The sequence below is a fragment of the Panthera leo genome, chromosome A2 (genome assembly GCF_018350215.1).
Source record: "Panthera leo isolate Ple1 chromosome A2, P.leo_Ple1_pat1.1, whole genome shotgun sequence".
Classification (NCBI taxonomy): Eukaryota; Metazoa; Chordata; class Mammalia; order Carnivora; family Felidae; genus Panthera; species Panthera leo.
The window spans coordinates 53965574-54035166 of record NC_056680.1 but is presented as its reverse complement, the minus strand read 5'-3'; the positions used below and the strand labels follow the sequence as shown (position 1 = coordinate 54035166).

The window sequence follows — 69593 nt, the reverse complement described above, 5'->3', positions numbered from 1 at the left end:
GAAGAGAAGGTCAAGGCTGTCCTGAGCTGCATGGAGTGGGCACTGACCCAGGAAGTGATGGAAGAACATTTGTTCATTTCCTCTTATCCATCCATCCATCCATCCATCCATCCTTGTGAGCCTGCTTTGAGTCCAACATTCTGCTTAGTGATGTTGGGGAAACAAGGATGCCCCCAGTAAAATCCAGCTCCTGCGATCCCCCTGGTTGGTGGGAAGAACAGAGCAACAGACATTGTCATCTGATGTGGGAGCTCTGACAGTGAAAGCACAGGGCACCATGAGGGTCCAAGGGAGGAGGTCTAACCTAGCCTAGGAGGTCTGGGGAGGCTGCCTGAAAGAAGTCAGAGACAAGTCTTGGGGACATCCTGGAGACTTATACAGAGGGACAGGGCAAGGAAGGAAGTTCAGGGTCATGGTGGGGCTTAGTCTGCACACCAGGGACTTGGGGATTGCCAGAACTTTGGAACTCAGATTCTGACTAAGGGTGAGAGATGCTACGGGGGGAAGTATAGGCAAAGGATGGCGGCTCATGCTGAGACGCACAGCTGTGGTCAGCGGAGGCTGCTCTTGAGTAAGATGGGGAATGGCATCACCCAAAAGTCCCTAAAGAACCAATTCCAAGTTCCTCAACACAGGGGATTCTGGCCAGGCTGAGTAATTATTCCCAGGCTGGGCTGCCCAACGTTAAGGGTTAGACCACCCAAGGCCAGAGGCAGGACCATCGATCCAAGGCCAGGAGCCAGCCACCCATGGTCAGAAGCTAGACCATCCAAGGTCAGAAGCCAGCCACCCAAGGTCAGGCTGAACTCTACGAATCAGAGATTGGGTTATTGAAGGTTGATCATAAAAATCATGGGGTTTCATGAGGAAACCCTCCTCTACCCCGGGGAGCAGCAGCACCAGGATCTGAGAGGTCGTGATGACCTCCAAGTGCCTGAATTCCCATCGGGCACCCCAGATCATGGGCCCACACAGCCGCTCACATCAGAAACTACATGTAGACAAAGGTAGAAGCAGACCCTTGCTGTACATTCATCCCCCACATGAACCTGAATCCCCATCTGTGTACATTCGACCCCAATGTGCACCCCAGGGACACAAAAGCACATTTGCACCCCTGCTTATGTGCATATCCCCCGTCTGGGCACATGGCCCCATCTCCCCACCTGCCGGACACGCACACACAAACTGGGAATCCCCACACAGGGGCTGCTACCGGCCGGTGCAGGCTGTGGAGGAAGCTCATTACCAGGGCAGTCCCGTGGGGCCCCTGATGCCTCTCTCCTGGTGGCGGGGAGCTGGGCCAGTGGGCTCAGGCCCCAGCCTCTCTGGAAGCTGCCTGCGAGAAGACCCTTCCCCTTTAGGACCAGTAGCCTGAGGTGGTGTGCACCCAGCTCTGGGAGTGTGGGCACAGGGAAGAGTCTGTGTGCAGGCTGCAGGACAGAGTCTGCACCCAGTGACCATGGAGGCTCCTATGGTCAAGGGGGGGTCCTCGAACTTACCACCCCTCCCCCTGCCCAGTGAGCTGTGCATCACCCACCCACCAGCTCCTCCACAGTGTTCTCCAACTCTGAAAGAGGCACCCCAAGGTGCAAAAGCCCAAGACTCAGGAACTCCCCAGGACTGGAGCCTCCCTCTCCTCACCCCTCCCCACACCAGGTACCCCAGGCCTCCAAGCACACCTCCTACACAGCCCTCAGGCCATCTTTTCCTTTTCTGCCTCAGCCAGTCCCTGTATAGGCCCCTGGCATTGCCCAGCTGGATGTCCGCAGAAGCCCCCTCCCTGACTTCCCTCTGGCCATTCTGATCCTACCCTTCTCCCTCTGAAAGCCATTCTTAAAGCCATCTATGGCTTCCCAAGCTTGCAGTGTGGATAGAGGGCTCTCCCGGCCTCGCCAGCCCCCCAGCCTCAGGTGGAGCATCCCTGCCCCGCCCCCCACACTTTCTCTGCTCCACCCACAGGAGCCTGTGGGCCTCTGCTCTGTTCCTCCAGGGCTCAGGCTGCCACTCACCTGTAGGCCTTACTGAGAAAGCTCTCCCTTCACCTTTCTCACTCCTCAGCATCCTTCAGATCTCAGCTCTCAAGGGCCACTGCCCCAGGGAAGCCCTCCCTGACCCCAAGGTGTGCTCATCAGCCTATGAGAAACTCTCCTAGAACCACCTGGTATCGCTTCTTCTTAAGACAGGTGGCTCTTTGTGGTGACATAATTATTTGAGTTATTTGATTAAAGATGGTCTTCCCCATGAGGCTGAGCTGAGGATGGGGACCATGCCTTTGAATCCCCATAATACGCCTGATTCCTGGTACATAGTAGGTGCTTAGTCAATGACTGTTGAAGGGAGGGAGGGAGGGAGAAAGGGAGAAGGGCTCCATTCCAGTGTTCGATCCCACCTGTGTGGAGGTTTTTGCCTGTGTGTGGAGGTGGAATGGAGGTGTAGGCCTTCGGAACTGTACCAGGAAGCCGGTGTGAGGACTCACTTTGGGGGCCAGTGGGTCTCCCGGGCTTAGTGGGCAAAGCAGGATGGCCTGGTCTCATGAAGGTGGATGGTCAGTGTGGCCACGTGGATAAACAGGGGTCAGGAGGCAGCTTTGGCAGAGTCTGTCCGGCAATGCCCAGGGAGGGGGCCTCCAACAACAAAAAAAAAGGGCTGTCTGCTTGGCAGATAGCCTCGGGTGGTGATACAGCCAGCCAGCCATCCCAACATAGCAACCATGTGTCTTGCCCTGGAAGATCCAGGGAATCACTCAGTCCACTGGGGAAGACTATGTCTTCATACTATGTGGTAACTGATTTGATAGGAGGAGCTTCTAATGCCACTTCAAGGCTCAAGGAAGTCTACTCAGAAGGGTCTTAGAGTAGGCTTTGAGGGATGCCTAGGGGTTCCTGAGGGAAGACTTTCTAGAAGAGGTGACATTTGGGCTGGGTCTTGAGGGATGAGTAAATGTTCACTAAGAAAACAAAAAAGGAAACACATCTCTGGACACTGGTTTCTCTTTAGGGAGTTGTACAGGCCAAAGGGCCAGTAAGACCTGGGCCCTTGCTCATCCATGCCAGTCTTTCCCAGTCACCCTGTGTTATTAAGAACAAGGACTCTGGAATCCAGGCTTCATATACCAGCTGGTGACCTCAGGCAAGTCACTGCATGTCCTTGTGCCTCAGTTTCCCTACCAACAAATGAGTATGATGATGGCAGCCTCTTTGTAGGGTTGTTGCAGGTTTCAATAAGTTAATAGATGCAAGGTGCTTAGAATTGGGCCCAGCTCATAGACTGGCTATGGAAATAGCATTTATTGTTATTTTGTTATCTGCCATGCACTTGCTCAGGGAGAAGAGGGGTGGTGGGCACTGGGGAGGTGAGGTATCTGGAGGAGCAGCGACTCCAGTGAGCCAGTAAGGAAAACCTATCTCCCACCTCAAGCAGAGGCTGAACATCACTGACCAACTCTGTTGAGGGGGCGGATATATCATCCTATTTTACAGAAGGTAAAACTGAGTCCTAGAGGAGGGTATAGTCTGGAGGGAGCAAAAGGGTCTTGAGATGAGGCCCTGGCTGTGGGTGGGAGGAGGCAGGACAGGGAGAAGTGGGTGTCTGACAAAAACCCAAGCCAGCTCTGAGCTCCATCCAGCACTAGGACAGGGCAAGGGCAGGACTTCCCAAAAGTTAGAGCTGGGGGGATTGTGGGAATAACATCTCCTTACCATCAGTGTCTTTAATAGCAAATGTCATTGATTATTTACCATAGGCCAGGTGCTGGCTACACATTCTCCAGGGATTATCTCATTTGATTGCCATAGCTGGGAAAGGTAAGGGATTCTTCTGCCCATTTCACAGGTGTGAAAACTGAGACCCAGAGAGGTGAAGGGACTTATCCTGGCTCACATAGATAGGAAGCAGAGTTGGGATCTGGACCCAGGTCCAAGAACCACAGGGTGACAACCCTACGGCCTTGACTGGGGTTCCCCTGCACTCTCACTGGGCCCACTCCTGGAGAAAAGGGAACAACCAGACCTGGGTAAAAGTTCCAGTTCTACCTTGAACAACTTGATGGCCTGGAGTAAGTCACTTTCCCTCTCTGAGCCCAGGCTTCACAGTCCCTGCAGTATGAAGACATGAGATGAAGTTCATGTTGGATATTCAATAGTTGTGTGAGTACTCCATAAACCTGGCTCAGCTGCCACTTCCCCTGGGAAGCCTGCCTTGCTTGCTCCCCTGGGCCTGGTTGTCTAAAAGTCCTCTGTGTATCCTTAGCCCTGCGCCTAAGGGCATAGTTACTGCCCCAGGGCATACAGTAGGTGCTTACTCAACATCTGCTGGAATGAGCACGGTCAGATGGACCTGAGTTCAAATCCAGAGCCACTGCCTTGCTTCTCTAAGCCTCAGTGTACTTATCCATCATATAGGATCAACAGCCCAGGCCTGTGGGGATTTTGCAAGGATTGGCTGGGAAATGTCTAGTGCACAGTAGGTGCTCAGCCCATGTGACTCCCCATCATCCTCAGCTCTGGGCTTTCCCTGCCTCCCTGTGGCTCCTGTCATCAGGGACACATTCACCGAGCACCTGCTGTCTGCTGGGGGATCACCTGCCCCCCAGCCAGCCCCGCCCCGGGGTGGCTGTCCCCTGGAAATGGCAGCCTGGGAATGTGGGTGGGGCCCCCTGGGGCAGCCAGCCCTTCCCTTGCTGCTGCTGGACAGAGGCCTCAGTGTGGAGCTGCTGGGTCCTTTCACGGGCCCAGACCCATGACTGGACGTCTGAGAATGCCGCCCATTATCCAGCTCACAGAGCACAAAGGGGCTACGTGGGGGCTCGGCAGGCCAGGCGCCCGGGATGGGTGCATGGGGGCTCCGGGTCCCCACCCCAGCCTGCTGCGTCCGCTCCACAGAGGGCAAGCATGTGCCCGGAGCTGGGAGAGGGCATCTCTCACACACAGGAATGAGAACCATTTCCTCCAGCCCCACGGGGAGAGAGACAAAGACAGAGAGCAATGACCAGGGGGCTCGTCCTCACAGGCAAGGGCAGGCCACCCCTCCTGAGCCCTGAAACCTGACATAGAAAGCCACTACCACCCTCCCTGACCCACTCCTAGGGTGGCATCCAATAGAGGCAGAGGAGAGAACACTCCAGAACTCCAAAGCGGGGGTAAAACCCCCTAGTTTTCCATGGCGTCTGCAGTGGGGAAGTGTCAACAAAGCCACACCAGCAGCACCAATTGTCTGTAATTTAAACACATTAGTGTGACGGGTACTATATGTCCTGTCAGCAAGGCCACTCTAGGGTCACACTGGCCCCTCCCGGGCCACTCCAGATGGACATGGTAGTAATGACAGAAGATCCAGTGTGGAGGGGCAAGGCTGGCTAGAGAGGGGGCAGGAGTCACTCTGGGCCACCTATTTGCTGTGTGACATCAGGCAGGCCTCTAGACCTCTCTGAGCCTTGGCTTCCATGTTAATGAGTGCAGGTGGTGGTGGGAGACCAGGGGGAGGGTTAATTAAACAGTGATCTTGTGCATCTGAGCCCTTACTGGCACCAGCATGACACACATCAGTGGCAGCTGCTATGAGGATATCACCATCTCTATTATCTATCTGTAGAGATAATATCTATCTCTATTATCATAGCTGGGGGGGGTCTCCTGAGTGGGGCACAGATAATCAGTTTGAGGAGTCTGAGGGAGAGGATCCCGTGTTTCAGAGCTAGAAAGTCAGTGGATACCATACTTCTTGATATGCTGGGCACTTTGACATGCCTATGTTTTCCATCCTCACAGCAGTCATGTGAGGTGGATTGTATTCGCCTTTTCCTGATAAGCAAACTGAGGCTCAAAGACAGATGGCGCCACCATGGTCGGTCATACAGGCGGTCAGAGACTGAACTGAGCCTGGACCTCAGGTCTCCCAGCTCCAAGGCGGTGGGTAGAGGGACACAGTGGCCAAGAACAGGGTTTAAGGCCAAGAAGCTGTGTAGCTACGGGTAAGTGGTGGCACCTTCCTGGCCCTCAGTGTCCCCATCTGTAAAATGGGGATGATAAAACCTACCTCTTGCTTTTGGGAGGAAATGAGATGGGTAAAGCCCCCTAGAAGCTGCAGTGATGGCTCCTGGCACTATCTGGGCCCATGCTGGGGGTGCTGTGGGCTCCCGGAGGATTCTGCTTCCAGCACCTTCCTGTCACCAAAGCAGTGCTCAGAGCCGTCAGCGAGTCAGGAGTATTTCCTGCAGGAAAGCGTTCTCTTAGGCCAGGCCCAAGGGACAGAAGGGCAGGAGGCGCCCCTCCCAGCATAGCCCTGGCCCCACTGTTGTTTTTTCCAATTGAAGGAGAAAAACATTTCCTCCTCCTCATGGCTCTGCTGAGGATGGACAGGGCAGGATGGGGAAGCCCCCACCCAGGCGGTGCTGAAAGCCCAGGCCTGCGGTCCTTGGGCCAGCCTGGTCAGCGACCACTAGGAGTCCAGGCAAAGACCCTACCTGGGCCGCCGTGTCCTCATCTAAAAAGGTACTGGATTTTATCGATGTTGCCCATATTTCAGTGTGTTGTACCATATGGATTACAGCCTACTCCATATTTGTCTTTAACACACATTTTAAAAACTGCAATAAATGCATGTATCAAGCAAGCTTTACATCATTATTATACTTGGAAAAAACGAGTATCACTTGCCAAACCCAGAAAATAAGGGGCCGTAGGTAAATTCTAGAAGGCTGATGTCAATGGCAATGAGCTTAAGACCTTTTCTCTATTAAAAAAGGACAATGACAAATGTTAGAGAGGCATTAAAGGCACATTAGCCCCAAACAGAGACCTTCTCCTTGATATGATCAGAAGTCTTGAACAAAAACCAAAAAGAGCCCAAATCATAGCGTGATTCAGGATTAGCTGGTGGTCAGTCTAGAATTGATCAATCCAGGTTAGTTAACTTGAAGTTAGTTAATGCTGGGTGCCACCTAAACCACCCTCCTGGGTACCATGCATCTCCCCTTGGTTTCCTCTAAAATCCCTTCTGGGAGGAGACCCACTGCATCTTAGCAAGGACAGGGAAGATGGGGGTTCTTTTCCTTGTTCCTGCCTTCCTTCCCCCAGTGCTTATCAGCACCTCTTCTGCCCAGCCAGGGATACAGGGTGGCTGCCGGGTGACCCATGCTGACCTGAAGGAACTTCCAGCTAATGGGCCTGGAGGGGAGAATGTACACAATCTGGAGACAGATCTGGGTTTAAATCCTCACCTTGCTAATACCCTTAGTTTCTCCATCTCTGAAATGGGTTTGATGACCCCTGCCTTGGCAGCCGGATGTGAGGATGGCATGAGATCATGCAGGGCAGTGCTGGGTACAACGCTTAGCCCTCGGTGGGCTGTGGCTTCACAAGCTGCCATGGAGCCCAAGACAGGAAGAGGGGCCCCGTGGACCATTGCTCAATGCGAGGGGAGAAGCTGGCATCTGCCCAGTGCCTGCCATGTACCTCACACCAGGCTTTCTGGTAGTTATGTTGTTTACATCTTATAACCTCCCAGGGGCCTGTGTGCTATTATGATTGTTTTTGTTTTACAGACAAGGAAACTAAGGCTCAGAGAGGCCAAGTGCCTTGTCTTAGTCAACACAGCACTTTCACTTCAGCTTGAGAGGACACTTGGACCCAGCCTGTGCCCAACCTGGCCCTGCATGCCCCCAGCCTGGGGTAGCTCCTGAGCTCCCAGTGCTCAGTTTGGCAGGTAGCTTGTGTCCAACGTGCCAGGAATCATGTGCACTAGGCTGAGCTGTGACAACACAGAGCATTTTCCTCAAGGCTCAGTGGGGGGAGCTGCAGGATGTGGCAAGATGAGCCCGGAGACAGGAAGGAAGCTAGGAGGGGCGAGCGAGGGAGAGAGGGGTGGGAGATAGGGAGGGAGACCGACAGAGAGAGACAGAGACAGAGAGATACACACACAAAGACAGAGTGGAAAGAGAGGGGGGTGGGAAGAGACTAGGGGAGAGAGAGACAAAGAGAGTAACTGGGAGGAGCGAGAAGACTGACAAAAACGGAGATGGGGTAGGGAAGTCTAGAGAAAGATAAGAGCAGGAGGGAGGCAGACAGATGGACTGATGGGGAGGGCTCCAAGAAGGGGTGGGGGAGGTACACTGGGCACCCAGTCCACTCCCACAGGTGGCATAACATGAGCCCTCCCCATCCAGAGATGGAGGTTGGGATATCCTATCAAGCTGTCCCTTGAGTGGCCTTGAGCCCAGCGGGGACAGGGCACCAGAAACAGAGCCTCTGATTTCCTACAGCTGAACACTCCTGGCTAGTAAAGCAGTGGCTAGCGGGGACGACAGAGGGGGTTGGAGAAAGGCGGACGTGATGGGCAGAGGCTGGAGGCAGGAAGATGAAGATGCTGGGATGAGGAACAAGGGGGACAGCTGTAGGTCTGGGCTTTCCTGCCTACCCTCTGGGGCACAGAGGGCTCTCTGTCCTTCCTTCCTGGCCAGGTGGAAACAAATGAGCTGAGGCCAGAACACCCTCAGAGCAAGGGACTCCTGGTGCCATGTGGCCCCCTGATGGGAGCTCCCTGGTTCTGACAGGCCAGAGCTGGTGTGGGGCTGGGAGAGATTTGGGCGAGGCTCAGAGCCAACAGACTTCATCTTTCAAGCATTGTAGTTCTGTTCCCGGTGAGCTAGGCATCTTGGGCCAGTCCCTTCCCTTCTGGGGCCTCAGATTCCAAATCTGTAAGGTGGGATAATAATAGCACCAGCCTCAGAAGGCGTCTGTCAGGACTAAATGGGTCAATACATGTAAAGAACTTGGCATAGTGCCTGGCAGGGGACAAGCTCTGCTTGGGCACCGTGGGTGCTTCGCAAATGGGCTCTGTGACCTTGGGATCATTGCTGCCTGCCCCTGAACTCAGTGCCTACCTGTTCTAGGTGAAAGAAGAAAGACCCAAAGAAAGGAGAAGCAGGCCCAAGTGCCAGCTCACTCCGCTGATCTTGCACTAAACCTGGCAGGATTTTTGGTGATTCGAGTCCTGAGGGAAGGTGATGTGCCTGGACAGATGCGGTGGGTGGAGGGGCAGCAGCCCACAGGGATGGGTCTCCACAGAGGTGACAGTGGGCCTCCTGAGGCCACTCCCCTCTCCCCCCAGGGCCAACGCCTTACTCTGGGTGTCACTCTTCCAGCCCAGCCCAGCCTGCCCCATGGCCTGGCACATGCCTGAAATAGTTCCTTTCTCCATGTTTTGCTGATTTGTATGTCTGACCCTTGAGCTTTTGTCTCTCTGTCCCTGCCGCTTGTAAGACCTCCTTTATGGGGCTGAGGTTTAGGGGGCAGACCGTGGAGTCTGAGGAGGTGGTGCCCTGTGCCCACTGGCCCAGGGTTCTAAGGCCTGGACAAGTGTCCCGTGAAAGAGAGTATTAGGGGAGAGACTCTGAGCGTGAGATGCTGAAAGCGAGGGAAGGCTGTGCATCAGGAAGGCAGAGCGGGAAAGAATGGGGGCAGACAGAGATGGAGGAGAGGGGCCTCCGAGGGATGGGAGACATTGGGAGCCGTGGAGAGAGAGGGAGAGCCAGGGACAGAAAAACAGAAGGGAGAGGGGGAAATGGGTAGTGATAACAGAACCGATAGGGCAAAAAGGGAGTCAGAGGGAAGCAGAGCCAGAGACCGAGGAAAAGAGGGAGACAACACACACGGGGTTGGGGGCCATGAGGGGAGAGACACAGACAGGGAGACACTAAGAGGGACAGAGACCAGGGAGAAAGAGGAAGAAAAAAGGAAACAAGCCGAGCCACACAGGCCAAGCGGCCAAGAGGGAGGAACGAGCGAGAGGAACGAGCGACGGAGGCGGAGGCGGCGCCGGGAAAGGGAGCCTAGGGGCCGCGGGCGCCGCGCGGGAGAGTCTTGGAGGGCGCGGGGCGGCCGGACCCACCGACAGCCTAGCTGAGGCCCGGAGGTGGGAGGGCGGGGCGGGGCGGGGTCCGCGGGCAGCCCCGGGAAGGGGCCCGGGGCGCTTGGAGAGGTGGGCCCGGGGCGGGAGGGGGCCCGGGAGGCGGGGCGCGGCCGGGCGGGGCGCGGCGGGGGCGGGGCGCGAGGGCGTGTCCGCAGCGGAGCCGCCCCCGCCCCGCCCCCGGGTTGCGCGGCGCGGCTGAGCCGGGCCGGGGCGCCGGGGGCCGGGGGCCGCTGGCGCGGGCAGGAAGCGCCTCGCGGCCCGGGCCCGCCCCCCGCCTCCTGCCGCCTCCGGGCTCCCGGCTCCCGGCCGCGCCGCGCCCCATGCACTCGCCGCGCCGCGCAGCCCGCGCACGCCCGGATGGCTCGTCGCGCCGCGGGCGGCGCACCCCTTAGCGCTCGGGCCGCCGCGGCCAGCCCCCTGCCGCCGCGCCCGCCATTCCGGGCCCCATCCCCGTGCCCGCTGCTGCCGCTGCTGCTGCTCCTGGGGGCGGCGCGGGCCGGCGCCCTGGAGATCCAACGCCGGTTCCCCTCGCCCACGCCCACCAACAACTTCGCCCTGGACGGCGCGGCGGGGACCGTGTACTTGGCGGCCGTCAACCGCCTCTACCAGCTGTCGGGCGCCAACCTGAGCCTGGAGGCCGAGGCGGCCGTGGGCCCGGTGGCCGACAGCCCTCTGTGTCACGCCCCGCAGCTGCCCCAGGCCTCGTGTGAGCACCCGCGGCGCCTCACCGACAATTACAACAAGATCCTGCAGCTGGACCCCGGCCAGGGCCTGGTGGTCGTGTGCGGGTCCATCTACCAGGGCTTCTGCCAGCTGCGGCGCCGGGGCAACATCTCGGCTGTGGCCGTGCGCTTCCCCCCCGCCGCACCGCCCGCGGAGCCCGTCACCGTGTTCCCCAGCATGCTCAACGTGGCGGCCAACCACCCGAACGCGTCCACCGTGGGGCTGGTGCTGCCGCCGGCCGCCGGCACAGGGGGCAGCCGCCTGCTCGTGGGCGCCACGTACACCGGCTACGGCAGCGCCTTCTTCCCGCGCAACCGCAGCCTGGAGGACCACCGCTTCGAGAACACGCCCGAAATCGCCATCCGCTCCCTGGATGCGCGCGGTGACCTGGCCAAGCTCTTCACCTTCGACCTCAACCCCTCCGACGACAACATTCTCAAGATCAAGCAGGGAGCCAAGGAGCAACACAAGCTGGGCTTCGTGCGCGCCTTCCTGCACCCGCCCGACCCGCCACCGGGCGCCCCGTCCTACGCGTACCTGGCGCTCAACAGCGAGGCGCGCGCGGGCGATAAGGAGAGCCAGGCGCGGAGCCTGCTGGCGCGCATCTGCCTGCCCCGCGGCGCCGGCGGCGACGCCAAGAAGCTCACCGAGTCCTACATCCAGCTGGGCTTGCAGTGCGCGGGCGGCGCGGGCCGCGGCGACCTCTACAGCCGCCTGGTGTCCGTCTTTCCCGCGCGCGAGCTGCTCTTTGCGGTCTTCGAGCGGCCGCAGGGGTCCCCCGCGTCCCGCTCGACTCCGGCCGCGCTGTGCGCCTTCCGCTTCGCCGACGTGCAAGCCGCGATCCGCGCCGCGCGCACCGCCTGCTTCGTGGAGCCCGCACCGGACGTGGTGGCCGTGCTCGACAGCGTGGTGCAGGGCACCGGGCCGGCCTGCGAGCGCAAGCGCAACATCCAGGTACGCCAAGGGAGCCGGACATCAGCTGGGGTGGGGGTGGGGGTGGGGGGGCAGGAGGGAGAGCGTGCGGGTAACTGGGCGCGTTGTCGCTGAGAGGGACACAGGTGTGAACGTGTGGGACCCAGATGTCCGTGTGGAGACCCAGGTATGTACTCTGGGCCACGGTGCATTTGTCGGGACCCAGGTGTACTCACGAGGATATAGGTGTCAGCCAGGGTGGGGGCACTGGTGCGAATATGGTACAGGTGTGTGCCTGCGGGCACTCGAGAGAGTACTGGGTTACAGGTGAGCATAACTAGGTGTGTAGGAGGGGTCGAGGTTGCAGGTGTTCACTGGAGAGAGCATGTGTTAGCCCAGGTGTGCAGTGGTGGTCCTAGGCATGTCCAGAGTGCAGAGCAAGTGAGTGCATGTCTGACCAGAGGTGTGTTCTGGGCTGGCTGTGTGAGCCTATCAGGGCTGCCCTTGGGAGTTGGCAGATGTGTGCTTGGGTGTGGCAGGTGTGCACACCGGTGTGCACCAGGGCCCTGCAGATATGGGTGGGGGTGTGCAGCAAAGAGGAGTGACGGGGTGTATGCACCAGACTCGTGTGTCCCTGAGCTGGTTATGCAGGAGTGTAGGGCAGGTGGATGTGTCCTGCAGGTCACTGGTGCAGCAGAGTGGGCCTGGGTGTGCACTGGGATGTATGTGGCAGGGAACACAGGTGTTTGGGAACTAGTAGGTACTGTGGGGAGGCCACTGGTTGGCAAATAGGTGTGTTCCTGATGCCAATTTTTATCCACTCATTCAACACATATATACTGAGCATGTAGCATGCACCAGACATGGGCACGACAAGCAAGACAACACTTGTGGAATGCCTACTGAGTGCATCAAATGGCATAACTGTCTTGGTTCTTATAACTACCCTCTTAGGTAGTCTCTATTCTCATCCGCATTTTACAGATGAAGAAAATGAGGAACAGAGAGGTTAAATAGCTTGCTCAAGATCACACAGCTGGGAACTAGCAGAGGCAGGGTTTCAATCTAGGCTGTCTACCCTCATCATCTGTGTCCTTAACACCACCCATTCTTTGCTGCCTTATGGACATGTTGCTCGGAGTGTGTGTGTGTGTGTGTGTGTGTGTGTGTGTGTGTACGCGCGTGCAAGTGTGTTGGAGGGGTCTCAGGTGGCTGGGGTGGGGAGGTGCCAGGGCCAAGAGAGTAGAGGGAGGTGAACAGGACTGTGTGCAGTACTGAGGTGTGCAGGGGGCGAGAGAGTGCCAGGGGCTCAGGAGGGAGTAAGGAAGGGCCAGGTGTGGCAGCAAAGCTGGGGGGTGGGAACAAGGCCCGGGAGGCTGGGGCTGGGTTGAACAGAGATGAAGGGGCCAGGTGGGGGATCGCTGTGTGTGTTGACCTTGGGGGAGGTTTATGACACAGTGGGGGAGAAGGGAGCTCTGTGCAGTTCCCCTGGAGAAAGCCCACCAGCAAGGGGTCACTTGTTCAGGGGGCCCTGAGAGGTGGAACCCTGTGCCTTCTCCTTACTCTGTACCCTCACGTGAATCTGGGGAGTCCGTTTCAACCCCAAGCTTTGCCACTCCCCTAGGAAGCCTCAGTTTCTCCCTCAGCAAGATGCTGAACTCAGCCTTTTCCTGGTGAGCCCTCCTTGGGGCCAGGCCCCCCGTGGTCCTGTCCTGTCTCTCCTCCATGGTCTTCAGGCTGTGGGAAGAATCTCATGAGATTAATTATTCCCCCGTGGGTGTGCCCAACACTGGGGCTTTGAGAAAACGCAGATTCCTTCTCCTGCATTCGTGCTCCCATGGCTGTCCACCACCAGCTGGCTGACTGCCCTGAAAATAAAAGGTCACGGTGGGTGAGCAGGGCAGATCGCCACCCACGGGGGCTGGCCAGGTCAGGGTTGACTGCCCAGCACTGTGACTGGGACATCTACCATTCCCCTCCTCAGAGCCACATCCTCCAAAGGGGTGCGTTTGAGGGTACAAGCTTTGTTTGGGGGTCTCAGGGCCAGAGGAGGTGAGTGGGGAGTCAGTCCCTGCTCTACAGAGGGAAGACCCTACTGTGGTAGCCAGGGCTGAGGTCGGGCCAGCCCCTGGGCCTTCCTTAGCCTTTCCAGGGCCTGTGTGTCCATCCAGGCCCTTGGTGTGGGTTGATGCATGGGATTCCTCAGGCCGCCGCCACCGCAGTATCCCCCTCCCCCTCTGCAGGAATCGTCCTGGTTCCCACGGTCCCCAGCCTGGCCTGGTGCAGTGACTCACTCTGCTGAAGTGGGCTAGGGCTTCCTTCTCCTTAGAGGGGCAGGGCCTCTCCAGGGACGTAGCCCCAGGGACAAAGCGGCCTTCGGCCTTCTCCCCATGCCAAGGTGGGGTGGATTCCTGGTCCTCCTCGGCCACACTCCCTGTGTCCCCACCACACCTCTCTCCCTTTTCCCATGCCCTGTTGTGGGCTCAGATCAGTGCCACTGGGCAGTATCTCCCAGATGTGTCCAAGGCCCGAGGGTCTGGGCCTCTGGTGTAGCCATGGGTGGGGAGTGTGGAGGGGGATCCGTTATTCTTGCTCCAGCCTGTTGCCAGCTCCCCAGTTATAGGCTAAGAACTTGGACTTTGTTTCCTGGATTCAAATCATACTCTGTCACTTCCCAGCTGTGTGACCTGGGCAAGTGACTTAACCTCTTTGAGCCTCAGTTCCCTATGCTGTAAAGTGGGGACAATAAAAACAAAATCTCTAAGGACCGCTTAAAGAACTAAATGAATGAATGAACATAAGTGCTTGGTACCTGGCATGTAGTAAGCACCTGATAGCTCTCTGCTGTTCTTGTCGGTATTATCCCAGGGGCCTTATTAACACAGGTCTGGGCTTGGTCCTGGACAGCAGTGACCTCTTTTGGCTTGTTCTGTAGCAGTAAAGACCCCACAATTTCCCACCTCTAGCCCCAGATGGAGGCCTCGATAGACACTTCCTAAGTCCCTACTGTGTGCCCCAGCCAGTGCTATGTGCTGGAGACCAGTGGTGCCTCAGTTTCTGCTCTCGTGGCCCATGCAGGTGAGCAGAGGACAAATATGTGGCCATGCACTTAGATCCCAGGGGGCCAGGGGTGGGGGTAATAGGAAAAGCTGGACAGTGGGAGCCCTGACAGAGGACATCACAGCCTCTGGGAGAGGTGCTATCAATGCAGAGGTGGGGGGATGAGCAGGGGTCGGCTACATGAAGCTGGCAGAAGATGAAAGGGTCCAGGCAGAGGGAACAGCCTGTGCCTAAGCATGGAAGTAGGAAACAGCAAGGAAAGCTGGAGGAATGGAAGGTGGTCCCTGTGGTGGGGGGAGTGGGGAGGATGTGAGAGAAGGCTGGGAGAAGTGGGCGGGGCTTGCAGGTGTAGAGAGGCCACACTGTGGAGTTGGGACTGTATCCTGGGGAGGTGGGAGTTATGAAGGGTCTTAGCCAGAGGAGTACTGTGATCTGAGCACGTCATGCAGCACCTGGGTGGCTCAGTGGTTAAGTGGCTGACTTCAGGTTATGATCTCACCTGTTTGTGAGTTCAAGCCCTGTGTCAGGCTCTTTGCTGCCAGCTTGGAACCTGCTTCAGATTTTGTCTCCGTCTCTCTGCCCGTTCCCGACTCACACTCTGTCTCTCTCAAAAATAAATAAACATTTAAAAAATTTTTGAATGAGCATCTCACTTTCCCCCTCTGTAGAATGGGAGCGATAATAAAGCATTTACCTCATAGGACTGTTGTGGGGAATTAAATGAGCTAATACCTGTAAAATTCTTAGTAGAGTGCCCGGCACACGTTTGCAGTTACATTTGACCCTTGAACAACTCAGGGGTTAGGGGTGCCGACCCCCTGCACAGTCGAAAACCTGCACATAACTTTTGACTCCCCAGAACTTAACTACTAATAGCCTCCTGTTGACTGGGAATCTCACCAATAATATAAACAGTGACTAACATATATTTTATATGCCATGTGTATTATATACCATATTCTCACAATAAAGTACGCTAGAGAAAATAAAACATTAAGAAAATCAGAAGGAAGAGAAAATACATTTACAGTACCGTGCTATAAAAATTCCACATGTAAGTGGACCTGTGCAGTTCAAACCCACATTGTTTAAAGGTCAACTGTACTATGGGGCGCCTGGGTGACCCAGTTGGTTAAGTGTCCGACTTCGGCTCAGGTCAGGATCTCACAGTTTGTGAGTTCGAGCCCCGTGTCAGGCTCTGTGCTGACAGCTCGGAGCCTGGAGCCTGCTTCAGATTCTGTGTCTCCCTCTCCCTCTCTTCTGCTCATGCTCTGTCTCTCTCTCAAAAATAAATAAACATAGAAAAAATAAAGGTTAACTGTACTATGATTGTTTTTAATGTAATTATTTTAGCGAGTCCCTAGGTGGCTGGTGAGGGGAAAGATGAGAGGCAGGGAGACTGGTTGGAGGGCTGGTGCTGTCTTCCAGGCTAGAGATTTGCTCGCTGACTTGCAAATATTTCTCGAGCACCTGCTGTGTGCCAGGCCTTGTGGTGGGCACTGGGTGCAGTGGTGAAGGCCTGTGTCAGGCCCTGCTCTCAGGGGCTGTGCACGGCCTGGTCTGAGGGCACAGAGGGAAGCGGTGGGTTCAAGACAGATTTGGGTGCCAGGGTGCAGCCCCAGCGGCGGACAGGGTAGAGAAGGAGGCTGCCCGGTCCGGCCCAGCATCGGGATAGAAGTGGGTGCTGTTGGAATAAGGCATGCAATCGGGTGCCTGTGGGGGAGAGAATTAATTTGCTTCTGGAGTGTCGGGCAAGATCTAGGGCCCTGGAATCCCTTTCCTCCCAGACCCATCTGGCCTGACTTCTCCAGCACCAGCTGGTCTCAGTGGGGCAGGCATGGGGGACTGGACCCTGCACTTCTGCCTGTTCCCCAGGGACATCTCACCTCCAAGTGAGGTGGTTCGGGTGGGCCTCTGGAAGCCCAGCCTTTCACCCTTGTTTTGGGGGGTCTTTTGACCCCACGAGTCCAGAGCCTTGGCCAGAGTGATCCCAGACATTGTAGCTTCTCACCTGGTGAGCTTTATCCTTTGCTCTCCACATTTAAGACCATGAAATCTTAGCCTCTGCTGCCCCCTTCCATCCAGGAGTGTGCCAGAGAACCAGAGAAGGGAGGAGCTGCCAAGGTGTGAGGTCAGAAGCAGGGAACCTTGTCAAATCCCCCCGCCCCGCCCCAGGCTTCAGAGGGCCCCAGCTTTGTCCCTGGTTCCGGCATTATCTGGGGCTGTTGCATGCATGATTTTGAGTGAGAAAATTGTCCTCCATTGCGTGTGGCTTGGATCCCTTTCCTCAGTTCATGTTTGAGGTGAGAGTGAGTTGGGGAGTTGCTGTGTGCTGTTGATGGGGAAAGTGAGGCACAGGGTTACCCAGCAAGGCAAGGGCAGGCTGAGTCTAACTCTCTTCCCTGAATCTTTCCTCTCAACCTTTGAGTGACCGTGGTATTTGTTTTTTTTAAGCCAAAAGGAAAACCAACAGGGAAATGCCAATGCTGCATTTTCAAGGTGTCTTTTTATAGTAAAGGTGGAAAAAAAACCCTCAGGCTGTTTTAAACTGGCATGCTGTGGGTGGGTGCTCATCGTCAAGAAGGCGTTTTCTGAACCAATTTAGGGGCTGAAATGCTGGGTGGAGGTGGAGAGAGACAGAGCTTCCAAGATGGGCTTTACATTTGGAGTCGGGCTGGGGGCTGGGAGCGTTCCCTGTGGCCAATGGTACAAGCAGACACTTGGTGGTTCCTAGGGGGTTCCAGCAAGGTTGGTCAGGATGATCTTCTAGCCTAGAGAGACAGACAGGCCTTGGGCCAGGTGATGGTTAATATCCCAGTGCACCCTGGTAAGGTCACCAGTCCTGATTCCCAGGTATAAGATATCGAGTCCCATTGTTCTGCCCATAAACTGTGTGACCCAGGGAGAGTCATTTACTCTCTCTGGGCCTCGTGCTTCCTCATTGTAAATGGAACAGTGTCTCCCTCTGAGGATATGGGCAGGTTAAAATCTCACATGCACTGCCCAGGAAATGGTAGGAGGAGGTATTAGTAACAGGAGGGAAAAGCTATGTCTAAGAAAAGTGTGCTTGGCATGCAAAATGGCCAGCAGAGTAGGGAGTGCTCAGAGGAAGGGGTCAGCCTCTTGGAGGAGATGGGATCACACCAGGTCCTAAAGGTGACCTAGGTGGTCGAGACAGAGGGGTGAGGCGCGGGTGTGTCTAGGGCCGCCCCAGCCGAGTGAGCTCAGAGATAGGAAGACATGGAGAGAGTGGGCACGGTGTCACTGCTGGTGGCCGGGCAGACGCTGAACATCTGACGGACTTAAGGGGTGTGTGGAGGGAAGGTGCCCCGGTCAGCTCTCTGGGGCTGAAAAATAATCATCGCTGGGCTCCCAGTTCTGAGTGGGGTCACTGTGTTGGCCCTTCGTGAGCACCAGTGTGTTTGAACTCAGAGCCCCACCCCCACCCCCCACCCCTCCCGCCATGAGGCAGGAAGTGCTGTTACAGATGGGGAAACTGAGGGCCAGGGCCACACAGCTGGTTAGCGGGAGTGGGGATCTGCAGATTGGCTGTCTGGCCCCAGAGTCCATGCTGGGCGATGGCTGGTGAGCTCTCAGCTGGGAGTTTTTCGGTTACCCTTGCCCCGTGGAGACTTGGGCGTGGCCCTTTGTAGAAACCCCGTTGTGTGGTCGCACCTCCACATGGGCCCCGGGTGGAAGCTGGGAGCTATTGCTGTGGTGACTCAGTTCCAGAGTGGGGTGAGGCTGGCCGGGGCATCTGTCGAGGCAGGGGCTGATCAGGCCTTTTGAGGAAGTGGGGAAGGCGGGGAAGCACTAGTTGCATTCATCGCTAAAAATGTGATCCTCTGGGCTCTGGAACGAGTGAGCCTCCTGCCCCTTTGAGTGTGCAAGTGAGGGATGTGGTCAGTTTGAATGACGACTTGGCAAATGTCTTTCAGCACTAAGCCCCGCCCTGGACCATGCCAGCCGGGTACTGGGGCTGGGAAGGCTGCCTCCCTCCAGGGCAGCACTTCACCATCCAGGGTTTGCTAGGAGAGTGGATGAAGGATCTGTGTTGGCCTTAACCACAGTTAGGACCTGCCACACCCAGGCAGGCCCGAAGTGGCACATGAGTGCTGGACCCTGGCGCCGACACCCCGAATTCAAATCCTGGCTCCGTACCTTCCTAGCTGTGGCCTCTGGCAAGCCGCTTACCTCCTCTGGTCCTCTTTTTCCTCACCTGTAGAATGGGTTCAGCATAGGGAAGAACGGGGCAGCCTGGCGTTCAGCGGAGACTGTGTCAGTCGTCATCAGCTCCCTGCAAAAACGCTCTCCAAGAGTCAGATTTGCTGGCCCGTGGCTGCTGGTTTTCACAAAGGTTAGGAAAACTGGCCAGGTTCTGTGTTCTGTTTGTTGGAGGGAGGACAGACATGATGTGTATGGAAGAGGAGCATGAAAGCCTGAGGCCCTGGCGGTGAGGGGTCCCATCCCCTTTCCGGACTTCAGTTTCCCCATCTGAGTTGGTCTGGGGGGTGGCAAGGAGGCGCTCACCGACAGAACTGCTTCTGCCAGCATCATTATTATCGCGGTTAATGCTACTGTTTCTTGGGAACTTACTTTGTGTCAGACGTACTACAAAAGCTCTTTGTATATAGTCTATCTTTTTTAAATCTCCCCAGAAATGGGATGAGATGAGTGTTATACCTCATCTACAGAAAGGGGAAACAGAGGCCCAGAGAGGTTAGGTGACATGCCAGAGGTCACACAGTGGGTAAAAGGTGGGGTGGGTATCTGGCTGCAAGCCTGTGCTCGTCACCTTTACTCCCTGGTTCCTCCCAAAACATTGACTAAAGGGATGTGATCCAAAGGGGCCCTCAAGGCCACAGTGGGAAGAGGTGAATGGGTCTGTTTTTTTTTAATGTGTATGTGTGTGTGTGTGTATGTGTGTGAGAAAGAGACAGAATGTGAGCAGGGAAGGGGCAGAGGGAGAGACAGAGAGAGAGAATCTGAAGCAGGCTCCAGGCTCTGAACTGTTAGCACAGAGTCCCACATGGGGCTTGAACCCACAGACCCATGAGATCATGACCTGAGCCTAAGTCGGATCTTAACTGACTGAGCCACCCAGGTGCCCCTGAATGGGTCTGTTTTAAAGGTGAAGAAACAGACACCCAGGGAAGCTGTAGCCTGGCTGGGGCTGCTGTGAGGAGTCCTGAGAGCTTCCCAGTGAGCCCCAGTGCCCAGCATGGTCCCAGGTGAGGGGCTTCTATTCCCCAGGACTGCAGCTGCCTCCGCCTTCACCCACCAGAGCCCAGCACCTCCTGAGCGGCGTCTTCTGTCTGTCCTTGCTCCTGGTGGAGGGTTGTCTAGAGTGTGGCAGTATAGGAGGGGACTCAGCTTTGTTACATGACAGCCCCCCAAAAGGGATGAATCAGACTCTGCCCCTACCCTCCAGGAGCTCCCAGACAGTCAGAGAGGAGATCATGACAGAAGATATGCTGCAACCAAGGTTGCACACTGACCAGCCTCTTCTGAGGGAGTCAAGGAAGGCTTCCTGGAGGAGGGGGATGGTGGAGCAGGAATATGGCACATGGGCCTGGGGAAGGCAGGCAGAGGCAGAGGCCCAGAGATGTGGTAGAATATGGCTCGGGTAGCAGGCAGAGATGAAGTTTAGAGTGTGTGGGGTCTGGGGTGCAGGCCAAGGATTTGGATGCTGTCCTGTGGGCTGTGGGGAGCCATCAAGGCTTTGGGAGAAGAGTGAGACATAGTTGATCTGGTTCTAGAAGGGACTCCATAGCTGCTGGCCCCTTATCAGCCCTGCTAGGTGCTGGCAGGAGCAGGAGGCTCTCTCCCAGAGCCCCCACTGTGGCTGGACCAGGTGACTCCCATGGGCCTCTCCAGCTCTGACAACGGTGTGGGGATTGCCATGGAAACCAGCCGGTGCCGCGTGGGGACAGGCCTAGAAAGTCTCCTGGCACCAGCCACGTGCATTTGGATCCTGGCTACCCCCGGAGTGTGGCTGTTCTCTTTTTTTCAAAGTCCGTGTTTGGGCCAGGGCCGAACCCAACAGGCTGCCTGGATGGGCCCCTGCACGGCCCACTTTCCCGCTGACGCTCGATGCCACTGAGATCCGAGATCTGCTGGGCCAGCGGGGCTGGCCCCTCCCAGTCCACCATCCTTTACCCTGAAACACGATAAATCACACGCTAGAGGAGGGAGGAAGCTCGAAGCTCCATTATGAGGCCCAGCGAGGCCCCAGCGGGGCGTTAATCATGTAGTGCTTTCTGCTCTGATCGGTAAATAATGGGGGGGCAGTGGGCAGAGGCCTTGAATTGGAGGCCAGGCCCGGGAAAGGAGCTGCATGGCCTTCTGGAGGTCACCTCTGCTCCCATGCCCCACCCGGGGCCCGTCCAACATCTGTGTCTCCAGAGGTAGCCATCTCCTTAATTGGCCTCGGTTTCCCTAGCTTGCCATCAAGGGCCTCTACAGCTCCAGGCAGCCAGGCTCCCAGCAGCCGTTGACAATGCCCAGCAGAGTGTTGGGTGGAGAGGCCGGGGTTAAGGGTGAGGACTCTGTAGCCAGCCTGCCTAGGTTTGAGGCTCACATCTGGCCCTTCTGGCTGTGTGACCCTGGACAAGTCACTGCTCTGTGCCTCAGTGTCCTTTGCTATAAAGTAGCACTGACTTATTAGGGTTAAGTGAGGCTGCACAGGCAGGGGCACAAAGTAAACCATAGCTGCTTATTATGGTCGTGTTGTTTATACTACTGTATCTTGATTATCTTAAAGCTGTCCCTTCCTGACTTGGGGGTGGTCGCTGAACTGGGATGTGGGCAGCTGGAGACAGGGACCAGTGTGTCCCCTCTATGTCCCCAGAACATGGGACCCAGACCAGAGATGTTTGCTGAGGGCCTCAAGCCAGCCCTGTCCCCTCAGCCATGTCCACAATCAGTCCCCTCCTCTGGGATGGAGGCCAACACCCAGGGGACAGGGAGCAGGGTGTGAGTTCCACTCTCCAGGGCCCCTTAGCCCCAGAAGGAAGGAGGCCAAATGTGCCCAAGAGAGGCAGCTGCGGCTCTCAGCTTCTCCTGGCCGGCATCCCCTCCAGGGGAAGAGGCTGGGACAGAAACTGTTCCAGGGAAAGGAGGGGCTGGAGCCGCAGCACTCTGCCCGCCTTCCTCCCCCCTTCCCCCCCCCAGTAGAGCTGGCGAGAGGGAGTGACTTCCCTGCCCAGGGAAGAGGAGAAGAGTCGCTGGCTGCCCATCCCACACTGTGTTCCTCTGGGACCCCCCGGGGGTGGGGGCGGTGCGAGGGGAAGGGGGCAGGGCTGGAAATGGGGCCAGGCTGGGCCAGAATGAGAAACAGCTTCAAGAAGGGGGAGCCGGGTGTCTGGGGGGCCACGTCCAGCTAACAAAACAATGGCTGCTTGAGTCAGCGGCTGTGGTAGTAGTTCCCAGGCAGGCCTGAGCGGAGCAGGCCTCGGCCGAGCTCCCAGCACCCATCCTCGCTGTGGGTGAGGGTAGATGCTTGACTTTGGGAAGTGGTGGAACTGTCTGTCCTGCCAGGCTCCCGTGTGACCTGCACCGCTAATTGGGAACGTTTACTGAGTATCCGCGGTTGTCAGTTTCAAGGGCTGCTGTGAGCTGAGCTCTTTCCAGCAGCTCTCTATGGAGGGTGCTGTTATTGTCGCCACTTTACAGATGCGGAGACTGAGGCTCAGACGGGATGTGGCATCCCAGAGCGAGTAATGAGCCACAAGACTTAGTACGTCAGGAGCCTCAGTTTCTCTGTCTGTAAAATGGGAACACAACAAGAGTGTGCCTGTGAGGTAGCTCTGCTTGGGGCCTACCCACAGCAGATCTTCAATCCAGCCAGGCCCCTGATCTCAGCCTGGGGGCTGTCCCTCCAGGCTGTGTCCAGCTTGGTGGCAGAGTCTAGGGTGCCAGTTGTGGCTAGACAGACATATCGTGCTAAGGATGGCCTGGCTGGCAGGTTGACACGACCCTTCCAGATGGTCTCAGCTTGCCTTGATGAATTCAGTGCCCTGGGGCCGGGTGACCCACCTCCTCCAGAGAAGGGTCAGGGGTACAGAGGTGCTCCTCTCTGAAACTCTGGAAGGGTCTACCCTAGCTGCTGTGTCCATTGCTACTTCTTAGGTTTTTCCTGCCTGATTCAGGCAGCCTGGCGTCAGGTAGGGAATTATCACACTGTTGTCCTGAGGAAGCCTCTGCCCCTCTCTATGCCTCGGTTTCACCTCTGGCTCGGAGCCAGGCCTCTTGACTGTTTTCTGTGGCTCAGTTGGACATTCTGTCCCCGCCCACCCTCCAGGAAATAAGCATCTTGATCACCCACTGGGAGGTGCTGGTATTTCCTTCCCAGGCAGGAGGCGTCTTCCTCCTTGGTGTGGGGTCATTGCCGGATGCCCGTTAGAGCCAGGTCCATCCTGTTTCCTCCCTGGGCTGACACACAGTAGGCCCATGGCTCTTTCAATGACTCAGTTTATCGTCAGTGGAGGCGTCGGCTTAGTGGAATCTGGAGCCATAGCCAATAGCTGTGGTTTCCAAGAAACTGCAGGGGCTTAAGTTAGAAGGGGAAGTTTGGGTTTGAGGTCACAAGCGTGGCTTCAAATCCCAACCTGGGTACCATGGGTGAACCTTGACAATGCTTCCCCCTTTATCCTCAGGGCTTCTGAAGAAGGGTGGGGGTAGGGGCTATTCAACAGGGCTTTGTGTGAAACAACAATCCTGCAGAGTTTAGTGGCTTTTGTGGCCCCCTGCAGGCTGCCTGTCAGACCCCCATCACCACCCTACCTGATCCTTGCTTGCTCCGTCTCCTCTAGTCCCTGTCTCTGCAGCAGTCTCCTGACGGAGAATTCATCCTCTTTGGCTATCCGAGCTGAAGGAAGAGTTGGCAGGGAACAGCACTGAGAGGAGCCCCAGGGTGGGAGGGGGGCAGGCCAGGTGGAGCAGGGTCTTGAGAGCCCAGGAGCAAAGTTTGGGTTTATACTGAGGGCACTAGGGATCCATGGAAGGCTGTTGAGCTTCAGAGGTGACACAAATTGGTTTGTGATTGGTTTTTTCTTTTTAAAATTTTTTAATGTTTATTTATTTTTGAGAGAGAGAGAGAGAGAGAATGAGAGCGGGAGAGGGACACACACACACACACACACACACAGAATCTGAAGCAGGCTCCAGGCTCCGAGCTGTCAGCACAGAGCCCAGCGTGGGACTCAAACCCATGAACCTTGAGATCATGACCTGAGCTGAAATTGGACACTTAACCAACTGAACCACCCAGGTGCCCCTGCTTGTTTGTTTTTTTAAATAACCTTTTTATTTTGGAATAACTTTAGATGTATAGGAAAGGTACAAAGACAGATAATTCCTGTGTACCCTCCTTCCCGTTTTCCCCATTGCTGAGGTTCTATATTCCCATGGTACATTTGTCAAAACTAAGAAACCAACTTAGTACTTTACTCTCAACTAAACTCCAGACTTTACTCCACGAATATTCTTTTTTTCTTTTCCAGGGTCCCACATTGCATTTAGTGCTTTGCAGTTTTACAAGCTCCCTTTGGCCACCGTGGAGGGTGAATAGAAGGGGGTTTGGTCCAGCCCCAGCCCAGGTATATTTTTTAATACCTGAAAGCCATTGTGCCCTTCCAGGTCCTCACAGTTAAACTTCACTTTCCTGGGATCTCGATTCAATAACCATCAAAAACTTGAGGTGGAAAAGTGCCCTCAATTCCCAAGCACAAAGCCCCAACAGCCGGTGTAGTCTATCGCCAGGACGGAACCACTGGGCCTTGCAGCCTGCCACGCCGGCCCCCCATTGCCGCCTCATCCTCCTCGGAGCCACCTGCGGTGGGGCTGAGGTTTGGTGGGGTCCGTGGGCAGGATGCAGAGGCCTGAGAAACTGGGCTCTTGAAGCTCGTGCTCCCACTGGCTTCCTGGGAAGAGAAAGTCAACACAATTACAGTTGGTAGTGAAATCAATATGTCAGAGTTTTAATGGGAGAGTGGGCAGAGCAGAGCTTTGGCCCCAGGAGGCAGCTAGCTGAAGAGGGAGGGTGTGTCCTGCTCTCAGGAAAAAGCTGAGACCAGCAGTCAGCTATTGCTCATCCCATTTCAGAGAGGGAGAAACTGAGGCTTTTAGAGGAACTAAAAGTACCAGCCAGGTGCCGCCTGGGTCTGAACACCCGATTCCCGTGTTGCCACACACACACTAGGCATACGGTTGGCCCATATGTCAGTCTCGTTCTCCAGCACCCAGCATGGCAGTGTTGCTCTCAATCTCTGGAAAAGCAGCAGCTGAATACAGTCAATCACACTTTAGTCAAAATTAGTCTCCTTTCTTTAGGAAACACTCACCCTGGAGTGTAGTCTCCACCCTGGAGAAGCTCATGTTTATGCTATCATGATAAATGAAAGTGGTGACCAGAACAGTGCTATCACAGAAGAGGGGATATATGTGTGTGTGTGTGTGTGTGTGTGTGTGTGTGTGTGTGTGTGTGTGTGTGTTTTGAGGCACATCTTGAAAGCTGGTGAAAAACTTGCTGCCTGGGCATGTCTGACAAAGGGAATAACATGAGCCAAGACAAGGGGGACTGATGGGCCAGGGGAAGTATGAGGGCTCAGAGGTGTGGGAAGGGCATTGGCTGCTGAGGGAATAACATTATGAAGGATCAGGAGCCCTGGTGGGAAGGTGTGGCCACATTTGAGGAATTGCAGAGGTTGGTGTGGTCAGAGCAGAGGGTGGGACAGACGAAAAGAGCAAGACTTGAAGCTTAAGCGGTTGGAACCAGATCCAAAGGCCTTGAATGCCAGGCTTGCTCCTAAGGACAGCCAGGAGCTGGAGAAGGGTTTTATTCCGGAGAGGAATTAACCAGTTTTGTGCCTGGAATGGTGGCTCCACTGGATTGGAGGGGACTGCTGTGATCGGCCGGCCCTCCCCTGCTCTCAGGGGCATTTGTGTTTTGAAAGACCTACGCAAAGTGAGACTTGAAAGAAGGCGGGTGCTAGGGGAGGAATTTCAGACAGTGTCTGTCATAGGGTCCGGGCGGTATTTTGAGCCTGTGGAGCTAACTGCCCCTGGAGACCGAGTTCGGCTGAGGCCACACTTGGGCTGGCTGTCCTGTCCCCAAAGCCACTGTCTCCTCTTTCCCAAGCCTGCAGCCCACTCCCCCAGCAGGGGAGGCATTTCCCGCCTGCTTGGTGGACATGTCTCCCAGCTTCCACTTTTGAGCCAGTTTGCAGCCTTGTGATCTCTCCTGCCGGTCGGGGAGTCAGCTTCCCCCTCAGAGCACAGATCATTCAGAGCAGCTGACAGGGGTTACTTCTCCTTTAAAAATTTTTTTTTAGATTTTATTTTTAGGATAAGAAAAAAAAAAAGTTGGAGGAAAGGCTTTTTAGAAAATTCCTTCGGTACAGAATTAATGGCTTGTGAACGTCAGGGCGGGCAGGCGAGAGCTGGATTCCCAGCGTGCTCCTGCCTCATCCACTCTGCCGCCCAGCCCACAAATCACTGTGATCTGGGTGCCTTGTCCGGCTTCTCTTGGCTGGCTGGGGTCCCCCATTGCAAGGCCCAGGGCAGAAAACCCCAGAGGTGTCATCTGGGGCCTCCCGGGTCTTCCCTTCCCTCCCCCTCTCTCAGAGCTCAGGGAGGAAAATCATGTCCCCCAGGCAAGGGTTTACAATTTTAATTTTAAAACAGCTTATTATTTCATGACGCAAGTAATCCATATTCAGTGAAGAAAAGTTATGTAACCCCTAGTAGAAGCTTCCCTCGTGGCAGGCCTTGGGCCCAAGTGCCCACTCTCCTGCCTGCTTGCTGACAGTGCCCCCCTCACCTCTTCCCTGCAGCTGCAGGACTGCTGAGGGGTGAGCCCAGGACCTGGGAGAGGCAGCCGGGGAAGTGGTTCAGCACCCTCTTTCCACAGCTGACCCCCACCTCGGGCATACAGAATAAAGTCAGGCAGGGTAGGTCTGAAGCTGAAAGACAAGAAGGAGCCAACTCTGTGACACCCCAGACACTGTCTGGGAATGACACCCCAGGCAGAGGGAACAGCAAGGGCAAAGGCCCTGAGGCAGGGCCCAGTGTATGAGCAACAGAAATGAGGCCCATGTGGCTGGAGTGGAGGAGGAGTGTGGGTGAGGAAGGTATGGGATGGGCTTAGATGGGCCCATAGCCCCTGAAGGGAGGATTAGGATCCAGTGTTTATTCTGAGTGTTGTGTAAACCATCAGAAGTTTCAAGCAGGAGAGACCTCTTTGCATTTTTTAAAAATTTTTACATTTTTTTAATGTTTATTTATTTTTGACAGAGAGAGAGAGAGAGAGAGAGAGACAGTGTGCAAGTGGGGGAGGGGCAGAGAGAGAGGGAGACACAGAGTCCAAAGCAGTATCCAGACTCTGAACCGTCAACACAGAGCCCTATGTGGGGCTCAAACTCACAAACCAGGAGATCATGACCTGAGTCGAAGCCGTATGCTTAACCAACTGAGCCAGCCAGGCACCCATTTCTTTGCATTTTTAAAGGGCTCCCTTGTTCAGGGGGACAGGTTGAGGCCAGAGTGGGTCCAGACCAGAGGGGCTAACTTAAGGTGCTCCTGGGCAGTCCAGCTGGAAAACTTTTGAAGTAGGCACAATTTGTTCCAAATTCCACTTTATAATAATCATTTTAGTGACACTCATATCTGAAATGGCAACAGTGTCTGACAATACTTCTGGAGCATTTACACACAGTGCAGGCGCTTCATGGTGAATGATCTCATCCTGTTCTTGTGAGGGAGGGTGCAAGAGATGTACCTACCTAATAGTTGAATAAACTGCGGCTCGAAGAAGTGAGGTGGCTTGCCTGCTCACCTCCAGCCATCCTGGGGAAGACTACCCACTCATGGGTCCTGCCTCCGGGCGGCCCCAGCTCCACCCTCCCCCACCTCTGGGCTCAGGGCCTGGCCCCCCAGGGACGCTGTGGGATACAGGCCCTACCTGGAAGCCTGTGGGGCCCCAAATTGTATTTATTCACCCAAGGACGGGCGGACCTCATATTTATTGTTTGTTTTTGAAAACTAGCTGAGCTTTAGAGCAAAACCCATATGGGCACATCACCAGTGGCTTAGGCTTACAAAAAGCATAAATGAGAAATTAAAAAAAAAACACACACAACAGGAACGCCTGGGTAGCTCAATCAGTTAAGCATCCAGCTTCGACTCATGTCATGATCTCGTGGTTTGTGGTTTCGAGCCCCACTTGGGCTCTGTGCTGACAGCTCAGAGCCTGGAGCCTGCTTCAGATTCTGTGTCTCCCTTGCTCTCTGCCCCTCCCCCGCTCATGCTCTGTCTCTCTCTGTCTCTCAATAATAAATAAACGTTAAAAAAAAAAAAAAGAAAAAAAAGAAAAAAAAATTTTGGGGGGTGCCTGGGTGGCTCAGTTGGTTGACGTCCGACTTCAGCTCAGGTCATGATCTCATGGTTTGTAAATTTGAGTCCCGCGTTGGGCTCTGTGCTGACAGCTCAGAGCCTGGAGCCTGCTTCACATTCTGTGTCTCCCTCTCACTGCCCCTCCCCAGTTTGTGCTGTGTCTCTGTCTCTCTCAAAAATGGATAAACGTTAAAAAAAAATTTTTTTAAGCCACAGCAAAATGACTCTAAGGCTACACCCTAAAGCCAGTTCTGATGCTACATTCTGGTGACCTTCTGAATCCCTGCTCAGACCCGCCGATGCCCACATCCCAGCCTCCAGGGGGCCGAGGTGTGGCTCAAGTCTGCTGCCAGTTTTTCATCGTAGAAGAACGACATTGCAACTGATCCAGAGCAGGCCCCTTCCCCTGTGAGTCTCAGTTTCCCCATCTGTGACATGGGACCTCATAGGGCTGCCAGGATTTAGGGAGTCGATGCACAGTCCTGGTACAATCTCAGTTCTCAGTAAACACAGCCTGTTAATGTGTCTACTGTTGTGACCGTTACCTCATTGTGTATGCACTAGCTTTACCAAAATGGTCCCTATGATATCCTGTGACTTTTCTCAGCCAGCTATCTTTCCGTCATAATCCATACAGAGCTGAGGTGTCACCAAGGGGTGGGGGCAGCCCTCCTGGACCATGGGCCATTATTTTCATGCTCAATCCTGCTGGACACTGAGGTTGTGTTCCCCCGCCTCCTCTTCTAAACCATGCTTGTGTCTGCATCCTTGTGGATTTGCGCAGTTATCTTCTCAAAGGTGCATCCTGGAGGCCTGTTTTGTATCTTTGTGCAAACTGCACAAGGATCCTTTGGAAGAAGCAACAAGACACGGGGGGAGGTGGGAATGAGTCCAGGGAGTGGCTGGGGACTGGGGTCACCAGCTGCGTTGGTCTCACTCCAGTGTGTGGTGGGACTGGGTCGCCACTTGGGGTGGCACCGGGCTGATGCAGATGGCAGGGCTGTGCCTTTGGACTCGCCTTGCCTTCGTTTGCCCGTCTGTGATGTGGGCAGGTGGGGGGATGTATCTTGGGGAAGGAGGGGAGGGGCTCAGTCTGGGGTCTGGTGAGCTGTTGGGAACTTGGATGGTGGTGCCGGGGTCAGAGCAGAGGACCTGGGAGAAGGAAACCCCCCTGGTTGCTGTCGAGACCCAGCCAAGGCAGGAGGGATACCTCTTGGGTATCAGCAGGTAAGTTGAAGCAGAGGATGGTCTGGTGTGGGCTCCTCTGCTCTGCCCGCTGTGACCCGTCAGGAGGGGCAGCTCCAAGGTCATGAGGGTGTGCAGGCCTCACCCTGTCCTCACCTTCCCGGCCTCCTGACCTTGCCCCGTTGCCGGCTCTTCTTGCCTCCGTCCCATAACTTTTCCTATGTGGTTCTTACTGCCTGAAATGTCATGTCTCCGGGGCAGCTCTGGGACTGAAGCTGAGGTCAGGGGTCCATCTGCGATCAGGGATAGGGTCCTGCTTATGCTTGGGCCCCAGCCCAGAGCAGGGCGTGTAAAACGGCAGCGTGATTTTAAAGCTCTGATGCTGAGGTCTGACATACAGTGTGGGCATGGAGCCAAAGAAGTTTCTAGAGCCAAGGTGTGACATACTGCTTCTCTTCCAGCTGCAGCCGGAGCAACTGGACTGTGGGGCTGCGCACCTGCAGCACCCACTGTCCATCCTGCAGCCCTTGAAGGCCACGCCTGTGTTCCGAGCCCCGGGCCTCTCCTCTGTGGCCGTGGCCAGTGTCAGCAACTACACAGTGGTCTTCCTGGGCACAGTCAGTGGGCGGCTGCTCAAGGTAGGGCTGGGGGGTCAGGGCCGGGGAGTCTGAGGGAGGTGGAGGGTGTGGGGGGAGGGGGAGCCTGGGTAGGCTGCACAGGTGGACACTACAGGTCTAATACTGGCCTTCATTTTCTCTGGTTTGCCTGGCACCTTACAGTTTACAAAGCATTTTTCACATCTGTTTCTTCTACTCTTGCTCATAACAAATTGCCTTGTCCTGCAGAAGAAGGAAACCAGGCCTGAGAGAGGGCCCTTCCCTCTGGTCTCTAGGACTTGGGCTTTGAAGCAGAGGGGTCTGAGTTCAAGTCTCTAGGCTCTGCCGCTTGCTGGCTACTTGACCTTGGGCAATGCACTTTCTCTCTCTGGGCCTCAGTTTCCCTGGCTTTTGAGACTGCTGTTAGGCTTTGACGGGTGAAGGCCACAGCCTGGCAAGTGGGGGCTCTCATTGCCATTCCCTCCCCCACCTGGCTGGCTGCCCTCGGAAGATCTCCCCGACCAAGATGACTGGTTTCTGGAGGTGATGATGCCTGGCCCCAACACTCCTGGAGCTGGAAAGGATGAGAGGCACCTGCTTTCCCCACCATGGGGTAGGAAGGGCTTTCCAGGGCCTGGGCCGACTTCCTCCCAGCCACCTCCCACCCTCTGCCTATTGGGAAAGTCAGCTGCCTGGCACAGCTCCAGTGTGTGCCAGGCCCTGGCCTAATTGACTCAGATCTGATAACTCAATTCCCTCAGCTGCCCAGGCGGACGCCACGGGCCAAGGGGTAGGCTGGGGATTGGAGCCCTGGCCGCCTGGCCCCGGGACCTTAGCTGGCCCGCTAGCAGTGGTGAAAGGTGCAGGTGTGGGAGCAGGGAGGGAATGGGGTGGGGTGGGCATCCTTCTCAGCCTTTGAAGTCCCAGTGAGTGTCCTTAGACAGTGAGACTCATGTTTTGGGGTCAGGTACTTGGATTTGGATCCTGGCTCTGCTGGTCCCAGCTGTGTGACCTGGGGGTGGCTGCTTCTCACCCTGAGCCTCAGTTTCCTCATCTGTCATGAGGGAAATGAGTCGGACCATCCCAGACTGTGGTCAGAGTCTGCTGTCCCCTGTGAAGCAGGTAGTGCCAGGATCCCCATTTCCCAGGTGAGGACGCTAAACCTCCAAGAGGGGAAACGACTGCCCCGAAGTCACACAGCTGCCCCTGGGCCAGCTGACCAGGAACCCACATGACCCCTTGACCCAGGCCTCTTTACCCACCACCCTGCGCTGGGCACCACCTTCTCCCACCAGCCCTTCCCTGCTCGGGGCTTAGATCATAGCATCTAGCCCAGGCTCTGGAGCACAGTAGGTGCTCAATAGACGTTTGAAGGAGTGGAAATAAACCAAGTGCCTGCCGGGTGCCTGGGGCAAGGGCAGGAGCAGGTCGGAGACTGAGCAGGGGCCAGGCTGCCTGGGCAGACCCTACCCAGAGGTCACCTGGGACAGGTGATGTCTTGGGCTGGAACAGAGCCTGTGGGAGCCTGGGAAGAGAGTAATTTTAATTTGGTGTGTGGAGGGCATTTGAGAAACTCTTCCAGAAGAGGCCCTGGGGGGACAGATCCTGGCTGAAAGTAGAGGAAGAGAAATACTCCAGCAGGGAGCACAGCGTGGATAAAGGCCTACAGGCTGGAATGCTTGTGTTGGGTTGAATGGGTAGAAATGAGCCTGGCGGAGTAAATTGGGGTTGGTTGTCGGGGCCTTGAATACCAGAACAAGTTTATTCCATAAGCAGGCGGGAGCTACCAAAGGTTTGGAGCCTACAGAGAAGGCCAGGCAGTAGGAGGCCCAGGGAGGCATCTAAACTACTGGTCCCAAGTCAGGGCCTGGCAGGGCCTTAGACAAAGCAATGTGTTGGAAGTGTGAGGGGCCAGCTGAAAAAGAACAAAGTTTGATGGGGCTCTTGTGGACATTGTCTGTCCTCAGGAGGACATGCAGAGGGTCTCTCAGAGCCAGAGAAGCTTCCAGGCCTCAGCTGGTCCTGGTCTTCCTCCTGCCAGGACCTTGGACCCCACCCTCTAGCCTCATCCTTGGACTGTGGGGTCAGATAGGCCTGGGCTTGCACTGTGACCCTGAAGTGTCTTCATTTTATGACTCTCACCAAGTCTGTAGCCTCTCTGGGCCTCCATCTCCTCATCTGTGAAATGGGCACAAGAGGGGAGGCATGAGAAGTGTGGCCCCATCAGCACTTCGCAGGCATCTTCTCCATCTGTGCTTACCACCGTCCCGAGGGGCGGGTGCCGTCATTAGTCCTAGTAGGTCAGGAAGCCGAGGCTCCCAGAGGGGAAGTGACAACCTGTACGTTTGTACAGCACGTAAATGTCAAAGCTGGAATTCAAACACACATCCCTGCTCTTAGGCATGATGCCAGACAGCTGCCCAGAGAATCTTTTATAAAGTGTAAGGTCTGCATGTATTCCGAGGGCGGGATGTGATGGAGAAGATCAGTCAGGGAGGGAGTTCCTGGTGGGGCCATACCAGAGGCAAAGGTGGAGAGGCCAAAGCCACCGCCCCCCTTATATGTCTGTGATTTCCTACCAGTCCTAGAAGGTCTGCAAGAAGATGAGGCTGAGACCCCAAGCCTGAGTCAGGTCCCCACCTCCAGGGGCATATCCCCTGCCGTGGGCACCCTCCCAGTGCCCCATCACCCTGACGGCCACGCCCCACCCCCACAGATCAACCTGAACGAGAGCATGCAGGTGGTGAGCAGGCGGGTGGTGACGGTGGCCTACGGGGAGCCTGTGCACCACGTCATGCAGTTCGACCCAGCAGACCCTGGTTACCTTTATCTGATGACGTCCCATCAGGTAAGGCCAGAGCCCTGGCCTGACGGGGTCCCAGGACACGTGGGCTTTCTTCCTCTCTGCCTCCCACCGGGGGCACCTTCCCTTCCCACGCCTTCCCTGTGTACACATCACCTTTGCAGGGAAGCCCTGTTTCCCCTAATTTCCCCTGTTGAAGCATCGAGCCTCAATTTCCCCGGCCTCTCGTGGCCCTCGCCACTGCCGATTCCCCGGGCAGAGGCCAGCAGCCCCGCTGAGCTGGGCCCTCCCCTCCGCCTCTAGATGGCCAGGGTGAGAGTCGCCGCCTGTGCTGTGCACGCCACCTGCGGGGACTGCGTGGGTGCAGCCGACGCCTACTGTGGCTGGTGTGCCCTGGAGACACGGTGAGGCTCCCGGGGGCAGAGGCTGGGTGTGGGCAGCTGCAGTGGGGCCAGGGGCCCGCCAGGGTCCTGATCTGTGCCATGCCGCACCAGGTGCACCCTGCAGCAGGACTGCGCCAACTACAGCCAGCAGCATTTCTGGACCAGTGCCAGCGAGGGCCCCAGCCGCTGTCCCGCCATGACTGTCCTGCCTGCAGAGATCGACGTGCACCAGGAGTATCCAGTGAGTCCCGGGGGAGCTGGGATTCAGCTCGGGGTGGGGAGGGGACACAGGGTGGGGAGCTGCCCTTCACCTGGCCCCCAAGCCCTGAGAGGTAGAGACTCCTGCCCCCAGTGCCCCTGGGACCTGGAGGCAAGGAATGAGAATGACTGGGCTTTACTGACCACTTACTGAGTGCCCACACTCGCCGTGTGCGTGATGTCCACCTGTGTTGGTCCTCATACAACTCTATGAAGTGGATGCTCTTAACATCCCCGTTTTTCAGAGGAGGAAATTGAGGCACCGAGAGGTAAAGTGACTTGCTCATGGTCATACAGCTAGGGAGGAGCAGAGCTGGGATTTGAACTCAACAGAGGCAGGCTCCAGAGTCTCAAGAGGGAGGGAGCAAGTTGGGGGATACAAGGAGAGTCAGTGCCCAACCCCCTGCCTCTTCCCGGGCCCGGTACAGGTAGGGGTCAGAGGGACCACCAAGTGCCAGGCTGCTATTTCTTGTGCTCAGAAACAGATCAGATGAATCTGCAGTGTGGAGGCAGGGACTCCCTGCCTCGCCTGAGCTCAGGAAGGCCTGGAGCTGCCACAGCCCCCTCCCCACCCATAGCAGGCAGTCTGGGGAGGGCTGAGGGACAGGCAGGCCTGGGCCCCACTCAGCCCTGCCCTCAGTGACCTCCCTATGGCTGGCTATCCTCACCTATCAACAGGGGGGAGATGGTGGTTCTAATGGGCCAGATGGGGTCTGGGACTCCTCTGCACCCACTCCGCATGATTATGTATCACAGAGCCCTTCACATGTTTTATGTCCACAAGCAGACCAGGCACAGGTTTGTCCATCCATCCATTCATTTATTCGTTCATCACATAGATCATTGAGCACCTACTATGTGCTAACAGCAGTTCTAGACTCTGGGGACACAGCAATGAACAAGACAGAAAAAGCCCTGGTCCTTGAGCAGCTGACATGCTTGTGGAGCGAGAGAACGCGCAAGATAGGATGGCAAGATGGTGAAAAGTACTGTGGGGAAAAGGGCGCAGAAGAGAGAGAGGGGTGGGGAATGAGTGGCGGAGTATCGACATTTTAGATGAGGCTGGAGCTAGGCCCATGGTGCAGATGTTACATTTGAGCAAAGATATGAAGTAGGTGAGTTAGGTGGGTATCTGGGAAGAGTGTTCTGGGCCAAGGGAACTGCCAGTGCAGAGGCCCTGAGGTGAGAACAGATTGGTAGATTTGAGAGAATATTAGGAGATGAGGTCAGAGAAGTCCCAGGGACCAGATGACTCAAAGCCTCCTTGACTACCGTAAGATGGTCATTTTCATTTTGCAGATGAGGAAACTGAGGCCTAGTGAGCCCCATGTAGGATATAGCCCTCTGGCCTGGAGTCCTGGCCACCTGTCACCCCTTCTCCCAGGGTTGCTAGAGTGGGGGCTGGGCCCCGAGGGGAAAGGCCTGCTCCCCACTCTCCAAGCTGAGGGTCCCTGGCCCCCAGGGCATGATCCTGCAGATCTCGGGCAGCCTGCCCAGCCTCAGCGGCATGGAGATGGCCTGTGACTATGGGAACAACATCCGCACTGTGGCCCGGGTCCCGGGCCCTGCCTTTGGCCACCAGATCGCCTACTGCAACCTCCTGCCAAGGGACCAGTTCCCGCCCTTCCCGCCCCACCAGGGTAAGCACTGCACTCACTGGGCTGTGAGTACAGCCCTGAAGGGGTGTAATGGAATGTCAGGCATGGGGGTCCTGATATCACAGCCTCCGAGGTCAGGGGAGACTCCCTTTTGTCCTTCTCTCCCTGGTTCCCCTGGTCCATTCTAGATCACGTGATTGTTGAGATGTCTGTGAGGGTCAACGGGCGGAATATCGTCAGGGCCAATTTCACCATCTACAACTGCAGCCGCATTGGACAAGTGTATCCACACACAGCGTGAGTGGGTCAGGGTGCTTGCCTCTGGGTGGTGGGAGGAGGAACAGGGAAGGGTCTCTGCTCTCAGGAAGGCCCTTGGAAGAAAAACAGTGGTGTGCTAGAGGCAGATAGGCCCTCGCTTGTTCATTTTCTGGCTCATTTATGTGCAGCAAACTCTTATCACCCTAACCTGGCTTCTGTGGGCATTCAAGCTGCAGGGGCAGAGAGAAGTGCTTTGATTACCCTTAATTTAGTCTCCTAAAGGCCCTGCTTTAGGTCTATATCCTCCTTGCATGCCTCTCGTAGCAGGGAGCTCAGTATCTTCAAAGTGCCCCACCCTCTGATGATGATGGTGGTGAAGGAAGACCTTTCTCCCCAGGGCCGGGATCTGCCTCTTAGGTCCCAGTTCCTGGGGGCAGGGGTGAAATGAGGGGTGGGGATCTGAGTGTCTGAAACGCTCCTTGTCTCCCAGCTGCACCAGCTGCCTGTCAGCACAGTGGCCTTGTTTCTGGTGCACCCAGCAGCATGCCTGTGTCTCCAACCAGTCACGGTGTGAGGCCTCACCGAATCCCATGGTAAGTTAGGCCTGGGTGGAATGCCCTCTGCCTGTTTCATTACTTTTTTTTTTTTTTTTTTTTAATATGTTGAGAACATTTCCACATCATTAAATTTTCTTCCTGGCACCAGATTTAACAGCTGTGCTGGGCTCATCACATAACAGCACATTTAACCAATCCCCTGTTGTTGGATGTACCGATCACTTCCCATTTCTTTTTTGTGTTCTGATATAGACAGGGCATGGCGTGCGTCCTTGATTATTCCCTGGAGATGAACTCCTAGAAATGGCATATTGGGGTCAAAGCGTGGCCACATTTTTACATCTTTGACTCAACTGCCTCCAGAAAGCCTGAGCCAGTTTTAACTCCCACCTGCAGTAGGAGGGCTCCTTTCTACACACCGTGTCAGTACTGGCTAGTTTGAAATTTTACCTGTAACATTTTCAACAACGCTGCGGGCTCAGGGCAGTTGTCCCTGAGGCCAGGAAATACCAGACTGGGACCTTGAATCTAAGCCCCTCTGGCTTGGCGCCCATGTTCTCCTTCCTTCCCGAGATCAGGAGGTGGGCTGAAAGGCCCCTGGCTTGGTCTCCCCATGGGTGCTGGGGACCCTGGAGCAGGTGATGCCATGGCTGTCCCTGAGCAGAGAAGGTGAGCTGGTCTCAGGAGCCACACGCTCCCAGGTCCTGTTGCTTATGCTGGTCCCGTGAGCTCTACAGGCTGATTCTCCGCTGGCCAGGATCCAGGCCCTCCCTGGTGCTGTGGGATGGCTGGATTGAATCAATTACACCAGGGTGGGCGTGGTGGGGAGAGTTGGCGGACGGGGAGAAGTACAAATGGAAATGCCACATACCTTGCGCCTGGTTGGTTTCTGCCGTGTGTTCACTTGCAGGGTGGCCTTCTGCCATTGCCCCAAAAGCTTCTAAGGCCATCCTAGCCTTACCAAGGATGACCAAATGAGGCTTTGGCTGGGGCAGTGATGCTCAGCCAGGTGAGCTACACTGGGGTGGGAGAGGGTGTCGAGGATCTGAGACCCTCTCAGACCTGGCTGCTGGAGCCTCTGTCTTGTATCAGGGCTGTGAGGGGTCAGGGTGAGGCACTGAGTCCCTGCCTGAGGCTCCTCTCCCCAGGAAGGAGATGCTCCCGCCCACTTTCCAGATGGGACAACTGAGGTAGCAAATAGGGTCCTGGGCGCACTGCTTCCTAGCATGTGTCCCAGGGAAGCGGCCCCAGTCCCCAGAGCATCTGAACCCCCAGCCTCTTGGCTCTGGGCTCAGAGAATCTCATCAGGAACCCTCCAAGCAGGTACAGATCAGTGTTCAGATGCTAAGGAGGGGCTCCATGGCCCACACCTGGAAGCCTCTGGTCTCTGCACCTCCTGCCTAAGCCTCTGAACTGCTTTGAAGAAGGGTCATCCAGGAGCTTACCTCAAAGAACCGAGACAATAATGTGGGGCTTCTGGCCCTGGGAGAGAGATCCAGTGGAGTCTGTGTGGCCAAACCATAGAGGAGGCCCCCGGGCCCCTGTGTTGGAGTCCGGGCCAAGCAGGAGTCCTGCTCTTTTTTAGGGTCCACATCTTCTAGCCCCCAGCCCAGGGCTGGGTACACAGAGGGGCTCAATAAATGTGAACATGAAGCATTCGTGCTGGCAGCCTGATGGCTGTTGAGGAGGACCCACAGGCTCAACACGGTTATCCAGCATTTATTGGGCACCCTTTGTATGACTGGGTCTGTAGCAGGCACTGGGAAGGAACCCAGTTAGACATAGTTCTGCCCTCCCCATTATGAGCCAAGGGCCTGAGGTGTGAGTTGTGGCTGTGTGATCCTGGTCAAGCTCCTGAACCTCTCTGTGCCTGTTTCCCCATCTCCTATTTTACTTACTGTGTAATTGTACATTTTACTCCTATAAAATGGCCTTACTTTGCTGTGCTGGGAGTCTTGAATTGCACCTGTGAGACACCAACTCCATATGTGGCACATAGTAGGTACCCATTAAAAGGCCACTATCCTTTTCAGGAGCGGGTGGCTACTTTGCTGGGTGGGCCAGGGAGCAGAGGGAGACTTTTGTGCAGGGTCCTGACAGATGCATAGGAGCTCACCAGTCTAGAGGTGTTTCTGGGGCAGCACCCCATAAACCATCTCCCCCAGGTCTGCAGCTCTGGGGGCCAGGAGCTGGAGCGGTGGGCCCAGAGAGGGTCTGTCTTAGAGGATTGTGGTAATCTAGCAGGAACTGGGATCGGAGCCCCAGAGAGGGTCTCTTAGAGGACTATGGTAATCTAGCAAGAGAAGAGGCAGCCCTCTCCACAGGCCTGCAGAAGTCTCTGACTGATACTTAAGGTGGCATTTATTTATGTCTCTGTTAGCCCTGCAGGTGACATGTTTCTGGTCAGGTGGTGGACAGGGGAGTTTGCACATCAGCCTGCACCCGAGAGCTGGGAGGAGACAGTAGGACTTGGGTTAGGCCAGGGAGGTGTCCCTGGGGAGGTGCTAGGGGCTGAGTTTCCTGTCACTAGGGAGTCTCCTGCATTTCCCTAGTGCAGAAGGAGGATGTGGAGGAGTGGAGGGTGCCAGGAAGAGGGTGCGGTGTTTTAGAGGAGGGGAGGAGAGATAGGACAGTAGGCCCCCTTCCTGGGGAGCCTGGCGTGGATGCCACCATGAAATTGGACTTCATTCGGAGCCAGTGGGGAGAGTGATTTGGTAGGAACAAGGGGCAGTTTAGGGGGCTGTGAGGGTGCAGAACGGAAAAAAGGACCGGGCGAGATGGGTTTAGGGTCTGGGCCAGCCATGCTGGATTGGGACATCAGTTCTTGACCCTTGAATGTGGGAGAGACAATGAGAGAGTCTGTGAGTCCCAGTGTGGGTACAGGTGAGGTCCTCGGTGAACCAGCACCCACTGGGCTCCTGTCCGGGTTGATTGTGGCTTTTGGCACTGCTGACTCAGCAGCTGTCCTTATTCCTCTGCCTGGAGTGTGGTCGATTGGCCGTGGTTTCCTGAACCTGCAGGCTCTGTCCTGTGCTGCACTCCAGCAAAGGGGAGAAGCCACTCAGCCTCCTTCCAAGGTGTCAATGGCTTGGCTTAGATGGGACAGGGAGGCCCCATCCTTTGGTTGCACTGGGGGAAACCCTAGTTCAAACTAGCCTTGGCCGCAACAGAATTAATTGACTCCTATGAGTGTGAAATCTGGGGCGGGGGGCCAGGGTGGGGAGAGGGGTGGTGGCATCACCTTCAGGTGCAGCTGGATCCAGGAGTTCCGACCATGTTTTCAGGGCTCCCTGCCCCTCTGGTTGGGCTTCATGCTCTGTCAGCCCTCCCCCCTTGGTAGCAAGTTGACCTCAGCAACTCCAGGCAGGCTCCTGATTTCCTGGCAGCCTCAGAACATAAGAAGAGCTTCTCTTTCTTATTGGTTCTATGGAAGTCCCAGAGTTGACTTTTGCTGGCTGCACTAGGGTCACGTACACTCCCTGAACCAATTGCTGAGTCCAGGGCAGGCCTGGGACACCAGCCTATCCCTGGGGCTAGGGAGTAGAGTCAGTCTTCCCAAACCACAGGCCTGTGGGGGAAGTTCCCCAAAGGCCAGGCCAGACTTGGAGGCAGATGGTGGGGGCTGGAGGCCAGCAGCAGACATACCAGCTGGCCCCGTGGAGGGTTAGCCAGTTCTGGGGGGAGGTACCAAAGGAGGGCAAAGGTGTGCCAGGACTCTTAGCCTTGGCCCACTCTATAGAACGGGTATAAGCATCCAAAGCCATGGGATCATAGATAGGGATTAAGGAGAATGGGGGTGGGGGGACCCTCAGGGATGCTTCCACGTCATTTCCTTGGTGGGGGGGGGGGGGCTCACGTGGAAACTCCTGCTCTGACCCTCACCCCACAGCCCCTCCTGTCAGCTACTTACCCATTGGTGGGGTGGAGCTGGGAAGACAGAGCCACAGAGCCCCCGGCCAGCTGCAAGGCAGAGCTGGCAGCAGCCACGAAAACTGATTGCAAACATGTGGGTTCCATTCCCTGAAATTCCATGGGGTTTACACATGAGACTGCGGAAGATGGCAGCCCAGAGGCCAGAGGCTTGTGTGGGCTCACCCTGAGCTGGACACAAGCTCCTCCCTCCCAGCCCCGCAGGACGGTCAGCTCAGGAGGCCTCACCCGGGCCTAGCCATGTTGCTTCTCTGGCCGAGGCCTCTGTGATCCGCACCAGGCCCTGCTCCCCGGGAAATGGATCAGTCTAGGCAAGGTTTCTGGCCTGGTGGTCGGCAAACAGTCTGGACAACTAGAGGCCTCTTGTGCTGCCAGTTCCATCTTGGGCAAACTGCTCTGCTTCTCTGTGCCCCGATTTCCTAGTCTGTAAAATGGGTGTAATGATTATACTTAACTCAGAGGATTGTTGGGAGTTCGGATTTGGTGAATTAATATGGTGTGGTGTGCTTAGAACTGTCCAGGAGCACAGTGAGGGCTGTGTGAGCTGGTGACTATCTCTGATGTTGGCATGGTCATCATTTATTGTTACTGGCATCTCCTCAGGGTCCAGTGTTATGCCGAGCCCCCCAGGGTTCCCCTCAGGGAGCTCCCTGTCTGATTAGCAGTAAGGAGAAAAGACCCAGGGAGGCCTCCAAGTTCTATCCTCAGAGGCCTTTGCCCTGGCTGGCTGGCCTCAAGGTGGACACACACGGATCATTGTGTTCCCAGCCAGACCTCTAGGCTGGGATGGTCAGCCCTCGGTATGGTGTGGCGGCTGCAGGGTCCCAATCTCCCCTTCTCTCAGGGTCTCAGCAGGTCAGGCTCAGAGTGTGAGGAGGCAGAACATGGCCCAGTGGGGCCCTCAGGTCTGAACAACAGTGCGGGGTGGGGGCTCCAGACTTGTAAGCTCAGAGAGGTCACTAGGTGGCATGGTGGGCACAGCCCTGCTCCCTGGTGTCTGTTTCTGGCCTGGGAGTCAGACAGTGGGAGTTCACAGACCAGCTCTGCCCTCTGACCGCAGGTACATCGCCATGTTTCTGAACCTCCAGCTCTTGCCTGCCCTCCCTCCCTAACTTTTTTCCTTTTTTAAATTTAAATGTTTATTTATTTTTGAGAGAGAGAGAGAGTGGGTGCTAGCATGATAGCATGAGCCGGGGAGGGGCACGGGGTGGGGGGTGGGAAAGGATCTGAAGCAGAGAGCAGAGAGCCTGATGTGAGCTCAAACTCACGAGCCATGAGATCATAACCTTAGCCAAAGTTGGACGCTCAGCTGACTGAGCCACCCAGGCACCCCTAACTTCTTTCCTTTTTTTTTTTTTTTTCAATGTTTATTTATTTTTGAGAGAGAGAGTGTGAGACAGGGGCAGAGAGAGGGGGACAGAGGATCCGAGGTGGGCTCTTTGCTGACAGCAGTGAGCCCAGTGTGGGGCTCAAACTCATGAACCGACCCGTGAGATCATGACCTGGGTCAAAGTCAGACACTCAACCAAATGAGCCACCTGGCGCCCCTAACTTCTTTCCTTTTTCGAAGTGGCCCCTGCTCCACCAGGCCTCCGTGGCTGTACTGCCAATGTGAGAATGCTGATGCCCAGGCCTGCCCGGGACTCTTGGGGGGCTGGCACCTCTGCCCGGAGGCTGGGACTCTCACCTGCAGAAGTGGGGAGGGGTGTGGAGCCTCGGGACACCAGGGTCCTCATAGCCTGTTTCCCGTGGGCTGTTCAGAAATTTGGAGTTCTTTTTCTGAATCATTTAACATGTGTCATCCTGGAAACCGCATTTCGGAGCTGGGCGTGGTCTCAGAGAATGGGTGCAGCCCCTCATTTTATACCTGGGAAAGATGAGGCCCAGAGATGGGGAGGGGGGCCAGCCCTCAACCCCAGCCTCCTTGACCTCCTCTGCAAAGTATGCCCTGGAACAGCCATGGCGGGACTGGTTCCTTCGCTGGGCAGGTTACATCATCGCGGTGTACCTCCGTTTCACCATCTATAAAATGGGGCCAATAAAGCCTGCCTGTAGGCTTGTCATGAGGGTCAAAAGAGACGGTGTGTGGGAGGCACTGGGCACATTGCCCTCGGTGGTGGCGGCTGCTGTGATTTTATTACTGGTGTTTCCTCACTGTGCAGGCTGGCAAGTACTTCCCTGGGGAGGCAGGCTGCAACACTAGGCTGGCTGGCATGGCCGTGAATCCTGTCTCTTCTGAAATGCTCCCTCATCACCCTTACCTCGTTGTGTTTTGACTGCAGAGCCCTCAGGACTGCCCCCAGATCCTGCCCTCACGCCTGGCACCCATGCCCACAGGCAGCTTACAGAGCATCCCCGTGCATCTAGCCAATGCTGCCTTCCAGGTAGGTGGAGGCCAGGCCTGGGGGTGGGGGCAGGAGAATGCTGTTCTGGATGAGGACCCATGCTCTGGTGCCTCCACCCACACCTTGGTTTTGTTTCTCTGAGTTTCCAGATTCTGTTTGAGAAAGCCCCACTGTGTTTGTAGGGGGTTAGAGGAAGGGGAAGTGGATGGGGAGGGCCCAGCCCAAGGGACAGCAAGCTGCTAACAGCTCCTGAGGGAAACCCTGGCCAGGACCCCCAGACTCCCCTACCCTGTAAAGCTCTCCTGGCAGAGCTGGGCTGCAGCCCATGGTTGGGCACTGTCCATGTCCTGCTGGCCCCACCCCCTAGGCTGACTTGTAATTCTGCACACACTTCCTCAGTTCATGGCTGACATGTCTTACCTGAAGAATGTCCAGAGAACCCCTGTGCTGCCCTATTCCCCATTATCCAGATGGGAAAAATGAGATCCAGAAAGGAGAAGTAGATGACTCTAGGTACACGACGTAGGGCTTGACTTGTACCCTAGCACTGGACTCCTCTGAGAGAGTGCTCTTCCCTACAATCTGCCGTCACCTCTGCACCCACGCATGGGGAGGAGGAGATTCAGCTCCTTTCTGGGTCCCTCCTGGAAGAGCATCTTGGTGGGAAGCGTTGACGAGTTCTGGAAGTGTGCCAGCCATCCCCCTCCCCAGCTCCTAGGGACTCGCCATCTGTTGCTTCCAAGGGGGAACGAAGGCCTGTGACAGCTGTCGCACGTGGGGGCCACGTGCCAGGCATCTGGGATGTGTCAGGCAGCCTTGTGGCTGGGGCTGGAGCTCTGTGCGGGCAGTGCCCTCAGCCCTCAGACTCCCTCCTGCAGTGGTTGGAACAGAGCCTCAGGAGTATGAAGGGGCCTGGTCTGGTATGGAGGGCGGTGCTGCTCCCTGGGGCTACAGGAGCCTGGCGCAGGGAGGCCCAAGCCCTGGGTTCGGGTCCCGTAACCAGGAGGCATGTGTCTGCCCCCAGTGTGCCTCAGTGATCCTGGCCCTCGACCTGCTTCTAGAACACTAAGGGCAGGAAGGGGCAGAGCCCCCTTCCTGTTTGCTGAGCCTGTACTCTGGGGAGCCTCAGGACAGGCTGGGCCTGCTATGCTGAGTGGCTGAAGCCTGAGCTGACCCACCTCCTGGCTCAGCATGGGCAAATGTGCTTGTAGCCCTGTCAATAGCCACCTTCCTGTGTTAGCTTCAGAGTGAAGCGGGAGAGGGGGTAGGCCAGAGGGGAGGGGTGTGCTGACCTGCTTTCTCCTCAGGGTGTCACATGTGCTAACAACAGGGACATAAACAGGAAGTCCTGCCACGAGGCTGGACTAATACACATGAAACCTGAGTTTGTTCAGTCAGCAAATATTTATTGACACTGTTCCCTGGAGGCCTGTGCTGGGCAAGATAAGACTGGGGAGTTGGGGCCTGTGTACTTAAGTCAACAAACATTTATTGAGCACCTCCTGCATACTAACAGCCAGCATATATTAGTCACCCACAGTGTGCAACCCACTAAAGATACATGATCTCCAGTTTCCCCAGCAACCCTGCAGAGTAGGAATGTGTGTTTCCATTGCAAAATTTAGGAAACCAAGGCTCAGAAAGGAGAGCCACTTGCACAGAGTTGCACAGCTAGGAAAGGCAGAAGGTAGGATTCAAACGGATGGAACCTGAGGTCTTTTATTGCCACCCACTGCCCTTGGAGGTGTCACAGGGGCTGAGACCCAACCCTAACCCTTCCCAGTGGGTGGCAAGACCAGTGTAAAAAGAGCTTGGGCAGGGAGATAAGGGTGGTCCTCAACATACAGGGTGCGGGCAGGCTTTAGGAGCCTCCTAGAGCCCCTAACATGCACCCAAATATTCATTGCTAAATGAATGAATGAATAATCAAATGAGGGGCACCCACCTGATTTAAGGGGGCTCTGGGAAGTCTTTGGAACATGACAATTTGAGCTGGATGCTGAGGCTGTGTTGTGTTTTGCTGGGTGGCTAAAGGGGAGACAAGTTGTTTGGGTAGGAGGAACAGCCTGGACAAAGGCCCAGGGGCAGGGCAGCCTGTGCCATGTCCAAGAGTGTCCTGCTGTGGCTGGGGCATTGGCCTTGGGGGACAGAGGTGGGGGTAGTAAGATTCAAAGAACAGGTGGAGTCTCACTGGGATGAACCTTGAATGGCAGTCATGCTAAAGAATTGGATTTTTATGAGCCGAGTAAAAGGCTGTTGGTTTAGGCCATCGGGAGATATTGGTGAAGCTTTTAGTCTCATGGGGAGCAACAGGTTCCAGGTGTTCATGTACTCCCTGCCTCCCTCCTTCCATCATTGGACCTGAAGGCCAGGAAGGACATTCTGGAGGGGTAGGGGCCTGATAAAAGTGCTCAGCCCACTCCTCTGGGCAGCAGCCCACGACGAGTTGGAGTTAGAGAGCAGTGGGTGCTGATCTGCCTCTCCTCAGCAACCCCATTTCTCCTAGGGTGCAGCCCTAGAATGTAGCTTTGGGCCGGAGGAGATCTTTGAAGCCGTATGGGTGAATGAATCTACTGTACACTGCAACCAAGTGGTGGTAAGTGGTGTGGCTCGGGGGGCGGGGCGGGGGGGGGGCGGCAGGAAGGCCTGCATAAGTCCAGACGCTATACTCCTTCCTTCCCACCTTATCCCCCTCCTCCTTTTGATTCCCTTATCCTCAACAGCCCTGCCCTCTTCCGTCTCCATGACATGCATCCCCTCCCCCCAGCAGAGACCTAGACACCACTCACACCCCTCATGCTCTTTCTTGTCCTTTTGCAGCTGCACACGACCCAGAAGAGCCAGATGTTTCCACTCAGCCTCCAACTAAAGGGGCAGCCAGCCCGATTCTTGGACAGCCCTGACCCCATAACAGGTGGGAGCTCCTACGGCCCTATGGCCACTGGGGATTCAGCCTTAATGGGTGGGGCTCTACCTTGGGGGACTTATCCAGTGCCCACCGCACAGTCACAGATGTCCCGCCCTGTGTTTCCCTAGCACACAGGGTCTCAGATCCCAGCCTTGCTGTTCTGTACCTGGTCACTCAGTTCTTATTCATTGAGCAGCTATTGTGGGCCAAACATCTGTATGCCGATGGCTGTGCAGCTTCAGGCGCTTGCTTGGTCTTCTGTTTCTTAGCCATGTGACATGAGGCACAGGCCCTTTTACAGAAAGCTTGGTGAGGATTTGCTGACACGATGCACACAGATCTTACAGTTGTGACTGGGGCACAGTCAGCACACCCCAAATGGTGATTGGTGTCCTTACTGTTATTATACATATTGAATCAATTCTCTAAGAGTCTGTCTATTCATGGGGAGCCTCAGATATCCCTAGTGGATATGGCACCACCACCCGCCCCCCTGTCCCCACCATGAAGGTCCCAGAGACAGACTCCAGAAGAACCAACCTGCACACCCAAGACCCTGAAGAACCCTCCCAGCACTCCTGCTTGGGCCACTCCGAGGGTCTGAGGCCCTGGTGCCCACTGCCCACATTGCTCAGTGATCCCCTAGCATCCCAGAGCCCCACTGGTGGGTAAACAGACCCACCCAGGCCTGGGTGTAAATCTCAGGCCTGCCGCTCACAGGCTTTGTGACCTTGAGCAAGTCAGTCCTCCCCTCTGAGCCTCGGTCTCTTTTTTTTTTTTTTTTTTTTAATTTTTTTTTTTTTCAACGTTTTTTATTTTATTTTTGGGACAGAGAGAGACAGAGCATGAACGGGGGAGGGGCAGAGAGAGAGAGGGAGACACAGAATCGGAAACAGGCTCCAGGCTCCGAGCCATCAGCCCAGAGCCTGACGCGGGGCTCGAACTCACAGACCGCGAGATCGTGACCTGGCTGAAGTCGGACGCTTAACCGACTGCGCCACCCAGGCGCCCCTGAGCCTCGGTCTCTTACCTGCCAAATGGGGCTAATAAAGAGCTCCCGCTGGGGAGCCTGGGTGGCTCAGTCACTTAAGCATCTGACTTTGGCTCAGGTCATGATCTCCCAGTTCGTGGATTCAGGCCCCGCGTTGGGCTCTGTGCTGATGGCTTGGAGCTTGGAGCCTGCTTTGGATTCTGTGTCTCCTCCTCTCTCTGCCCCTCCCCTGCTCATGGTCGGTCTCTCTCTCTCTCTCTCTTTCTCTCAAAAATAAACATTAAAAAAAAATTTTAAAAACCCCAAACAAACAAAGAGCTCCCACCTGGTAGAATCGTGGTGTGGACAGATACTATTAATGAGGCTGTGGCTGCACTGTGCTTAGCAAAGGCCCTGGGGAGTTTGGAGAACCAGAACCCACCTCTGGGTGATGGTGAGTGAATGCAGAGGGCACAGTGGTGACGGGGGGTGCTGACCCATGCTGTCTCCGTGTCTCTCCCAGTGGAGGTCTATAACTGCGCCATGGGCAGCCCTGACTGTTCTCAGTGCCTAGGCCGGGAGGACCTGGGACACCTGTGTGTGTGGAGTGACGGCTGCCGCCTGCGAGGGCCCCTGCAGCCCCTGCCTGGCACCTGCCCCGCCCCCGAGATCCGCGCGGTAAGCACCCCCACCCACGGAGGCCTGTTGCACCCGCATGCCTGCGTGTGCGACACACAGCGCCCCACACGGGCTCTCAGACCTGTGACACACGTGCTTGCACATAACCAGCCGTATGCATGCAGGATCACCTGGGGAGCGCCTGCTGGGTGCCAGGGCCGCTGGGTGCTGGAGACACAGCAGTGAACAAAGTGCCACGGAGCTAATGTTTTAGTGGGGGAGGAGGGTGGGCAGTAATAAGTAAGGAAATAAATAATTTATATATAGAAGGCGATAAGTGCTATGGAGAAAAATAGAGTGAAGCAGGGAGTCTGGGCCGGAAAAGATGCTAGCACTAGTCTCTAGTTGTTTTTCTTTTCATGTTTATTTTTGAAAGAGAGAGAAAGAGAGGGAGCAAGCAAGGGAGGGGCAGAGACAGAGGGGGACAGAGGATCTGAAGCAGGCTCCGTGCTGACAGCAGACAGCCCAATGCGGGGCTCGAACACACAAACCGTGAGACTGTGACCTGAGCCGAAGTCGGATGTGTAACTGACAGAGCCTCCCAGGTGCCCCCAGTCTCTAGTTTTTATGGTGAGGTGGGGGAAACCCTGCTGGTATGGTGATAAGTGAGGCCGGCAATAACAACCGAGCCTGAGTTTTAGCTAAGATGAAGTCCGGTGGAAGAATTCTCGTTGGCGTAGGCTGGGTCAGGTGCCCATCCCTGACCCAGTCAGCTCTGGTTGGGTTGCGAGATCATGTGGTCAGACATGGCCACTGGGAGCAGACTGCGTTGTCCACAGAAGCCCCCACCCTCCGCAGGTGTCATTGACTTTGCACACTCACATCCCCAGACCCATGTGGGCACATCCTCACTGGCAGCCCCCGTGACCTGTCCAGTGAGCAGCAGCCCCCGCCCCCTCAGAGCCTCCGTACCTCCTCCTGAGCAGCAGGTGTACGTGCACTTGCCTGGGTGTGTGCAGCAGTGGGTGGGGAAAGCTGCTGACGTCCCAGCCTCAGAACATCATTCGTCCTCTGGTCACCTGGCAGATTGAGCCCCTGAGTGGCCCCTTGGACGGCGGGACCCTGTTGACCATCCGAGGCAGGAACCTAGGCCGGCGGCTTAGCGACGTGGCCCATGGCGTGTGGATTGGCAGTGTGGCCTGTGAGCCACTGGCTGACAGATACACGGTGTCGGAGGAGTGAGTAGTGGCAGTCCCCAGGGCTATTCTGAATGACCTCTAGTGTCCCCCCCCCCCCCCGCCCCTCCCAACAGTGCCAACCACAGCTCTGCCCTCCCCTCTCCCCTCTGCCTTCCCACCCTCCTCAGCACCCTGCCGCTCCCTAGAAGTGGCGCAAGGTCTTCCAGACCTTGTTGAAGCCATTACCCACCCCTGTGCATTCCGCCCTTTTCTACTCTGGACGCTTCTCCATATCCTTCAAGTTCCCACTTCAACACCTGCTGCTCTGGGAGGCCCTCCCAGGTTCCTCCAGAACAGCCGGACTTTCATAGAAGCCTTGCATTGATTTTTTTAAAAAAAGCAACAAAAACCTTGTAGTTAACAAAGTGTGGGGCTGCTGGTGTGGTGCAGAGGTCTAAGCCTACCGCTGTGGGGCCTGGCCCAGAGGGGCTGTAGAAAAGCAGGGGGTGAGCTGATTTCCTTTGCCGGGGGAGCTGTAAGTCAGGCTTGCAGAAAGGCTATCAGTCTACCAGCCCAACAAATGTCCTCATGGTTGGAGAATGTTCAGATCCCAAGAGACCATCTTATCTCACCCTTTGTCACATAGTTGTAGAATTGTGGGAAAGTCAGGCGGGGTGGGCAGGGAGGTGGGTAGTCCTGGGGAAGAGCCTGGCATCAGGGTGACATTGGGGTTTCAGAGTGGCTGTTTTCCAGCTGATAGGGAATGGTTTCAGTATTTTGATGTGGGTGATGCCGTTGGCTGTCCCAGCCAAATGGCAGTCCCAGCTGTGAGTCGGAGAGGCGGGAAGCTGAGGGCAAGGGTGGAGAGCCCACATACCCTCAGGGTATAGCCGGGGTGGGGGGGTGGCATCATTCAAGAGAGAACCCAGGTGCTGCTTACCCAGCCCCTGAGACCCTCCAGCTGCTCTCCTGACCCAAGCTACCTCCCCCCAGGATTGTGTGTGCTACAGGGCCAGCCCCAGAGGCATTCTCAGACGTGGTGACGGTGAACGCCTCTAAAGAGGGCAAGTCACGGGAGCGCTTCTCCTATGTGGTAAGGAAGGCTGAACCCACCCTCCTGCCCACCCCACCAGACACACACCTGGGGGGTGGCCTGAGGCCTGACCCCCTGTCTTCCTCCTCACAGCTGCCCCAGGTTCAATTCCTAGAGCCTGACAAGGGCCCCAAGGCAGGGGGCACCAGGATCACAATCCACGGGAGCGACCTCCATGTGGGCTCTGAGCTCCAAGTCCTGGTGAACGACACAGAGCCCTGCACGGAGCTCGTGTAAGCCCCTGGGCCTGGGCCACCCCTTCCTGCCCAGGGAAACTGGAGGGCTGGGGGCTGGAAGGGTGGAATGACATCCTTGCACCAAGCATCACTCGGGTTTTCACCGGCTGTGTCCCTTCGGCCAAGCCCCTTCCCTTCTCTGAGCCTCAGTTTCCTCATCTGGTAAGAACAGTAATTGTGAGTAGTACTCTGTGCCCGGCATACAGTAGGAGCTCCATAAGTGACCTCTGCTGTGAAAAATGTGATGGTCATATACATTCGGAGCTCCTCTGGCTGGCCCAGGGGTGTGGTCCAGAGCCTTTTGATGAAATACCTTTGTCTTTATTATGCACTTACTGTGTACCAGGCCCCATTGATGGGCATTGCTGGGGACACCAAGAAGAGCCCAGCAAAGTCTCAGCTCTCAGGAAAGCAGACATTCCCGCAGGAAATAGAAACATCTGAGACTGGGAAAAAAGCTGGTTCTTTCAGAGCCATTCCTCAGCTCTGAGAGAGGGACTCTGGGAGGGCTTCTTGCATGAGGCGGGATGGGGCAGAATTGGAACACACGGGCAGGGCTGGAGGAAAAGCGAAGGTGTTGAAGGTGGGGAGGGCAGCCTGAGCAAAGATGTGGCAGTGGGTATGTGCAAACAACAGATTCTTGTACGAGGGGGCAGAAGACCAGGTTGGGGCGAGTCGAGGAGGCCTATCCGGGCCAGGCATGCGGGCTTGTGCCCTGGGCGATGGGGCAGGCAGGAGCAAGCAGCAGGAGGTGGGGGCTGTGCTGACAGTGCCGCTGCCCTCCCACAGGCGCATGGACACCAGCATCACCTGCACGGTGCCCGAGGGTGCCCTGCCGGCCCCCGTGTCCGTGTGTGTGCGCTTTGAGCGCCGGGGCTGTGTGCACAGCAACCTCACCTTCCAGTACATGCAGAACCCAGTCATCACGGCCATCAGTCCCCGCCGCAGCCCCGTCAGGTGAGACCCCAGACCCTGACCTCTGGCTGAGCTCACTCTCTAGGGCTGTGGGTGGGCTGACAGGGCCCGCTCTATCCCATAGTGGCGGCAGGACCATCACGGTGGCTGGCGAGCGTTTCCACATGGTGCAGAATGTGTCCATGGCTGTGCACCATATCGGCCGGGAGCCCACGGTGAGGGGGCTGGGACCAAGGTGGGTGGGGAGCGGCCAGTAGCCCTGATTGACTTCACGCTGCTGCATCTGTCTTCTCTCTGCCTCTCTCTCTGTCTCTCCCTCTCTCTCTCCGTCTCCTTAAACCTCAATCTCTCCCTGTTTCTCCTGCCCGTCTGTCCATCCTCAACCTTGGCCCTGGCCCTGGCCCTTCCCTACCAGCTCTGCAAAGTTCTCAACTCCACCCTAATCACCTGCCCGTCCCCTGGGGCCCTGAGCAATGCATCGGCACCGGTAGACTTCTTCATCAATGGAAGGGCCTACACCGATGAGGCGGCTGTAGCTGAGGAGCTGCTGGACCCCCAGGAGGCCCGGCGGGGCAGCAGGTTCCGCCTGGACTACCTCCCTGACCCACAGTTCTCCACGGCCAAGAGGGAGAAGTGGATCAAGCACCACCCCGGGGAGCCCCTCACCCTGGTCATCCATGTGAGTTCCAGTGGGTACCAGTGCGGGAGTGAGCGGGGCCGGGCTCAGCCGCAGACCTCAGCAAGCACTCCCTCTCTGTTCCTGCAGAAAGAGCAGGACAGCCTAGGGCTCGAGAGCCACGAGTACCGGATCAAAATAGGCCAAGTGGCCTGTGACATCCAGATCGTCTCGGATAGAGTCATCCACTGCTCGGTCAACGAGTCCCTGGGCACGGCTGAGGGGCAGTTGCCCATCACAGTGAGTGAACGGGGAACCCCAGGTGGAGGCAGACCTGGCCCCCAGCCCTGCCCCTCACCCAGTGTATCAGAGCTAAGTGTTGTCATGCTCAATGGATGACGCCAAGTGGAGTTTTACATCCCCACTTGACAGATGAGGCCCAAGAACTTAGTCAGCTGCTCCAGGGCAGTGATTGGCCCCAGATAGGCCTGATGGGGCTGGACTTTCAGAGGCCGTTAGAAGTCTCCCTTGTTCCACTTGACGCTCCACGTCGAGTTTGGGCTGCCAGTCACGTGCAGAGTCACAGAGGGGAGGGATACAGGAGGAGTGCCGAGAGGGGCCAGAAATGAGACCTTTTCTATGCTGTACCTGCTTGCATGCCTCCTGGGACAGGAAACCCCTTCCCTCTGAAGGCAGCACATGCCGCCCAGGACAGGTCTGACTGCCAAAGCTCCCTTTCACCTGCACCCCAGTCCCAGTTATGCCCTCTGACTCCTCAGCCTTTGCCTGTTTCCCTGGTCATCAGACAGTCCTCCAGATACTTGGGGACAGCAGCCAGGTCCTGTGAACTGCCCTGCCTTCGGCTCCTCCACTGCCCCTCCCAGACCGTAGTAATAAACACAGTCCATATTGAGTCTCCCCTCTCTGCCAGGGCTAGCCAAGCATCATCTCCTTTAGCCCTCACAGCATCCCCAGGAGGTGGGCCTGGTTATCTCTGTGTTTATAGATGTGGCCTCTGAGGTTCAAAGAGGTTAGGTGACTTGCCCAGGACCCCACAGCTAGCGAGGAGAGGAGCCAAAGCACGAGTCCGGGGAAGCTACAGCTCCCTCCTCCCACCTCTGCCCAGATCCAGGTAGGGAACTTCAACCAGACCATTGCCACACTGCAGCTGGGGGGCAGTGAGACCGCCATCATTGTGTCCATCGTCATCTGCAGTGTCCTGCTGCTGCTCTCTGTGGTTGGTAAGGAGACTTATTCTTGTGACACCTTGGAGGGCACACCTGCCCCCACCTCGTCCCAGCCCCTCAGAAGACTGGCAGATAGGAGAAGAGGAGTGATGGGCTGGGGACACAGCTGAAACAAAAGCTTGGTGGTGGGTTACTCACTGAGAGATGTGCCCTGGCTGTGGCACAGATGGGTGGAGGATGATAGATGCTGGGGGATGCGCTGGGTCCAGGCTGTGGGCCCTGACTGCCTGGCAGAGGAACTTGGAACCTTGTCCCGGAACCAGTAAGGGGCTACTGGAGGAGCTTAAAAGGGAAGCTTAACCTACACATTTGGTAGGCTATCCCACTATTAAACTGATGGTTGTAAAGGTGATACAGTTGATCCTTGAACAACATGGAGCTGGGGGCGCTGACCACCCCCCACCCCACAGTCCGAAATCTATGTATAACTTTTGACTCCCTCCAAAACTTAACTACTAATAGCCTCCTGTTTCTGGAAGCCTTACCAATAACATAAACAATCAACACACATTTTGTATTTATATGTATTATATACTATAGTCTTACCATAAAGTAAACTAGAAAAATGTTATTAAGAAAATCACAAGGATGAAAAAAATACATTTTCAGTACTCACTGTATTTATTTTTAAAAATCTACAGGTAAGCGGGCCTGTGCAGTTCAAACCCAGCTGTCCAAGGGTCATCTGTGTGTGTGTATATTTCCCCCTTCCCCACCCCAGTAAGGGATTATAATATAATACTACTGTGTCACCTTTTAAATGTTTCATAATTCACAAGTTAACACCTGGTCATCGTAGAAAGAATCGAAAATGGTAAAAAGCAGAAAGAGAAGAAATCGACCATAATTCTCTCACCCAAAGAAAGCCACTGTTCACCCCTATTTTTTTTTACCTCCTCTATTTCTGACCTGGGCCGGTTCACCCCTCCTTAGGCAACCTGATGGTCCCCCGCTCCCGGGAGGTCACCATACTGATGCCGAACTTAGTGCGGACATCCGGCTGGCATAGCACATTACAGCCCAGAACTCCTGGGCTCAAGCAATCCTCCTGCTTCAGCTTCCCAAGTAGCTGGGACTACACACATGTGCCACTGCACCTGGCAAGGATCCTGAGCCTGGGAGACCCCTGTTTCATTTTAACTGACACATGATTTTATGTTAGTTTCAGGTGCACAACACAGTGATTCAGTATTTTGATGTAGTTGCCTTGTCACTATACAAAGTTCTTATAATGTTATTGACTATAGTCCCTATGTTGTACATTACATCCCCAAGATATGTGTTTTATAAGTGGAAGTTTGAACCTTTTCATCCCCTTTACCTATGTCACCTATTCCTGCACATCCCTCCCCTCCAGCAACCACCAGATTGTTTTCTGTATCTATGAGTGTTTCTGTTTTGTTTTGTTTTTTTAGATTCCACATATAAGTGAAATCACAGAACATTTGTCTTTCTCTGACTTATTTCTTAGTGTAATACCCTCTAGATCCATCCATGTTGTCACAAATGGCAAGATTTCATTCTTTTTTAGGGCTGAGTAATATTTTATGTATGTATACCATTACTTCTTTATCCACACATTTGTCCAGGGACACTCAGCTTGCTTACACGTCTTGGCTATTGTAAATAATGCTGCAGTGAACATAGGGACGCATGTATCTTTTTGAATTAGTATATTTGTTTTCTTCAGCAGATGAATAACCCAGAAGTGGAATTGCTGGCTCCTAGGACAGTTTTATTTTTATCTTTGAGGAACCTCCATACTGTTTTCCATAGTGGCCGCATCAATTTATGTTCCTCCCAACAGTTTACCAGGGCTTCCTTTTCTCCACATTCTTGCCAACACGTATTATTTCTTGTCATTTTGATCCGAGCCATTCTGACAGGTGTGAGGTGCTATCTCATTGTGGTTTTGATTTGTATTTCCCTGACGATGAGTGATGTCGAGCATCTTTACATGTGTCTGTCGGCCATCTGTGTGGTCTTTGGAAAAATGTCTCCTTGGGTCCATTTGTTAATCAGGTTGTTTGGTTTTTGTTAAGTTGTATGGGTCTTTATATATTTTGGATATCAACCTTTTATCGGATGTATCATTTGCAAGTATCCTCTTCCATTTAATAGGTTGCCTTTTTATTTTGTGGATGGTTTCCTTCACTGTCCAAAAGCTTTTGAGTTTGATGTCATCCTATTTGTTTATTTTTGCTTTTGTTGTCCTCATCTGAGGAGACATAGCCAAAAAAAATATTGCTAAGACTGCTGTCCAAGAGCTTGCTGCTTATGTTTTCTTCTAGAAGTTTTATGGTTTCAAGCCTCACGTTTAAGTCTTTAATTCACTTTGACTTTATTTTTGTATATGGTATAAGAAAGTGGTCTGGTTTCATTCTTTTTGCATGTGGCTGCCCAGATTTCCCAACACCATTTATTGAAGAGACTGTCTTTTCCCCTTGTATATTCTTGCCTCCTTTGTTGAAGAATAATTGGTCATGCAAGGATGAGTTTATTTGTGGATTCTCTTCTAGTCCATTGATCTATACGCCTGGTTTTGTGCCAGTACCGTACTGTTTTGGTTACAATAGCTTTGTGGTATAGTTTGAAATATGGGAGCATGATCCTTCCTGCTTTGTTCTTCTTTCTCAAGATTGCTTTGACTATTTGGGGTCTTTTGTGGTTTCCTGAACATTTTAGGATACTTTATTCTAGTTCTGTGAAATATAACATAGGTATTTTGATAGGAATTGCATTGAATCTGTAGATTGCTTTGGGTAGTATGGGCATTTTAACAATACTTCTTCCAAGGTATGAGCATGGTATATCTTTCCTTTTTTTGTGTGTCATCTTCAGTTTTTCTCATCAATGTCTTATAGTTTTCAGAGTACAGATTTCTTACCCCCTTGGTTAAATTTATTCCTAGGCATTTTATTCTTTTTGGTGCAGTTGTAAATGGTATTGTTTTCTTATTTCTTTTTCTGAATTGTTCTTTATTAGTATATAGAAACACAGTAGATTTCTGTATGTTAATTTTGTATCCTGTGACTTAACTGAATCCGTTTAATAGTTGTAATAGTTTTTTGGTGGCATCTTCAGGGCTTTCTACATATGTTATATCATCTGCAAACTGGCAGTTTTACTTCTTCCTTTCAAATGTGGACGCCTTTTATTTCTTTTTCTTGCCTAATTGCTGTGGCTAGGACTTCTAAGTGCTATGTTGAATAAGATTGATGAGAATGGGCATCCTTCCTGATCTTAGAGGAAATGCTTTCAGCTTTTCACCATTGAGTTTGATATTAGCTGTGGGTTTGTCCTATATGGCCTTTATTATGTTGAGGTACATTCCCACTATACCCACTTTGTTGAGAGTTTTTATCATAAGTAGATGTTGAATTTTGTCAAAGGCTCTTTCTGCGTCCATTGAGATTATCATATGATTTCTAGCTTCATTTTTATGTTAATTTGGTGTATCATGTTGTATGATTTGTGGGTGTTGAACCATCCTTGTGTTCCTGGAATGAATCCTACTTAGTCATGGTGTGTGATCCTTTTTTTTAAAGTTTATTTATTTATTTATTTATTTTGAAAGAGAGACAGAGCATGAATGGGAGAAGGGCAGAGAGAGAGGGAGAGGAATTCCAAGTAGAGTCCATGTTGTCAGCGCAGAGCCTGATGCAGGCCTTGATCCCTTGTACTGTGAGATCATGACCTGAACCAAAAATCAAGAGTCAGACACTTAACTGACTGAGCCACTCAAGCACCTCGATGGTATACAATTTTTTAAATGTATTGTTGAATTTGGTTCGCTAATATTTTTGCATATTTTTTGCACCTTTGTTCATCAGTGATATTGGCCTGTAATTTTCTTTTTTTGTAAGTCTCTATCTGGTTTTGACTTTATAAAATGAGTCTGGAAGTATTCCTTTCTCTTCAATTATTTGGAATAATATCAGGAGGATTGGTATTAACTCTTCTTTAAATGTTTGATAGAATTCACCTGTAAAGCCATTTGGATCTGGGGGCGCCTGGGTGGCTCAGTCGGTTAAGCGTCTGACTTTGGCTCAGGTCATGATCTCGCGGTCGGTGAGTTCGAGCCCCGCGTCGGGCTCTGTGCTGACAGCTCAGAGCCTGGAGCCTGCTTCTGATTCTGTGTCTCCCTCTCTCTGACCCTCCCCCGTTCATACTCTGTCCTCTCTCTGTCTCAAAAATAAATAAACGTTAAAAAAAATTAAAAAAAAAAAGCCATTTGGATCTGGACTTTTGTGTTTTGGGAAGTTTTTTTGTTTTTTTTTTTAACATTTATTCATTTCTGAGACAGAGAGAGACAGAGCATGAACGGGGGAGGGTCAGAGAGAGAGGGAGACACAGAATCTGAAACAGGCTCCAGGCTCTGAGCAGTCAGCACAGAGCCCGATGCGGGGCTCGAACTCACATACCGCGAGATTGTGACCTGAGCCGAAGTCGGACGCTTAACCGACTGAGCCACCCAGGTGCCCCTTGGGGAGTTTTTAAATTACTGATTTAATTTCATTACTAGTAATCAGTATATTCAGATTTTCTATTAATTATTCAGTCTTAAAAGATTATATATTTCTAGAAATTTATCCATTTTTTCTCGGTTGTCTAATTTGTTGGTGTGTAACGTACAGTGTTATCTTTTATATTTCTGTGGTATCAGTTGCAATTTCTCTGTTTTCATTTCTGATTTAATTTAGTCCTTTTTTTTTTTTTTCCTGGATGAGTCTGGCTAAAGGTTTGTCAATTTTGTTTCTTATCAAAGAACCAGCTCTCGGTTTCATTGGTCTGTTCTATTGTTTTTCAGTCTATTTCATTTATTTCTCCTCTGATCTTTATTTCCTTCCTTCTACTAACTTTGGGCTTTGTTCTTTTTCTAGTTCCTTTAAAGTTAGGTCATTCGAGACTTCTCATTTCCTGAAGGAGGCCTGTATCACTAGCGAACTTCCCTCTTAGAATGGCTTTTTCTGCAACCCAAAGATTTTGGACTGCCATGCTTCTGTTTTCATTTGCCTCCATGTATTTTTTTTTTTTACTTCCTCTTTGGTTTCTTCATTTACTCATTGGCTGTTCGGTAACATGTTGCTTAGTCTCTACATGTTTGTGCCTTTTCCCATTTTCTACTTGTAATTAATTTCTAGTTTCATGCTGTTGTGGTCGGAAGAGATGTTGGATATTACTTCAGTTTTCTTAAATTTATTGAGACTTGTTTTGTAGCCTATATGTGACCCATCCTAGAGAATGTTCCATGTGCACTTGAAAAGACTATGTATTTTGCGTTTTTTGAGATTTTATTTAAATTTTTTTAATGTTTACTTATTTTTGAGAGAGAGAGAGAGCGTGAGTAGGGGAGTGGCAGAGTGAGAGGGAGACACAGAACTTGAAGCAGGCTCTAGGCTCTGCGCTGTCAGCACAGAGCCTGGTGCAGGGCTTAAACTCATGGACTGTGAGATCATCTGATTCGAAGTCAGATGCTTAACCAACTGAGCCACCCAGGTGCCCTGAGATTTTATTTTATTTTGAAAGGGAGAAAGTGCATGTGAGCAGGGGCAGAGCAGAGGGAGAGGGAGAGAAAGACTCTTAAGCAGGCTTCAGGCCCCGTGCAGAGCCTGATATGGGGCTCTATCTCATGACCATGAGACCATGACCTGAACCAAAATCAAGAATCAGATGCTCAACAGACTGAGCCACCCAGACTGAGCAAGGTGTCACTTGCTATTTTTGGATGGAGTGTTCTGTATATATCTGTTAAGTTCAGCTGGTCCAGTGCGTCATTTAAGGATGATGTTTCCTTATTGATGTTCTGTGTTGTCTATCCATTGATGTAGGTGGGGTGTTAAATTCCCCGACTATTATTATGTTGTTGTCTGCTTCTCCATTTAGGGTTGTTAATATTGCCTTGTATATTTAGGTGCTTCCATGTTGGGTGCAGAAATATTTACAAATGTTATATTCTCTTGTTGGATTGACTCTGTTTTAAAATCTATTGTGTCTGATGGAAGTATTGCTACCTTAGCTTTTTTTACGTTTCCATTTGCATGGAATATTCTTTTCACTTTTAGCCTGTGTCCCCACACTTCTGAAATGAGTCTCTCATGGGCAGCAGATAGATGCATCTTGTTTTTGTGTTGGTTTGTATCCGTTCATCCATGTCTTTTCATTGGAGAATTCAGTCCATTTATATTTAAAGTAATTATCGATAGGTACATACTTATTGCCATTTCATTATTTTCTGGCTATTTTTGTAGTTTTTCTCTGTTCCTTACTTCTTTTGCTCTCTTCCCTTGTGGTCTGACAGCTTTCTTTAGTGGTGTGCTTAGATTTTTTTCTTTTGTGTATTTTATATAAGTTTTTTCTTTGTGGTAACTGCAAGGTTCACATATAACATCTCAGGTTTATAACAGTTTCTTTAAAAAAATTTTTTTGATGTTTATTTTGGAAAGAGAGAGAGACAGAGCATGGGCAGGGGAGGGGAGGGGCAGAGGGAGAGGGAGGCACAGAATCTGAAGCATACCCCAGGCTCTGAGCTGTCAGCACAGAGCCCGACACGGGGTTCAAACTCATGAACAGCGAGATCATGACCTGAACTGAAATCGCACACTTAACCAACTGAGCCACCCAGTCACCCCTATAACAACAGTCTCTTTTAAGTTGATATTAAGTCAATTTTGAGCACATTCCAGAGCTTTATATTTTTACTGTCCCCCATTTTATATTTTTGATGACACACTTTATATCTGTTTTATGTATCTCTTAGCTAATTATCATATTTTAATTAATTTTACTACTTTTGTCTTACTCTTCATACTTGCTTTCTAAGTGTTTGACCCACTACCTTTATTTTATAATGTTTACCACTAGTTTAAACACACACACACACACACACACACACACACACACACACACCACTTCTTTTTATAAGAATGGGACATCAGAGTTATTTTCCAGGGCGTTCCCCAACCCTTTACCCTGTAGGAGTTTTCAGCCCACCAGGGAGGGGAGGACTGTAAGCCGGGGCAACCGTCCACCTTCCCACACCCTGCCCAGAGGAGCAGGAAGCCAGCAGGACCTCTCACTCCAGGCCCAGGCCCTGCACACTGCCATGTGCCGACAACTGTTTTCCAAAGGGCTTTCCAGGCCTGACCTGCCTCTCTACTGCCTGCAGCCCTGTTTGTCTTCTGTACCAAGAGCCGCCGTGCAGAGCGCTACTGGCAGAAGACTCTGCTGCAGATGGAGGAGATGGAATCTCAGATCCGAGAGGAAATCCGAAAAGGTAGTGGGTGGGGAGCATGCGGGACTGTGGACCTTGGCTTTCCCATCTGGGGAATGGGTTCAGGATCTACTCACAGCTCCCTGCCTATCCGCCAGGGTTTGCCGAGCTGCAGACAGACATGACTGATCTGACCAAGGAGCTGAACCGCAGCCAGGGCATCCCTTTCCTGGAGTATAAGCACTTTGTGACCCGCACCTTCTTCCCTAAGGTCAGCCGGCACCCTTGCCAGTCACCTCGGGGGTTCCTTGATCTCTTTCTGAGCCATGCCATCCTAGAGGGCACTTTTAAACAGATGGGAAAACTTGGTGCTATGTGGACCCCTTGAGCAATGCGTAACCTGCATGCACATTTATGGCAACCCTGGCCACCTGCCCTCGCCTGCCAAGGGAGGGGTCCCAGTTTCTCCTCTCACTCTTCTTCTCTATTCATTTGATGTTTAACTGTCCATATGGAAGCCGGCTCTTAGCCCCACTCTCCTGGCGGGTAGGGCCTGCCTCTCCCTTCACTAAGGGGGTTCTCCTAGCCCCCAGTGCCCCCCCCCCCAGCCTCTCTCAGCCCTGGTGGGCCCCTTCCCAGTCAGGCTTTTGGTCGCCAGGTCCCCTTCTCCTGCCCACGGACTCTACCTCAAGCCTCCCACCCCTCTTTGCGTTCCAGGGGCTGCTGCCCTGTCCCCACCTTCCCGGGCCCAGCAAGAGCATATGTGCTGGTGTCCACTACCCTGCTTCTTGCCCTTCTGCACTGTTTACCCTGCAGCAGCCCAAACAAGTCCACGCTGTAGTTCCCGCTGGCCTCTCTGCGCATTCTCCCGTTCCCCACTGAGCTGCTTTTGCTTCCTCTTAAGCCTTGTGCATTGCCACACCTCGTGTCGTGAGGTTCCACCCCTTCCTTTCCCCCATGAAGCCCCTTGGGTCTCTGGACCCTTAAGGCCCTGCGCATGGCCTACTGCCTCTTCTTCCCTGACAAGGCATCCCTTTGCATTTGTTGAGTGGCCCTTGTGTGCTGGTGAGGGGAGACGCAGCCCTGCTGAGATGCTGGGGGGTGGTCTGCCCCTACAGTGTTCCTCTCTCTATGAAGAACGTTATGTGCTGCCCTCCCAGACCCTCAACTCCCAGGGCAGTGCCCCGGTGCAGGAGACCCACCCATTGCTGGGAGAATGGAAGGTGAGTACCCCATGCAGGTGCATGACTTAGAGCCAACCTACCCCTCTTTGGGCCCCACTTTCCTGTTCATCTGATCCATGGGTCCGAATCACCAGGAGTTGGGAGGAGTCAGTTATTGCAAGATAGTGAGCCCTCCATCCCAGGAGGCATTCAAGTGTCCATTCACGGTGTGGTAAGTGCTGACCCTAAGCCAGGTAGTGAGGAGAGAGGATTGGGCCCTTCTGGACATCCCACTCCATCTGCTGCTTAGAGAATGGAAAATGAGAGGTTCTCATGTAGAAGGAATCTGGGTTACCTCCAGGCACCTTTGACCTTCTGTGAGCCCCATTTTTCAGCTCAGTTGAGCCGTTATTCCCAGTCATGGGGAGTTAAGAGACCTCTACCATGAAAAGGTGGTGAGCTCCCCATCCCAGGAGGCATTCAAGGAGACATTCAGGGCATTATAAGTGCTGACTCCTAGGCCTGGTAGAGGCACCAAATCCCTGTGGACTCCCCAGCACCAATTGCTTCCGCAGATCCCGGAAAGCTGCCGGCCCAACATGGAAGAGGGGATCAGCCTGTTCTCCTCATTGCTCAACAATAAGCACTTCCTCATTGTTTTCGTGCATGCGCTGGAGCAGCAGAAAGACTTTGCAGTGCGTGACAGGTCAGGCTGCAAGGCTCTGGGAGAGGGACAGGGGCCTGTCAGAGGCCACACAGCCTGTCCTGTGTTGGCTGGGGCAGTTTGCAAATCACCTTGCCTGCTAGGCAATGGGCATCTACCCAGCACCAGGCCCTTTCCTGACTTTTCTGGGCCTGGATGCCCAAGGTCTAGGCTCGTGGGCACAGCGGTTACTGTGGATGCTAGAGAAAGTGGCCCTTTCTCCAGGTGGGTTTGAGCTGTGCCCACCACCCACACAGGCACCACCCACACAGGCATACCTGGGCTCGCCAGGCCCACAAGGCAACACCGGCACCCCCTCCCCCCACTCCTCAGATCCCAGGGCCTCCGGGTGCAGCCAGTGCTGATGCCCCACACCCACCCGCAGGTGCAGCCTGGCCTCCCTGCTGACCATCGCGCTCCACGGCAAGCTCGAGTACTACACGGGCATCATGAAGGAGCTGCTGGTGGACCTCATCGACGCCTCGGCTGCCAAGAACCCTAAGCTTATGTTGCGGCGCACAGAGTCTGTGGTTGAGAAGATGCTCACCAACTGGATGTCCATCTGCATGTACAGCTGTCTGCGGGTGAGGGGGGCGGAGCTGCACCACCAGGGCAGTGGGGACCACCACCTCCCAAGCCCATGTCACGTCAACTCTGTCATCTCTGTGCAGATGAGGAAAGAGGGGCTCAGGGAGCAGGGAGAGTCCTGGAGGGTCCATTATACAGACAGGGGAACTGAGGCTCAGGGAAGGCCTGGCCCGGCTTCCTGTAGGGGCTCGGAGCAAGTTCAGGGCAGAGACTGACACCGGGCTTTGTTCTGGAAGATTGTTGTCTTGGTCATCAAACCCTCTCTTGTGTGCCTTTGGGCCACAGCTCTGAGTTCACATGATAAATCAGGCCCAGTCCCAGCCCTTAAGATTCCTCCAGGCTTAGAGCAGACAGGTGTGGAAATGGCAATTAAAATACAGAGCGATAAATGCCACACAGTGGCACTCCACCACCGATGCCTTGGACCTGGTTAGAGGGCTCAAGGTGGCTTCCTGGAAGAGGCGACCCTAAGCTCAGGTCTGAGGGCTTAGCAGGAGGGTTGGGGTATGAGGCCCAGCCTGTCCCAAGACTCTCTCTACTCACCAGCTTGTGATTTGACACCACATTCCATGTTCTAGTTCTCCCTAAAGGCACCCTGGGTGGCTTAGCAGAGTCACGGGCCTGGGAGCCAGCTGATCTGGGGGCTCGAGTCTAGCTCTGCTACCTCCCCACTGGGTGACCCTGGGAAGGTTGATTGTCCTCTCTGAGCCTCAGCAGCGAGGGGGATATCCCATGCCTGGAAGAGTTGCTAGGATGACCAAATGAATGTGCCTGCCCCCAGACAGTGGTTTTCCACCTTAGAATCCATGGAGACACAGGGGGCAGGAAGGGGTGTAGTAGACAGGAAGCAGGGAGATGTGGGGAGAATGACATCAGGATCCAAAAGGAGGACGTTACACAGTGTGGAGGTGTTAGCAGAAGGGGTGGTGAAGGCATTCCAGGTGGGGGCCACAGCATGGCCAAAGGCTTGGGACCTGGAACATGGAGGGTGGGCAGGGAGGCAGTGTGGGCTGGGCTGGGCTGGGCAGGCTGGGCTGGGCAGGCTGGGCCTCTGACAGCCCTGTGCACACTCCAGGAAACAGTTGGGGAGCCATTCTTCCTGCTCCTGTGTGCCATCAAGCAGCAGATCAACAAGGGCTCCATTGATGCCATCACAGGCAAGGCCCGCTACACACTCAACGAGGAGTGGCTGCTGCGGGAGAACATTGAGGCCAAGCCCCGGGTGAGTTGGGCGGGACCAGGGCAGCTAGCTGGGCAGCAAGGTGGGAACCATCTCCCAGGCTGACTGGGAGGGGAACCCGCATGCCCGGAGCATCCTGACCTTAATTGTGACCCAGCCGCCCTGGGCAGGCTGTTGCCTTGCCTGGGCCCTGGGTAGCGATGGAAGGGACTTGCTGACTGTCTTCTCTTGTCTCATGCAGAACCTGAACGTGTCCTTCCAGGGCTGTGGCATGGACTCGCTGAGTGTGCGGGCCATGGACACAGACACGCTGACACAGGTCAAAGAGAAGATTCTGGAAGCCTTCTGCAAGAATGTGCCCTACTCTCAGTGGCCACGTGCGGAGGACGTTGACCTCGGTGGGCAGGGGCCGGGTGGCGGGCCTTAGCCTTTGGGCTGTTCCAGTGGGAGCTGTCCCTTGCCTTGGTTGTATACTCCTTTCAGTTAGTGAATGTACGTTAACTGAGGCACCGGGGACATGGAGATGGATGATCAGACAAGATGCCCATCACCAGGGAGCGCCTATTCTGGCAGGGAGACGGGTACTGCAGTGTGAGCAAGCTGCAAACAACAGCAAAAAGTATTCAGGAAAGGCTTCCTCAAGGAGGGGGAGTTGGAGTGGGTTTTGAAGGATGCAGAGGAGTTCTAGTTAGACTAAAAAGCTGAGAACATTTGTTCTATGACCACAGGCTTTTCATAGCACCTGGTCTGTCCAGGCCCTGTTCCAAGTACCAGGTTGTGATGATAAATAGGTGCTAGGTGCAGTGACTGTTCACAGCAGGTTGCTCGCCAGGGCTGGTAGGCCGGGGCCAGGATAGGGTAGGTGATGAGGTTGGGCAGGCACTCAGTCACCCAGATCCTGGAAGGGCAGAGTCCGTACCTAAGGACAGTGGGGTCATGGAAGGTATGTGATCCCTTTCACACGTGGTACCTTTTCTTATTTCATTGGCATTAATAAAGTAACAATGTCAAAGATGAGGACATTTCTAAACCTGCTCTGTGCCCACCATACCCTCTCCTCTGGATCTTTTTCCTCCTCCCCATTCTACAGATGGAAAAATAGAGGCTCAGAGAGAGGCATGGCTTGCCCTGGGTTCCACAGAGAGAGCAAGAGACCTCTCACTGGGGGGCCCAGGCTGGTGCTGCGCCCTCCAGCCAGCTCCCCGCCCCTGACACCCTGCTCCCTGCCCCCAGAGTGGTTCGCCTCGAGCACACAGAGCTATATCCTCCGGGACCTGGACGACACATCTGTGGTGGAAGATGGCCGCAAGAAGCTCAACACACTGGCCCACTACAAGGTGAGGGCCCCGGCCCCACCCATCCCCCACTTCCACCCTCCCTAACTTCTGACCTCTGACCTCAGCCTCTCCCCTCCTGTCAGATCCCCGAAGGTGCCTCCCTGGCCATGAGCCTCACAGACAAGAAGGACAACACACTGGGCCGAGGTAGCACCGGTGGACATGGGGAGGGTGTCTAGGCCAGGCCTGGGCTCTTTCTGAGCAGTCATCATAGGGAACCTGAGGCTTTAAGAGGCAGGGCTGGGCCGGACTATGGTCTCCTTGGTTGGGGCAAGGGCCAGGCCAGCCCCTCTGCCCCAGTACTGCTTGGGCAGGGCCTGTGGCCAGGCCTCCTCAGGCTAGTATCCTGCGGGCAGCCAGAGAGAGGCCCCAAAAGGGCGGGATGTGGTTTCAAGAGGTCTGGGCAGCTGCCAGGCTGGAGGGGGAGCTGGTCTGCCCATCTGGGCTTCAGGCTGTGTCCCTGCCTCAATTCCACCCCCCATCCACACCCTCAGGCTCCCAGGCCCAGCTGCCAGGCATGGGGTCCTCAGCTCCCTTCATCTCAGGGTCCCCTCCTGAGGTCAGGAGCAGGACCTTGGGCCTGTCCCCACAGCTTAGGAGGTCTGGGTTGGGCAGTGGAGGGGGTGAGGGCAGCCAGCCTTTTCCCCTCTGAGGGTCTTCCCCCTGTCCATGTGTTGACTCTCTCTCTGTCCCTCTGTTTCTCCTTTCTCATATGTGTCTGTTTCTCACTGCCTCTATCTCATTCTCGGTGTCTCTCTGGATCTCTCTCTCTCTGCCTCTCTCCATCTTAATGTCTCCATTTCTGTTTGTCTCCCCTCCTCTCTCGTTTATTTATTGTGTTTTCCATCTCACAGTGAAAGACTTGGACACGGAGAAGTATTTCCATCTGGTAAGTGCCTGGCCTCTGGCCCTGGGGGCGCCCGCCCTCACCGGGTGTGGACTTGGCTTCCTGCCACCCTAGGCCTCTGGGGAAAACATTCCCAGCCCTGGGAAAGGCTGGGGACTAGGGAGCAGGGAGGGGGTAGGTCCCAGAATCACCCTCATCCCTTGGGTACCACAAAGCGCATGTGGAGCCAGGTACCTGTGGGTTGTAGGATTAGACCACCCACAGGATGGCCAAGGGTGGTACCAGGTGCTGGACTGGCCCCCTTCCCGGCCTCCTAGGTGTTGCCCACGGACGAGCTGGCAGAGCCCAAGAAGTCCCACCGACAGAGCCACCGCAAGAAGGTGCTACCAGAGATCTACCTGACTCGCCTGCTGTCCACCAAGGTGGGCCTCACCTCTCCTCCCCGTCAACGGGCCAGCTATGTGCACATGCCTGGGTATGGTGGGGGGGTAGAGTTCTGTGGGGGCAGAAGGGCTCCCTGCATGAGAGGCTGAGGGCTTTGTGCTGCTCCTGGGGAGTGATTTGCTCATAGCCATGAAAGGTGCCTAACAGACAACTTCTGTATTAGCCAAAGTAACAGGGCAGCAGAGGCCCAGAGGGGTCAGTACTGCCCCCAAGGTCACATAGCTCAGGTGGCCTTACTCATTCCCCGCTTTGTGCTCCAGTATCTGGATTAGTCCTTTCAGTACCCCTGGGAGGAGAATTTCACTAACCTATTTCACAGACAAGAAAACCAAGGTCCAGAGAAGTTAGGTGACCAGCCTGATAGTATTATGGCTTTCCCATTCGCCATCCCAAGCACTCCGAGCTCCCTGAAGCTAGGAGAGGTGCACACTCCCCTCCCCACATGGCCCTGGGCTGACCGTAGCCACCCCACTCCTCTGCAGGGCACACTGCAGAAGTTTCTGGATGACCTGTTCAAGGCCATCCTGAGCATCCGTGAAGACAAGCCGCCACTGGCCGTCAAGTACTTCTTTGACTTCCTGGAGGAGCAGGCTGAGAAGAGGGGGATCTCAGATCCTGACACTCTGCACATATGGAAGACCAACAGGTTGGTGGGCCAATGGTGTGTGGGCGGCGGGCAGGCAGGGAGGGATGTGCAGCTTCATTGTTTCAACGTGGGCAGCAATAGTGCAGCAGTTCAGACCCTGGTCTCTCAGTCCACCTGCCTGGATTCAGTTCCTCTTTTGCCGCTCCCTAGCCTGTGTGACTTTGGATAAGTGACTTCACCTCTCTGTGCTTTAGTATTCCCAGCTGTAAAACCAGGGCAATAAAAGTGATCCACCTTAATTGTAAGAATTAACTAAAAGCAAGCATTGTATAAGTTTTGTCCTTACCATCATTTCTCTCTTCCACCCCTCTTGGGCGGGTACCCTCAGCTCCATTTGACAGATGAGAAGCACAAGGCTCACAGAGCAGTGCCCACCCAAGATCACACAGCCCTTGCAGTGGCAGAACCGGGCTCAAAACCACGAGATCTGACTCCTATACCCAGTTCATAGCCTTCCTTTAAGGCTTTCCAGGTCACAGAACCCCACAACTTGTTGAAAACTTCAGCCTGAACCTCAGTAAAAATGATGCCTACAAGTTTCTGTGCAGCTGCAGGGGCTTCTCAGACCTCTGGGGGAGGGTCCTCCACTCCAAGCTGCTGAGTCAGTGGGTGGCCCTGGGGTGGGGGCACTACCAACCCTCTCTGGCCTCCTGAGACCAAGGCCAAATATCCAGGCCCTGCCCTCCCTCAGCCCTTTCTGGCTGCTCAGTGGCCCCAGCTAATGGTGGACTTCCTGCTGCTGTGCAAGGGCTGGGAGGAGGAGCCATGTGCTGCCAGGCAGGGCAGGGTTGGGGGGGGGGGGGGGTTCTTCTAATGAGAACCAGGACTTGGCTTGAGGCTCCCTTGTGAGAGCAGAAGGTTCTGTGGGGGGTTGGGAGCGGGTATGAAGGTAGCCTGGGCCTGCAGCCCCTGCCCCAGTGTCCTGCCCGCTGCATGCCAGAAACCCGGCTCTTGGCCCCTCAGCTGCTACAGTTGGCAGAGATGGTCATCAACCCTATTTATGGATGAGCAAACGGAGGTTCCGTCTTGGGTCTAAGCCCCTCTGGCCTTGGGGGGGCAGGGGGTAAAGCCAGCCTGTCCTCTGGGCCTGGCTGCCTCCCTCCTTCGAACCCCTCAACGACCACTTCCTTTGCTGCCCCACCCCTCACCCCACCTCCATCACTCCCATCCCATAGCCTTCCTCTCCGGTTCTGGGTAAACATTCTGAAGAACCCCCAGTTTGTCTTTGACATTGACAAGACAGACCACATCGACGCCTGCCTCTCCGTCATCGCTCAGGCTTTCATTGATGCCTGCTCCATCTCCGACCTCCAGCTGGGCAAGGTCTGCTGCTCCTGGGGCGGGCAGCCTACTGTCAGAGTGGGAGGAGGGTGCCCAGGTGGGGTGCATGGGCCTCAGATCTTCCTGGGAGAGAAACCCAAGGAGCTCATGGCTGGGGCGAAGGGGCGGTGGTGGGGACATGGGATGAGCAGGGATGTTCCAACAGAGGCAGGTGCCCAGAAACTGGCCCCTGTGGTCAGAAACCCTGCACCTGCCTCAGGTGTGCCCAGCACCACCTTCCAACATTTAGGCCATAGGGCCAGGCCCGGGGAAGCCAGTATCAATGTGGGAAACCTGCTTGGTCAGGTACAGTATCATAAAGGAATCAGCCAGGCTCCAAGTAGCAGTCCTGATGGTCAAGAGCCTCTGAGTGGGCACTGAGTGAAAGAGTGGGCAGAGGGGAACAGGTGACCAAGACCTCTGAGATGCACACAGGAGGGATATCCCCAAGAGCTCTGCAGGGGGAGGATCCGGCTGGTTTTAGAGAGTGGAGAGGAGGGAGAACTGCATCCTAGGCAGAGGAAACTACCTGGCCAGGGGCAGGGAGGCGGGGGACAATGCTGGCTGCTGTGAACATTAACGAGATGGTATAATTAGACCAGGCACTACAGGATGGCGGGTGCACGGCCCTACCTTCAGCCCATGACTTTCAGAGGCCATGAGAGAGAATGCCATCACTTCTCACATACGGTCTGCGTAGGCAGGATGCCCGTGACAAAGAACTGGGAGCGTACTTGGCGCGTTTCGCTTTCAGGCGTTGGAAACATGCAGTGGGAAATATTCCACTGAGCCAGCAATCGGGCTTCCAACAATCTTAGCCACCAAGACCCATAACCCTAAGCGAGGATACAAACGGAACAGCCAGCGTGCGACAAAGAGCTGGCGCAGAGCCTGTGCACTTTTCCCTAAAGGGAGTGGTTCCCCCTTCAGTCCCATAGAAAATAGGGCAGGGGTTCCATGCCAAAGGGCAGCACTGGGATGGGGCAAAGAGCCCCTGGTCCAAAGTGATGGGGCCCTTTGTGTGGCCGACGGACGAGGGCTTGTCCAGAAACAGACAGATCTGGTCTCCGCCCGCCGCCTTATCCGCCCGCCGCCCCACTCCTCTCTGCCCAGGATTCTCCGACCAACAAGCTCCTCTATGCCAAGGAGATTCCTGAGTACCGGAAGATCGTGCAGCGCTATTACAAGCAGATCCACGACATGACGCCGCTCAGCGAGCAGGAGATGAACGCGCACCTGGCTGAGGAGTCGCGGGTGCGGCGGGCTCCAGAGGGGCCCTGTGGGCTCGGGACCTGACCCCCAAGGAGGGGCTGTGGGAAGCTGGAGGCTTGTGTGGAAGCGTTGGGGCTGGGCCAGGGGCTGTTTTGAAGGGTGGGTTAACCACCCCTCCCCACTCCCACCTGCTTCCTTACAGAAATACCAGAACGAGTTCAACACCAACGTGGCCATGGCTGAGATCTACAAATATGCCAAGAGGTATCGCACACAGGTGAGCACCCCTGCGGGCCTGGGGTCATGGCGCCCCCCCCCCCCGGCCCCACCCCGCCCCGGCTTTCTGCCCTGCCCACCTGCACTCTGCTCAGGAAAACCCCAGGAAAGTTTCCTGCTCAAGGATTCACATCCCAGGACATTTGTGCTTTAGGTATTGGTTGCCAGCAGTAGAAATCAGGCAGCGAGTAGATTGTTCCCCCACTGTGGTGGGAGCCTCTGGGGCCCAGGGCCTCGGGCTGTGACCCAGCTGCCCCCTACTTCCCTGTCAGATCATGACTGCCTTGGAGGCGAACCCCACTGCCCGGAGGACCCAGCTGCAACACAAGTTTGAGCAGGTGGTGGCTCTGATGGAGGACAACATCTATGAGTGCTACAGTGAGGCCTGAGCCTGTGGGAGATGGTGCTGGGGAGGGACACGCTGCCCTCGACTTCACTTTGATCCCCGTGCCTCTGACTGCGGCTGGGAAATGACTGAGCAGAGTCAGCTTCTGGGGAGGGGGGAATGGAAGGGCCCCTCTGAGCCTGGCAGAGGAACCCCCCAGCCCTGGCCCCTTGGGCACCTCTCTCTGGCCTCTCCACCTGCCCCCAGACCCGATCTCTGGGCTGGAGACTTGAAAGCTGCAGCTAGTGCCTGGTAAGGCTCCTGCCGCCCACCCACCCCCAGCCCCCGCCCCCCGCCAGCACAGCCTGGCCAGAGCCTCCCCACCCCCAGCTCTGCCACCACCACCACTGCTGCTGAAGCCCTGCCCTACATGGCCCAGCGCCCTCAAGCAGAGCCCCCCGGCCCAGAGGCCGCAGCCGGAAACACTACCTCATCCAATGTGGCAGAGGGGAGGCCTCCTTGCACCAGCCCTGGATCGGTTTCTGCGTCGACCGCCACAATGTTGTCTCCGTCTGCTGTCACCCAGAGAGGACTCTGGTGGCACACGGTTTCAAGCGGTGTCAGACTGTGGTTGCTTGAGCGGCTGCTG

The 69593-nt window shown here is 54.8% G+C and overlaps 1 protein-coding gene across 1 annotated transcript; it reads left to right on the top strand.

Moving 5' to 3' along the window:
- Positions 1 to 10266: 10266 nt before the first annotated feature.
- On the top strand, positions 10267 to 69294 carry PLXND1 (plexin D1). Its single transcript, XM_042911248.1, has 36 exons — positions 10267 to 11586; positions 29643 to 29819; positions 32494 to 32625; positions 32884 to 32984; positions 33075 to 33204; positions 34684 to 34861; positions 35008 to 35116; positions 35568 to 35670; positions 41847 to 41948; positions 44416 to 44505; positions 44730 to 44823; positions 46311 to 46465; positions 47492 to 47643; positions 48577 to 48676; positions 48770 to 48909; positions 49702 to 49869; positions 49952 to 50042; positions 50243 to 50506; positions 50594 to 50743; positions 51570 to 51684; positions 58859 to 58966; positions 59062 to 59174; positions 60022 to 60126; positions 60642 to 60772; positions 61155 to 61353; positions 62433 to 62579; positions 62779 to 62935; positions 63771 to 63874; positions 63958 to 64021; positions 64729 to 64763; positions 65039 to 65143; positions 65648 to 65811; positions 66987 to 67134; positions 68245 to 68385; positions 68546 to 68620; positions 68892 to 69294. The coding sequence occupies exons 1-36, from the start codon at positions 10267 to 10269 to the stop codon at positions 69006 to 69008; spliced, it is 5784 nt and encodes a 1927-aa protein (XP_042767182.1). The 3' UTR covers positions 69009 to 69294.
- Positions 69295 to 69593: the final 299 nt, after the last annotated feature.

Excerpts from the sequence above, each read along its gene's own strand:
- PLXND1 (XM_042911248.1), top strand. The coding sequence starts at position 10,267 with ATGGCTCGTCGCGCCGCGGGCGGCGCACCCCTTAGCGCTCGGGCCGCC. Across the intron at positions 34,862-35,007 it reads GCCCTTCCCGCCCCACCAGG|ATCACGTGATTGTTGAGATG; the intron begins GTAAGCACTGCA and ends GGTCCATTCTAG. Across the intron at positions 60,773-61,154 it reads GACTTTGCAGTGCGTGACAG|GTGCAGCCTGGCCTCCCTGC; the intron begins GTCAGGCTGCAA and ends ACCCACCCGCAG.